The sequence below is a fragment of the Anopheles gambiae genome, chromosome 2 (assembly GCF_943734735.2).
Source record: "Anopheles gambiae chromosome 2, idAnoGambNW_F1_1, whole genome shotgun sequence".
NCBI classification, from domain to species: domain Eukaryota; kingdom Metazoa; phylum Arthropoda; class Insecta; order Diptera; family Culicidae; genus Anopheles; species Anopheles gambiae.
Genome location: NC_064601.1, coordinates 47,941,479 through 48,012,965, shown reverse-complemented (window position 1 = coordinate 48,012,965; position 71,487 = coordinate 47,941,479). Strand labels below are relative to the sequence as shown.

The window sequence follows — 71,487 nt, the reverse complement described above, 5'->3', positions numbered from 1 at the left end:
GTTTTGGCTTGAGGAAACTTTCGACTCGTGCCTTGTGGTTTGCCTTTGCTAAGAGTGGCTAATGCTGATGTGTGCGAACAAACAGCCAAACTCAGCCTTTTGGCCGTTTGATCCGACTCAAGGTCAGGCAGGAAAAGGATGTGATGAATATTTCAATCGACAGACGTTCCGTATGATGCTGGGATGGTGAAATTAACCTATTTTCGTTCGTTCAGGCTTAAGGGAGCTCCCTCAAGAACACATGATGATGGATCGCTCGCCGGTTCAGCCGACCGGAAGTGGAAGAAATTAAACACAGAGTGGATCGATAAGCACAGCAAGCCCATCCGACAAAAACATGCCAATCACATGCACACGCTGGCACTCTTTCGTGCCAAGCCAATGCTTCAAGCTAGTCAAATTAAGAGTGGTGAACAGTGACAACATTCGCTATCCTAACCACAAAACAGTGTCCTCGGTGCTGTAGCCGAGATCCGAGCAATTACGCTAGAACAGACGCTTATAGTAGCATTGCATTTGGCCTCATAACAAAATCCAACACATGCAATGCTACATTGTGAGCTAATTTATTGTTTTGCTCTACGAATGGTACAGTAGTGCCAAAGATGAGACTCTCTCGTCCACCATCACACGATGCAGAGCAAACCGAAGGACCAAGAACCGACACAGATAACGAACACACTCGGCCGTCGTTCGCGTTGAGATTGTGGAAAAACAAACGTACAAACAAACAAACAAACAAACAAACACATGATTCAACAGTCGATGGCACACGACCACGACACTGGCTGGAGTGTATGGGAAATGGGAAACCCCTAGCAGAGCAGCGAGAGAGCAAGGGATTAGCTTATGGTTGCTTCTCGCAAGACAGGGGTGGTCGTTTGAGAAGCTTAAGAAAATAAATACTTTTCACTGCCAAAGTGGATCACATGCTGAGCCCTGGGTGTGCTTACAATGACTCATGTAGTTCCTTTGGCAACCGCTTGACCAAATCACCAATATTCTTTCCCACTCATGACCATCACGATGATGATGGTGATGATGAGGTTGATGCTGAAAATGATATCGAAGGTTAATCTTGAGGCACTTGGCCGTTGGTCAGAAAGCTAAACGTTGCTAGCACGCTTCGGCTCTAGCCCATTAAACGATGCCGTCAATAACGAAGGATAAACACAATCCGAACCCACCATAAAATCGACGTTTGAAAGCGATCCTATAAACACCCGTACCTAAATTGGGGAGGCTGGGGAGGTGTCCTGTTACCGGCACCACATTGCCCATTGACCATAAACTGCCCGCTGGGACGCTTAAAGTTACGAAATGGACTGCCACTTTCGGGTGCTACTTTGGTCGACGGAGCAGGTCGTCCCCGTTGACTAAACGGTTGGTGGTTGGCATCCCAAGCAAGAAAACGATCGCATTTTGGGGCGCAAGAAAAGATTTGCACGTCCTCCAGCTCATGTAGATTACGGGGCGTGCTAGGAGCATTTGCACTTACACAATCAAACACCCAACGTCGAATGGACGCCCTGCGGTGTGCTGTTGGTGACTTTTAAATCCTGCCCATTCAGTACTTGGGGCAGTCGTCGGCATCGCCTTTGCTGAGTGAAAACATGATGCTGTGGAGGATAGGGATAATCCGGCACTTTTACCGGCGACCTCGTACGGTGCGAACTGGGTTAGAAGTCAAGTACTCCACGAACACCATCTTGTGTTGTACTGGTCGTATGAAACGTCTAACACGAAACGTCGAGCAAGGAGCACAAGAAAGGTGCAAAAGACGATTATCATAATGAACTTTCCCAAAAAAATGAATTCTTCCTTGCCACAAACAGGAGCTAATGTTTGACCATCGGCCCTTTTCACGGCGTAAGGTGGTTTGGGGTTTGGGTTTTGCTCTTGGAAGCATCCATGCTATAGCCACTTTTGCTTTGAAAATGGAATGGAAATTTGGGCGGTACGAGAATACAACCCTTTACCAGCCGATTGTCGGAAAGTCTAGAGAAAAAACAAAAATCAATTTTGCTCGATTTTTTTTTCTCTTAGCCTACGCTCATTTTCAGTTGTTACGCACGGAGCGTACTGGCACAACAGGACGCGTTCTTCCTACGTGGGCAACGCATTACGTTTGTGGCATCATAAACCGCATATTTCTGTGTTTCCAAAAATGTCTGATTTTCTCACCCCAAACAGTGTAGGCTCGTACGTGCCCATATCCGCACATCGATGATGATTTTTGATTAATATTTATGGCCATACAGCCGGTAAAGAACGTAGGGCACGTTGAGCACTTTCACTGCTGCTGCCACAACGCCCCACAACGCGTGTAAGCGAAACGTGATCGATCTACTTCTCCCTAGCCTCCCGACAACTGCTGGCAGTCTTCGACACCGACGAGAAGGCGGTGGAAGGCTAAATTGAAAATGTTAATGCATTTAATGAGCGCAAGGAAATGTAATAATTTGCCATTGCTTCCAAACCGACCGAAACGTGGCGCGGTTTTGCCGGTTGAGTTGGGGCTGCGGGGTAGGGCGTTATTTTATTTTCGGCTTTCTTGGCTGGGTGCTGGGTATTTTCGTTCCTGCCTTCCTGTCTAACGTCATGCGTGTTTACGTGTGTGAGAGAAATAATATTCAAAGATGAATTGATGAAGAGCATCTCTCCCCGACAGGAGCAACCAGCAAAACGAGGGAAGATAATGGAAGAAACAAAATTGATTTTCTAACCTTTCCCCCGACTTTTCTAGATTGCAAACTGAAGCGAAAGAAGTAACTTCTTTCAATCAATGGAAAGCGTTTGTCGCTCACTCGTTCGACAGGTTCTAACGAACGGGACTATTTAAAGCAACATTTTCCATTAAGAACGACACCAAAGGTTTCCTTGGAGTCGAATAGTAAGTTGTACAAGTTTCGGTGAGCAGTGTCGCTCAGTGACAGCTCTGTATATCCCAAACTCACTCACCACCATCACCGTCAGGACTCGTCATGAAATCGAAGAAAATGATAATAAGTTTTGCAATATTTCCATAAAATAAACGGAAAAGTTGATGATGAATTTCGGAAACACAGAAACCACATGCCGCACCACCATCCGGGCGGGGATGCTGTATTAAAGAGAGCATAGTTCACGCCGCACGAAAGCCCCACGCCGACGAAACAGACGAAACCTCCACGTTTCGAACCCCTGTGATCCTGGTGCCCGTGTTGCCGTGGTAACTCAAACACAAGATGTCAAGTGCGGGCTCTACGGCGGTGCTGGAGTGGGCGCTGGTGGTTATAGTGTGTTGTGTTTTGTCGAAATGACGTTTGGACCGGGGGAAAGTTTTCAACTACACATGACATGTCGTCAGCCACCATTCGGGGGCTGAGAAGTGCCAAAAGTGTGGTCACTGGAAGTACTACTGCCATACGAGCAAGTTGAACGCGCAATACTACTTTCCCGGGCACACAGCGGAATGGTGCTGTGCCATGTACGACTGTATGCGCCCGGCTTTATTAAGAGTTTAATCCTCCGTACAGCTCTAATTGAACCGAATTTTCCTTCCAAACACGGAAGCCCTCCGCCTACCAGCGGTCAGTGCCAATTTTAGGGTGCTGTTTGTGAATTGAACATAATTGACTCAATGCTGCTAGGCGACGGTATTGCTGGTGCCCGTGGCTTCTTGGTAAATTTAATTTTAAAACAGATTGCATTAGATGGTGTTTAAATCTCGCATCCTGCCCTGTCTGGCCTGTTCCTCCATCTATGCAACAAGGCTCCATGCACAATCGCATAAATGTCGTCTGTCTAGACCCGCATGCATGTCGATCAGTCGACAATCTGTGCTGGGATAGGAAAGGGCGCGTCAATCATAACATCATCAGGATCAGGAAGCACGATAAACATCAATATTGTTCCTGCTTCGTGGTGGTGAGAACTACGTGTTCCAAATCGATGACGGTCATCCCAAGACCCCGAGAGACATTCCGCACAGATCCCAACGGTGCTGTTGTGCATTAGCAGCTATGATGTTTCGCAGGAAAACTTCCCTCATGCAGCAGGAGATATCGTTTGATCCGGTCGAATATGAAATATTCTCCCGAAGTAACTACGAGCCTGATCGACACGTATCTCTGTTGGACGTGTAAGCTGGTCGCTTGGAGATGTAATGCCGATTTAAAATGCATAAGTTCTGGGAGTAAGGGATTTTATTAATACCTATCTCGGAATCTGCCGATCGGACTGAGGGCGGGATGGCCGTACGAAGAGCCAAAGACTCCCTCTTCATTGTACCGTTCAGCCGTGGTGGTCTTGTGAGATCAGTCAAATGTTTACGCCGACCTAGACTGGCAAACAGTGTATGCGGAACGGTACGGAACTGTTCCAGACACGCCGGATGTGCTTCCATGCCTGCCCACCCGTCGGAGATTAGCAACGCTGTCCGGTGCACAGCACTCTCCAACACAACACGGCGTCGCATCTTGGAGGGCTGCCGGTACATGGGCCAAAAAATTAAATATAGAAAACTGCCATAATGTTACAACGGGCGCGCGCTCGCGCGTGCACGTGATTGATGTGCTGTTCCCCTCACGCCATCAGCACACACCGTAAACGCTCAATCCGGGACACGTGCCACAACGAGAGGCTTGCTCTGCGTTCTGAGCGAAATAATCTCGGTGTCTCGGAGGATGCAACAGCTCCGGTCCCCTTCACCCACCGGCCAACATCATAAACTTCCCCGATAATGTTGATTTGATTCGATTAAAGTTTATGGCAAACGCAATTGCACACACACGTACCGGGAAGCGAGGCGGATGGGATGGGAAAAGGAAGCAAATTTGCCCAACTGCTACCCCTGCAACACCTGATGCATCATCAAATTAGCATTATGTTTTAAGCGCTATTTGCACTGCAAACACCTTGATCGTCGCACTTAAACAGCTGAGTTTGGGTTGATTAGGATGTTCCCGGTTGCACATCGGGTTCCCGGAATGAACCCCCGAATCAGCCTCGGCACTGGCATATCCCCATCCCCAGGGCAATAAGCGACGCCACCTCATCGGAGCACGGGGTGGCCGTATTTTGTTTTGTTTTGCTTCTCCACCCATTTGCTGCGACGGGACGCGGCTGGCAGTAAAATTTATGACTTTCCTGGCCTCCGCTTGGAGAATGACGATGAAACGACGAGGACGCAATGTAAACGAAAACGCGTAGTGTCTTCCATCGAGTTTCTACGATTCTGGCTGCTGGTTCTCGCGGAAGGATTTCACTTTTCGATGGTAGCTAATTTATGCAAATTAAATTCATAATTTATAACGCTTCCTGCCTCGCACATCTTCCTTCCCAGAACGCACTGTTCTTGATTCTCGGGGCATCTCGACATTGCGTCGTCCCAAGTGAATCCCAGGGGCTGTGAGAGACACGAAAAATTGAGAACGGTAGAGCTGGTGGGCCTTCCGGCAGGACACTCACTTGAAGAGGAAAGTGTAAAAAACACATTGTTTGATGCTTCAATTCTTGGGTAATGTGCAGGGAATGGGTTTACTGGACCTTTACTCGTTTCTTTCCACTTTCCCTTTATTCTTTCACTTCCCTGCTTCGCGAACAGAGCGCTCTCGTTAAGATTAGAATTTTATAGAGGCGATTATTTTCGAATAAATGAAGGAAGGGCAAGAAATGGCCATATTTTAAGTGTGAATTTTGTTGTCTTCCATCCCTTCCCTCCATCTGCCAACAAACGTCGCTAACGTGGTATGCCCGCCGAGGAGATTATGGCAAGGTGATAACAAAACTAACGGGTGCCTTGAGACATTATGGGCAAAGTTTGGTCCCGCAGTGGATTGGTGTCGTTTTTTCCCTTGCTTAATTTGATTTTTTGTTTTATCCTGTGTTTGCATTTGATGCGTTTGCAACCCTCGCCGGCGATTGTAAAACTCATTAGGGTATCGGTAGCAGCTGTCGGAAGGATGACTTCCGTAGGCTATTACCATTTGCTATTATATTTCACACTAAACTCTGCCAGGTTCGGCTCACAAAACGGATGAGTGTTTCTGTATTTAGAACGCGAATAATTTTTCCTTTTTTAAGCTATCAGGAAGTTAAAAATTTCAGTGTTCAATAAACAATCAATGAACAAAATGGATACACTTTCATGATACAAATTCATTGGTAATTACATGGTTATCATAAGAAAAAAAAATCAAACAATTTGGTTAAAAGGCTTTATTTTTGTTCTGAAATTGTATGTTGGATAAAAAAGCCTTGCAATAAAATTTAGTGATTATTTTCACCAGAAATAAATCTAATTCAAAGGTACATGCTTTGGAGGCAAAGCCTGCAAGTAAACTTTAATCACATAATTGGTGACTTATGTACAAAATTTGGTGCATATTGTCGAACATTCGTTACTTAAAGACAAAATTTTACAGCAACTATTTAATAAAAACACATCTCTCCAAAATTTGTTCGAGTAACTGTCGTTAAAATTTTAAACTTTGAGAACATATTTTTCTTTTCCTGGTTGGGGAAAATATCCGTGGAGTGGAGCTCAACATTTTACCATTTTTTGTGAATATTTTAATTACGACATGACAGATTTCACAGGTATAATGATTACGGGTTTTATCGTTAAACACTATTATTCAGTAAAGTCGTGTCTGTATAATAATACTACAAATTACATAGCTAACCAACGGTTAATTTAAATGTCAATGTCAGTATCTTTGAGTGAAACAACAAACTTCCCTTCGCGCAATAGCAACTCCTCTCGCAATGGTTTACACTGGCAAGGGTCATTCCTTGTGCCGTAAATGGCATTTGTGCCGTGGCCAGATGATGTCAGATGTCAATTACACTCCCAAAACTCGTCCATTCGTGACCCCATTCAGCTCACAAAATCCATTCACATAGTGCTTTCCGGGTCGGCGTGCAACTTGCCACCGTTTCAGGCCACTGTCTATCATGGCGAGTCTATCATCGGCTGATTGGATTAGCATTTAATTTCCTGACCACCGAAACGCTTCCACTTTCGGGGGGGCACGGTGCACTTTACACGGGCCATCCATCTATTCAATCCTTTCCTTCGCCGTCCATGAAGCTGCAGTCGTCTTCTCTCATCGTATTGAACGGACTTACGATGGTGACCGATGATGATACGCTCCATACGGTTCCCCAACGTGACGACGTTTGCAGAAACAGTAATTACTGCCAGCAAGATGGCTTTAATTGATGTCATGTAAGCTGGGCCGGATTAGCTGACCATGCGGCCAGCAGAGGCCATCCCAGCCAGGCATATAGTGGCAGTGGGGCAACCGAAGCTTCATATTGACCACCGTCCCAGTATGTCCGAACATAAGTGGTCTTGCCATTGTGGTTACCCGTTATCCGGGTGGGTTTAATCGTACCCGAGATTTACCCACACTGCAGCATAGCTTTACGATGCGCATTCCGGAAGCAACGATGAAACGTTGCTTTTGAAAAGGACATGGCTGGAAGGAAATAAGTAGTGGCGGCCGAGGAAGGAAACAAAACACGCAAATGAAAAGAACGGAAACAAGCAACGTCTCGCCATCAACTGACGTTGTGCAAAGTGAAAAGTGCAAAATTACAGTCGCTAATGTCTGGCAAGTTCGCTTTGTAGTGCGCTTCTCGGTGGGTTTCTTTTAAGTTTGCTTGCGGTTTTACTGCACACCCCAACAGCCAGCATCCAGTTACATGAATGTTTCATATACACCGTCAAACACTGCGCCTACCTTATCAGTGCCAAAGTTGTTACAGCCAAGAACTCACCTGCTCTCCAACGAATGCTCACACACATACACACATATACTTGCTGCTCAGATGTTTTCATTCTGGTGAAGTCCTTTTTTTTTTTTGCACCGCTCCCATCGTACGTCAAACTCGTAGCCCCCTTCGAATGAAGCCTAATTGTTTTTGCTGTTGCTGCTTGCTGTTTGTCCTGTTTGTTGCCTCTACCTTTCCAGAGCTGCCAGTGCTGCAAGATACGTCAAATGAAAAACACACCACACACGCTAACATACCGCGAGGAAAATGTGGCAGATTATGTGCACGTAATGCTGGCTCACCGGTTCGTCGGATTGCAATTTCGGGATGATAATGCCCCAGGAATGTGTGAGGCGTCTTTTGTATCATTTCGTCAAACAATACGCGCCCCATTCGTTTGAAGAGGCACACCGTTTTGGATTTTTTTTGTAAACAGTCTCATCATGTAACCGTCGCTCATGCCGCCAACACGATGAAAACCGCAAACATACGCAAATAAACAAACAAATGCTTCACGCTAGCAGGTATGAGCTGTGCTGAGGAATTAAAGCGCAAACGAAGCGCAAGCAACATTCCCTCGCACACAAACGAAGGTAGAATATAAAATACGTATATCCTTCCAGGTTTGAGGCATTGCTTTCATTTACCGCTGTTCATTCTACTGAATAATGGTTGCTACAAAAATATTGCCCAAAATTGGATGTTTCGGGCTAATCATCAGGATTAAGACTCGCTGAATTTTCCGTTCCTGGTTTCGATGGAAAGATACAAGCTTTTCGCTCGCCAGCAGCCAAATGACTCCATTCATCGCAAGGCGTGCACGCGTGCGACTATGAGATTAGCACGATTAGCGCTTCTAATTACGCTTTGGTATCTACAGCGAGCGTTCTGTATGGGAGAATGTTTCTCCCCTTTGCCTTTCCTTATCGACTGGTGGCTGACATCGAGGGGGATTATAGAAAAAAGAGAGACATCATAAAAAGGATGACACAAAACGACCGGTTGGCGAGTGAATGCCTGTGTGTCATCCCCTCGATTTTGCAATACAGAACGGGTAGATTGTGATCATTTTTAATTAGAAATTACCAGAATTATGAGTACAATTCAAGAGACCGGAGCGGAACACACGCGATGCACGTGCCACGTGCCGGTGTATTTAAATCGCTTCCCAAACCGTGCAATATTCCTGACCGCCGTGGAACTGTAAGAATTAGCATAAGGAAGCAGTTGTTGGAAGCAGTGGTCCGCCTGGTTTGTGTTGGTGCTGCCACACGGAGGGGTAAATGCAACAATCGCTCGCGGGAATCGTCCATGATGCTTCCGCGGCTAGGGTGATTTTAGCCGGTTGGTTGTTGGCCATTCTTGGGCCATTGCTGCCGGGGTGATGATAAATTGTTAAGCCCTTCGAATCGTTCGATGTCGGCGCACGGGTGTACAGGACTAACAAAAGGAATACACTTTATGCAATGTAACCCGTACAAATCCTGCCCGAAAATGCGTCGCACTAAGCCGATAAGCATCGTGTTGGGTAGCAGCAGCAGCAGCAGCAGCAGCAGCAAAGGACGAGGATGAGAAAGTAAGAACCGAACGGCAATAGCGAAACGGTGCGCCTGTTAAAAGGGATAAAAAAGCAACACAACGTTGGACAACACGTTGGCCCAAAATCGGGAGCGAAATTACATGGTCCGGGATTGGGTATGAGTTGTTTTTAATTGGGTCGTTGTACTTGCCACCGGTTCCCATCGGTAGGATTTGTCAGTGGGATTAAACGCTGATGTTGGCAACCCACTTGTCATTCGGGCTTTTGGTTGGTTTTCCCGCCACCGGGAAAGGTGAATCATGGAAGAAATATTTAAAAGCGTCTATAAAAAGGAGTAAAACGACCCCCGACTTGGATTGTGTTGAAATTGTTAAAATGTGCCACTTTTTTACTCTTGGACGGCTCAACAAAAGTACAAACACGATACCTTCTTTACATTGAAACGTTTAATTTGTCTACGGATTGAGCCTTCCTAAAACAACACATCCGGCTAAAAGTTCTGCCAAACATCCTCGGAGCCAGCTTAAAAATTCGCCCCCATTATGCACGCCCGCCAAAAATGCTTCGCTCAGCCGCGGCACAAAACCGTGGTGAATCAAAAACATGACAAATTCTTCCACATTTATCTTTGCAGGCTTTCCAGGGGAGGGGTTTGCCGATTCAATTTCGCACCAAGCACGAAGGTCCGGTTTTTCGGTGTCGGTCCGGCTGGCCTGTGGGACCGATTCCCTTGCGCGGCATCCGCACCAGCTCGAGGGAGAAGCTTTGCCCCATTCTCGTCTCCTCTAGCCCGAAACGTCTAATCGTAACGAAATGCTAATGTATTCCGCCACCATTAAACAGCATCTTCGAACCGACCGCGCACGCCAGGGGAACACTTTCCCGCAACAGTAGTGGGCTGTTGTCGTCGTCGTCGTCGCCGTGTCCGGCTTGCGTCGGGGGATGGGTCGCAGAACCGGTGGCGTTATTATTTATTTGACAACAGAACTAATTTATGTAAATTCGATCAATCTGTTAAAGCGATCCGACAGCTGCGATTAAATATTTAATTTCCATAATTTTAATTAAATTTCGTCGCACAATAATTACATGCGCCCGGGACAATTAACCCGCGTGAGTCAGCTACGCGAAGGCGGCCAAATGCAGGAATGCAGGACTGCTCGTATCGTAACGCATCCTCGCACCGAAATCATCCTATACCCGGGGTCGATATCGTTCGATTTTCGTGCCCCAAAAACACCACCAAAACACGGCACAGGAGTGGCTGACATTTTGATCGGTTATTAATAATTCATGCTTCGTTGGCGTGTCCACCAGATGGGCCGTGAAGCGTTTGGACGCTACCTTGGTGCAGGAAGGTGATTTCTAAATGCTTGCCGCGTCCCATAAACACCTCCAAACCAAACCGAGTGGCAAGTGCGTAGGTGTGCCAGATGTGCGGGACTGGAGGGAGAAAAGTTTGAATTTCATTAACTTTCTGTCATAAACGGCAAATGCTATTTGGATGTCACCGAATTTTTGTTCCACAGAAATCCTGCGGTGCAGCACTGACAAGAGCGACAGTGGCGAGAGGAGAAGAGGTGCCATTACAATACACCCGGTGTCCCCGGTGTGCTTGGTTGGCAAATGTCCCTTTCGCCTTTCCTTCTGCTCGGCGGCATTAAATTTCCCTTCCTTCAATTAACACCTCGGCGCGGAAGAATCGTTCGCCAACAAGCTACAATGGCATCGATTGTGTCTGACTTTGTCACTTCCATCGTCAGTGCGGTGACACACACTCGCGCAGCATGGTTCGAAGAGAACTTTCGCGTGGTTAGCAATTTTCAAACAAAGCGCAACCGTAACCTGTCAAGCACAGGCCCCGGCGTGTAGTGTGTAACAATCTGTAGCGCTGGTGGATAATTTTCACCTCGAAAAATGGGGAGGAAATGTTCTGATGGATCTACACGATGGAGTACTGTTTTACAGCGGCGGTTAGAATACCGGGTGACGGAAAAACCGGAGTAGCGAAACATAGTGCCGAAAAAATCCACCCAGCTGTAGCAGGAAACAGACAAACCGGGGGAAAAATTAGATTGCCCTTGGGCAAACATAATTGGTTAGGTAAACTCCACACGCCGACTGGTCTATCAAGCAGTTGGCTTAAAACAACGTTCTCTTTCTTTTCTTTTATAATGTTTTGTTTGCCGTAAATCCCATCCCTGCCTGAATGAGTTGCTTGAAATGGGTCCACGCCCGTCTTAAAGTTACGCAAACGGAAAAATTATATTTGTTTGTTTCTGTTGCCGCTGCTGGTATTTCAAGCAGATTCATTCTCGCTCTCTCTCTCCTTCCCTCTATTTGCCTGCAAGGAGATGGTCCCCTTAGAGTACTAGAGCAAAAAAGGAAACACCGACCCAATCAAGAATCAAGTCTGGTCGAGAATGAATGCCAGTACCCAGGGCCCAGTACACGGGCAGACGAAACACGACGATAGGAATGTTTAATAAAAAGTCTGACATGACGCTCGGGGAGAAACTTTGCACCATGTCGCAGGCCAAAGCTCGGCCAAGGGAGGAAGCGCCGGCATCCAATCCGTACACCGGAACCAACTCCCGGTGCAGCGAAGAAGAGTTTCTGCAACGCTTTTTGCTTCGTTTTCTTTTTTTTGCGTAAGCCTGTGTACAGCATCTAGCAATTCTTTAAGCAGTAAATAATTAATCAACCCCTGCGGTTAGCTCTATTCAGCTACAGCCTGGAGTTGAAAGTTTAACGGTCTAATAGAAATAAATGAGTCTGCTATAGCAACAAAATTTAACGAATATTTCATTACCAGCATAAAATCAATTAATGATAACATACAAGTGGTTCCTAAGCCAAATCAACTAATACATACTGAAGATCCGAGACATTTGTTCAACTTCAAAACAATATCCCTGAATGATTTAAAAACAATTTGTTTCAATCTAAAAAATACAGCGGCTATAGGGAAAATAAATTCAAGAGTGATTAAGGATAGTTTTGATATCATTGGAGGACAGCTTTTATCAATAATTAACGAATCTTTGGTAACTGGTATATTTCCAAAAGTGTGGAAGATATCCAAAATAATTCCTATTCCAAAAGTTCCTGGTACTATTAAGGCAGAAGAATTTCGGCCGATTAATATCTTGCATATATTTGAAAAAATATTAGAATTGGTAGTAAAAGAGCAGCTAATGAATCATCTTTCCACTCATGGCTTATTGATACCAGAACAATCTGGATACAGAGAAGGACATTCCTGTGAAACTGCACTTAATCTTGTATTGTCTAAATGGAAAGGTTTTATAGAACAAAAATATGAGGTGCTTGCAGTGTTTTTGGATCTCAAACGTGCGTTTGAAACTATAGCGAGACCTTTATTATTGGACACCCTGCAATCTTTTGGTATTCAAGGAGTTCCTCTAAAATGGTTTACAGATTATCTCGATGGAAGAACGCAAATAACCTCTTTTTTAAATAGTTCTTCAGATCCACTAGAAAACACCCTGGGAGTTCCACAAGGAAGTGTTTTAGGGCCAATCTTGTTTATCATGTATATTAACGACATAAAGAAAATATTGCATTATTGTGAAGTAAATCTGTTTGCCGATGATACAGTATTATTCATCGCAAAACCTAATTTAAAACAAGCAGAGACTCTATTAAATCTAGAACTTAATGTTTTAGATGGCTGGCTAAAATATAAAAAACTGGCTCTAAACATTAATAAAACCAAATACATGATCATATCAAACAAAAATAATCAAGAACAGCTGTGTATTTCAATAAATCAAGAACAAATAGACAATACTGCTGAAATAAAATATTTAGGGGTTATAATTGACAATAAATTAACGTTTGGGCCCCACATAGATAATGTCATAGCGAAAGTAGCAAAAAAAAGTGGTGTCATTAGCAGGCTTAGCAAAGATTTAAACTTTTTTGGTAAACTGCAACTTTACACATCGCTTATTTCACCACATTTGGATTTCTGTGCTTCTATTCTTTTTCTTGGCAATAAAACACAGATACAAAGATTACAACGTATCCAAAACAAAATTATGAGGGTGATTTTGGGTCTTGGTTCAAGAACTTCTTCTAACGTTATGCTTGACATCCTGCAATGGATGTCAGTGAAACAAAGAATAGTATATCAAACAATGATTTTCATACATAAAATATTGAATGGAATGTTACCAAGATATCTCGGGGAACAAATAGTTCTAGGAACGGATGTCCATCGTTACCCTACTCGTAGATCAAATGAACCGAGAACACCAAGCTACCTTTCATTAAAAGCACAGAACTCCTTATACTATAAGGGAATTCGAATGTATAATTCGATGCCAAGAAAAGTTGTTAACGCCACAAGTCTGGGAAATTTCAAAAAGGAATGTGCACTGTATGTGAAGCAGGTTATTTAGTAATGTGGTCGTGAAGTGTTTTAGTATAGTAGTATAGTGTAATGTAGAATGTATACTTCTAGAAGTGCTTGCTTGTTTGTATTGTGTAATAGTATTTAATCATAACCGCATTTATCTACTTGATGATGATGGTGCATTTTTTAATTTGTTTTTGTTTAACAGCTATTATGAAAAAATAAGATAAGTTAGAATAAAATTAAAAAAAAATAATGCGAGTCTTCAAAGATTCGAGACACGCGCGCGTATAGTGGACTTTGGGGTTTAGACCCACTGGTTGTAAGATGATAGGACTTAGCGGCACCTTATCGGATTCATTAGTGGGTCGAAAACATTCAATCATCCACTCGAGTGTTATGTAGAAATATTACTTTCATTTTTATACCTAAATATCTTTAAGATAATTTCGTCCTTCTCGAACCTTTGAAGGGGAAAGTGGAGGGACCATCATCATCATCATCATCATCATCCTGGATCGCTACTTAGCAACACCGGTAAGCAATGTTTGGCGCTTGCTGTTCCCCGCCCATTTGGCTACTTTCTCTTCCGGTTCCGAGCTATATGCTTCATTAAAACAAAGAATCCTTAACTTCTCATTACAATTTCCGAACCAGTTGATGCACAGGTGACGTTTGGTAGTAAAAGTTCTGGCACGAGGTTTGAACTAGTGCCCGAATAGTACTTTAATGCGACGTTGTAATGAGTACGGGTAGTTCGGTTCGATTACACGGTGTCCAAAACACGAACGCGCTACAAATAGTAAATGTTGGATGACATTTTTGCCGCGAAGGAATGTAGCCGGCAAATAAACCGCAAACAGACTCGACAACCCTTATCAAAACCTTTGTTGCCTTTGTTCCAAAATTAAGGGGTTGAAACTCATCATTGAAGGGACAGAACCGTTTCACTCCCAATTAAGATCGCCCGAGCCACTAAAGCGGTGGAAGTTATTGGAATGCTTTGAAGAATGTTTTGGAAACGATAATTAGAAACTGCTGCCTCTCTACGTTGCTGTTGTTGTTGTTGTTGTTGTTGTTTCGGTTGATTACTTCTGGTTTGTTAACGTCCACTTGAGTGTCATAGTTTCAAAGCATCGGCAGCAGCAGCCAGGAAAGCAGCAGTGCCAAGAAAGAACCAGGAGGAAAGTTTTCTGATTATCTAGTTGACAAATTTCAGGACGAAACGTTCCGACAATGTTCCCCGGTGCGCTAATCGCGTGTATCAATTACGTTTGCGAGTCTATTGGATGTTTGCTTCGTTTGGGTTGGGATGTTTTACGAACGCTGCTGCTACGGCGGTAAGCATTGGATTCCCACCGCGATCGTGGGTCGAAAGGTGTATACAAAAAGCTAGCCCAACTCCAAACACGAACGCAACTAGAACGGAGAACTTCGACAGCTCGTTCTCGCGTCATTCGCTGAGCCGAACACGAAATTACACGATCACCAGCAGAGACAGCGGGCATTGTAGTCGATTGTCAAAATCCAATTAAATTAATAATGCTTCCCCCCCCCCCCCCCCCCTTCAAAACGGTTAAGTAGAAGCACCATCGCCGTCTTCGGACGACAGCCTCCCGCAGTTCGGTCCTGACCAGAGTTCCGACCTTGTCAAGGTGCCTTTGTGTCGAGACGGTGATGTGATGGGGACCAACCGTCACCCGCGGTTTGCCGAGATGTGCCTTATTCCTGTGCGCGGTGGAACATCGGAGCAAGATTGTTGCCAGTGCGAGAAGACACAAACAGCGCGCCGGACCGGTTGTTCTTGCGTCCCGCTGTGACGGAACCAATCCGGTAACGTTTTTGGGAGGCTCAGGTGAAGACCCACGCGGGAAGACAAGTGGACTCCCGCAATGGTTTATATCAGCCACTCGGCTCGAACGAAATATAACTAAACGTAGCCACCGGTACCTTGTGGGAGCCCAACTATCTTGATCGGTTTTCGGTGGGACGATCATTAATCGCACAAATGTTGTGAAAATTATCTTTTCAATTCCCAGCAAATACCGTACCGCAATTCATTCCAACGTATTCGCGGTAGTAAACCACGACCACTGGTGCGAAATTAACGCAACTCGCGGCAGATGATAAATAATAAAAGTGGTGCTAATCATCGTACACCGGATCGGTCGACGGTGGATAGTGCCGCACTTTGAAGTTGTGCTAATTAGAGCAGGGTGCATAAATTATTGCAACCCTCATTTCTAGCATTCATTTTATGCATGGTGCACCCACTGCACGCCCTAATGTAACTGTGCCCGTCAGCCAAACCACACATGGAGGATACGCGTTGTGGTTATGATTGTCAAATAACTTTATCATTTGCGAATGAAATTACATACCCTGCATGTGTGTGCTTGGTGGGTAGACTAAAATGAGATTTTGAATTCAAAAAGAAGATTTCAATTCCATCCCGTCCTTTCCCAATGCCGCTCTAAGCCTTGGGGTACAGGTGCATGCCGACTGACCGATTAGAATTCACCGTTGATTGGCGGACACACACACACACACACACACACACACACACACACACACACACACACACACACACACACACACACACAAACACTGACAAAGGCACGGAATGCGGTGTCACTGCTTGGTTGATTAATGCTTGGTAGCTAATTTCGGTGAACACGGTAATTCTAGTACGCTTGTTCTGCACAATGCCAATGCGGCGGGATGAGGTGCGTTTGGTGGCTTGGTGGCTTCATAAATTATCATCGCATCGGAGCGGGAGCCACGTCGACCGATGACGGTCAAAAGCCACCTGAATGTCTCAATTATCCAACGCACTAATTACCGTCCAATCCTAGGATTTCACCTCCTGCCTTCCATCGAAGCGCACTTGGCCGGCTTCCTAGTATGGTTGGCGAGTTGGACAAAAGGCGCGGCGCGGAAGGAGGGTTGGCTTCCGCTTACATCGCGCACCGGCTGCTGTCCGGTGATCCTTCGGCCAGCACCGTTTACCTGGGATCCGTCTTCCGGGCCAGCCTTCAGACGCGGGAAGTACCGTTCAGATTCTCGAAATTAAAGACTCAAACCCTTGTGCAGGATTATGTTCCGGGTGGGCGGGGACAGGTGGCCGGGAAGGAGCTGTTGAAAGGAAAGCCCGAACACCGAGCGCTTTGCTGTCGACCGGTGAAAGTTTTTAGATGAAATATGTTTCTTCTCAATTCAAGGGGCCCGGCCCCGGTACACTTGCACGGCTGCAGAGCTGCAGGGCTTCGGGGCGGCTCATCCGGATTATGGACGACTAAATAAATAATTCCAAGCGTATGTGGCGTAGTTGAATGGGCTTTCTTGACGAATGCAGGCTGTGCTAGTGGCTGCCTTAGCATGCAATAAACGCAACAAGTACATGTTATTTTCTTAAACGGTAGCTTTTTGGTTTCTACTGCATGGTTAATACACTTGGAGAGGATAGTTTAACAGGAATTAGCAGAACATACTAAGATATACGATTCCTGTTATTTTGGATGAGATGCCATGTAAACATATCTTTTTTACATTTCATCAAGTTTTACACAAGTTTTTTTTACAATTCAAGATACACATTTGCTTGAATTTGAACAAAACTCTAACGTAGAGTTCAGTTCTGCAAAACGCCGGAACAAAATGGTACATTTCAACGTGCAGTACAGATATCCTGAGACGATCCGGCTCGTTTTCATTCCAGGATATTCATGGCACCAATCAATGTTCGATCGATTTAAGAGAACAATTGAGTGTCATGACAACATACGTTGGTGTCAGTCAGATGCAACAAGCAATAATGTTTAACACGAACTTGTTAGACGACTTTTTGTGAAAAAATAATATGTTCGTCAAATGCTCGTTATTTGATTGTGCGTTAGTATTTATATAACGATTATGTTTAAGGCAGTTCATGTAATTTAGGCATTTATGTTCGTTGTTAAGTAATGCAAGTGCGTCTTCGGCATGTTAAGAAATGGTGTTAACAATATTATTAAAAATATTGTAAAGTAAGGATAAATGAATATATATTCTTGGAAACAGCTTGTGAAAGCTTTTACTGACTTGTTTCTAATTTCCGATTCAAAAAAGCTCACAACCAAATTTAATAATTTAGTTTTTTTCCATCATATAATTTAGCTGTATATTCAAAATCCTTTTTGTTGTTGAATTTTTAAATAAAAAGAATTAACCATTGCAGGAAATGTTTACACTTGAAACAGTATATCAAAAAACGTAATGAAACAAACATATATGTTGTTTGTCAAGGTACGTTGAACAATGTACCAAAACTTGATACACTGCACGAAGAAGAAAAAGGTTATGTTTATTAATTTAGCTTCTATAAAAATTATCAACTTTCAACCTTCATTACACAGTATGCAATTCTGAAACTAAAGTCTCAAGTCTTGCCGAGTTTAATGGACATATTCATTAAATTGATTAGAGGTTTGATAAAATCAAATTACTCGAACTCGTAAATTTTAGATCCTACTCATCGTGAATCACACGAATCAAAAGACGTTTATTCAAATCTTGGAATCATTTTATAACCTCGAACCATAGTTCTCAAGTATATTTGCTCTATCGAATGCCATCTATTAGTCAACTCAATTTAATGTAGCATCCAACGTCACGTAAAGCATTCCCCATAGTACATTTTTTATCCAAGTATCTAGATCCATTCATTCTGAAGAAGCTAATATCCTTTTATCATCGTATCCGTTCCCTTGGTCGAATCTAAAGAAACTCGGCTGGTTGGCTAGTGAGGATAATTTTACGTTTAACACCCTTTTAAAAAGCGTTCAATACGTTCGCCAGCCAACGATATATAAGCCACAGCCCAACCATTCTAAGCACCACCATCGCTTGGCCCAGCAACCCCGATTGCCTGGGGGAGCATCCATTCTAAGAAGCAGATTGCTATCAACGAAATTGATATTAGCGCAAAACGAAGGCCGTAAAACCGTTCACACCACTTCGATCGCAACGATCACACGGCATGAAATCAAATTTTATCCCACCATACCATTTTCGCAACACAGGGCGCGCGTGGCCTCCTTCGCATTCGCCATTGAACCATAGAATATCCGAAATGGTGGGCTGCAGCAACTGTGCTAAAGGTGTTACCGTGTCCCTTTGCCATACAATGCACCGTGAACATTCCTCCCGTCAATCGGCAACTTTACACTCTCTGGTGGGCGCTCTTGAAAGGAAATGGGGGAAAACGCAGACAATGTATCAGACAGTTGATACTTTACCTTTTCTTCTATTTTTTTTGAATGAAGTACAAAAAAATGCCATACGCTCCAGCGTATTGCGGATTGCTGTGAATTTTTTATCTATATTCTCGCAAATTCCATCCGCCTTTTCCGCTCGGAATTGATTGAATGAACGATTCCGTCCTAACACGTGGAGTGGAAAGCGCGTGATAGGACGGGAAGGATAAAATAAACCATTCGATGGGATACTGCTTAAGGAGGGAGTTTTCATTGATTTGGCCAAGCGGCACAAGTGAAATGCTTTCCCGCTTATGGTTAGAACCTTTTCATTCGCCTCAAAGAAAGTGGCGCCTAGCAACGGGATAAGACTAGAAGAAGATGGAGCAGACGCTGCCGGCTTAATCGAATCGATATTGCAAAATAAGAAAGACCACTGTGTCGGTTTTCCTACACCCAAAGACACCTGATGCTCCCAAACCGCCACGCGTGCGGGCCTGGTGTCGTGGTCGTTGCCTGGGGCTACCTTTGATGGTGTAGCAATGGAGCAGCCAGCACACACCCCAGCCCATAGCACCGGCAATGGATCTGCTGGTGGCTCTTGTGACGTGCGCTTAATGGTATTCAATTTACCGACGTTTAATACCAACGTTTCGCCGGTGCTTGATTGTGATTGTGAACTTGTCAGGCGACCGGAAGGCATTACTTACGTCCCATCAAACAGTTACGCAGCCGGAGGAATGTTACGGTTCTAATCGCTTTCATTATTAAATTCGGATCATTGTTGACATCACGGCAATCTTCGTTCGATTGAAGAATGTTGCTATGGTTGTAACACATCCGTCGTGCTGGCTTACCAAGGAAACTGTCGCTTAATGTCAGTTTCCATTCAATCGGGAAGACATTTTCGGGCTCTTGAGAGATTTGAAATAGGTTAGATTTAATGAATTTCATTTATTTTTGTATGTGCTAATCCCACTTGATCGTATGTCGCACAAGGAAGAGTTACAGTCAAATTAATAAATTTCAAGCTCATCAGGGCTCCCAACCGGGCCATAAAATTGCAAACGTTGTTGAGAACGCTCTGCCGGCTTATGCACTAAGTCACATCACTCATCGCATAATATCGCTTACAGCTCGAGACATAATTAGATAATTAATCGCCTAAACAGCTCCCCCGTACTGCCAGCCGCTTTGGTCCGGAAATGTGTGTGCGATGGTATGATCCCAGCTACAACCTGTTGCCGTTGGGCTGACCGTTTGCTCATCTAAACCACCTAAATCATAATCGACTTCACCGCCACCGACGCCAAACAACATACACACAACATCACCACATGCGCGTTTTGGTCATTATCGTAAATTCACCCGTTCGACAGTTTGTAGTTTCCGTTACGACTGGCCGCGGTAGGCCGTGGTGAGGTCAGCTGGGGTTGGCCTGCTGCTGTTGCTGGTTGTGCACGAATGGCCCCCTGAACTATCGCACCAGTGTTGCCGATAAATTCTTATCCAATCAGAAAGAAAACAATACACACGATCGCGCGCAACCTGGGAGCATCGCGAGATCGACCGGCAGGGCGCGTACCGATCATAATCATTTGTTCGTATTATAAATTTCATCGCGTTTTCAAAACAAAGCGGGAGGTCAGCTGGACATCGAAACTCAGCCTGTAGGCTCCGTTTCGGCGAGTTAAAGCCCTTACCACAGACTCCACAGCCACAGGAAAAGTGTGAGGTGAGAATCGGTCCGTCATAAAGCGGTTAATGATCGTTCCCGATCGCGACATACACAGGAAAGCTCGTATCCCGGGATACGAACATGGAATGGAAGGAACTGGTACACAAACTCACAACAGGTTCCGTGCACCCTCCCGTGGCGTTGGTGCTCCGAATCCTGACAGCAAGATAACGTGTGGAACAGACATACAAAACCTGCGTCGGTCGAGTTTGAGCCGCGGTGTCGTGCCGAGAGCTTCACAACGTTTGGGAAAGATCAGCGGGAGACACGTTATTTGATGTGTGTGTGTGTGTATGTGTGCCCTGAACAGCCTCCGCCCTTTTGCACGAAGCTTTGCACGGCCCCGGCCGTAAAGAGCTCGACGGATCGGTAGAATTGACATGATGAGAGCTTCTCCGGCTGTCGCCGCGGGACATCAAGTTCAAGGGCTGGTTGTACGTTCTGTGCCAACGCGGAACTCAACAAGTGCATTAAACTATGTACTACTTCTTACCGATCGATCAGACAATCGTGGCAAGCGATTCGCATCGGAAACAAATTCTTAAATGCGAGAACTTCTGGCCCAACCAGCTCCATCCTAATAATGATTTATAATTTTAAATTGTATCGACCGATCAACGCTTTCAGTTCGCCGGGTGGATCTGGGGTTGGGGCAACAAAGGCAAAACATAAGCTCAGCGTGTATCGTTCTCCACCCGTTGGCGATCTCTTTGCTTGACGGCTCAAGGTCCCAATCGAACGCTGCCCAGGAAAAAAAAACCAAACGCCAACAGCAAAAAAATACCTGCGAACCGAACAGCTAAAGCGGAAACAAGGAGGGAAAAAACAACATCAACCCAAACATACGACGTCGTGGACAGATTTGGGAAATTTATTGCCTCTAAAGATTATTGGAGCTATTAATTTATCTTTATTATCGCGGGGACGCGCACGCACGCACGGGCATTCACGCTACGCCAACACTCGCGCGCGCATCCACATTAAAACACGCGAGCGGCGTTTTCGCTATTATTGGCCATTTCCAAACCGACTATCCGCCTAAGGCCGGCTCGCGCGTGCATGGCTTTGTGCCGGGAAGAGTAGCAACAATGTGAGTGTTATTTTTTTATATAAATCAACGATAATATTCGCTTCGGTGTAATGAAAATAAATAAACCTGATTGCTTTATGTGAAGAAGCAGCACGATGCGAGTCGATTTGTTTTTCCTGTGGAAAGTTTATTCGGGCGGACGAATACTGTACAGTATTTCGATGCGCTTCGGAAGGGAATAAAATAAAAATTTCTCCACATTGTACCCAGACATACCCTGTTTGCCAGAAGTAAACTTTCATTTACCATTCCACAGTAGAACCGTGCTGTACTTCGCTGGCCCTGTCACACTAATGCATTTATCTGATTCAACGAGTTATTTAAACTCCAAAACAAGAGCTACCAAAAAAAAGCATCACCATTCCCGGGACGTAGGATTTGTTAGTGTGTCAATCTTCCCATGAACTATTTGTCCGCCGTCGTCTACTGTTCGCGGCGTCAAATTTCACTTGCCGGTCGAGCCTTCATTCACATTTATCACAACTTTGCGTCCATCTCTTTTGATCTTCTCCGGTGGTTTCCCCGCTGCAGATTTACTGCACAGCCTCACTGCCCACAGGCCCATCCTCTCCCCACGGTTGTATGCTTTCAAACTGATTTATGACCTAAAAGCTGCATATCACGCGCGCGAAGAGTGGTTGATTATTTCGCCCCGTTCTGGTCAAGAATCCATTAAACCACCGCGGCCCATCAGCGCAGCCCGCGCCACAAAGGGTCCATCACCTTTCGCCTGCGACATAAAAGAAGGCAAACACACATACGCGCGCGCGGACACGGGCCATGTTAATATTTCATTGGCTTTAATTACCCACGACAATCAGATGATGCCCAGGCTGGCGCTAACGCTAGAACGGAACGGCTGGCAATGCACCACCACCACCACCAGCAGCGTGGTTCGGAAGCTGATCCAGCGTGGTCCAAAAACGTCCAATCCTCTGTCGCCGGCAGCAGGCCGGGTGCACCAGAGAAGACCGCGATGGCTTTGGACCGATAGCAGGCCGGGCGATGGCTATCAGGGACGTTTGCCCATCATCAACGACCAACAAAAATATCGCAAAAAATACATCACACAGCACACAGGCTCGGCAAAGCTCCGATGCGGAGGGGGGGGGGCGCGGGTAAATGAAGAGGTGTTAAAGCTTGCCGGCCGGAAGGGTAGCGACCACCTTGGGCAGAATGCTTCGTCGACGAGGTGACAGGGAGTTTGCTCCAAAAATATCACCCTTCCCCATCCCGCTCCCCAGCGTACGCTGTATATGCAAACTGCCACCATTTTGCCCGCACATTTTCCTCCTTTTTGCCTCTGTCACACTCGTAATAAACGCGGCAAAATGAATATTTTCCGCATTGTTGAGCCCGCTGAAAAGGCGACCACTATCCGGAAGCTTTCACAAACACCTCGTCTCTCAAAGCCAGACCGATGTGTATGTGTGTGTGTGTGTCTGTGTGAGTGAAGTACATGCGTGCAGTTTACGCTCCAGACACGAGATATAGGTGGAAAAAAGCATTCTGGCCACAGTAGGGCATACACATACACGAAAAAGAGGAAGAGTAGCATCCGGCGCGACATTTTGTCCCTCTCCGCGATCCCCAACCTATAGCCCCGGGCGATTGTGCATCTCCGCCCGTTTTTGGGGGCTACCTCATTCCGTTCCACACCGATGGTGACATATGACATGTGCGACATGTCGTACTTCCGCCCGGGCACTGCTTGTGGTGCGGTTGCCTGGGCACCGACCATGGCATCACACACACACGATACACACGATAAGCACACGAAGATCCTCGGCACTTTGCGGAGATTGACTCTCGGCTCCTCTCTCCATTTCTCTCTCTCCCTTTCTTTCTCTGTATTTCTGTGTCTCTTGGAGCTGGTTTAAATATTCATAGCTTTACCTACTTTACCGTCATTCATCATTATATCCTTTTCGGAACTAGCTGCCTTGGTGAGTGGGGCAGAGTGCGGGAAGGCGGAGTGAAAGTTGGCAAAGGCTTTCCGCACTGCAACCACGACGGAACTAACCAACTTGTCAGGTTAGCAGTAGCAGCAGCACCAACTTGTGCTAGAGGACACCCGTGAGTTATCAGCAACGGATATGACGGATGCGAGGACGGCTGGCACGCCGTGCCGGTGGTTTGGCGGGCACCTGATACCCACACATCTCCTTCTACCCTCTCGGCAGGGTTGAACAAATCTCGGCAGCTTGTGGGGATTGTTTTGATTTTCTTCGGCAAGCTTTTCTTTCACACTTTTCTCGTTCTCGCTTGTCTTTTTTTGTGTGCGGGGACGAATTCACCTAGACCTAGAAGGGGCGAAGCATGAAAGGAAGAAGTAAGCGTGGTGAGCATCTCGTAGCGAGATCGAAAAACTGGAACTTTTGAATTATTGAAACCGACGCAGTGTACGACATGCATGACAAGCGAGCATGTCACTGGGCGCTCTGAAGCTTTTGATGCCTCCTGTCCCGGTGTACGGGTGGAGTCAAGAGCTTCGGTCAAGCATAGTGTCAAGCACGTATCTGCGGAAGGAAGGCAGTGAGGGAAAGGAGCGAAAGCAGCGAAAGGATCACATGTTCGCCCGCCTGTCTAGGTGTATCCTCTTTAGTGCTCTTAATGAGTAAAGCTTCCGTTTGCATACGCTTCCTTGTGAACGGCGGCTCCACAGGGACACCGGGCTTGCACACGACCCAGTGCCCAGTGCTCGAGATGTGTGCTCGAAAGGACGGATGATGGCCAGCTTCGTCGAGATTGAGATGCACGTTTTCACACGTGCACCAGCTACACACGCTGGTGACAGTGATATGAAGGGGCTACCCCTTCATTGCAACGGAGGTGCATAATAGGTGCTGCACGGAGCGTATGATTTCGACCGCAATCTGGTCAATAAATCAGCGGACGGATCGGCGAGCAATCGAACGACCGCAGCACTGTCGGTCACTATGTCACTAAGCGATGGTGAAACGGAAGCCCAAATGGGACACTCCGTTTCCGGCCAACGCACGGGGTGATTTTTCGCGCGCACTCTGCGTGCGTGTTGTGTGATTTGATGGCTTTTGGTGGTCAGAGCTGCTGGTGGTCCTGGCATAACGATATCAAATTTCAACGGAAGCATCGAAAGGCCAGATTGGTGTAAAGTGCGTGGGTCAACAAATTAAGCAAGGTGTTGATTATTGGAGAAAATTGGTGAGAGATTTCGTGATTGGTGTGTTGTTATTGTGGTATTTTTAATTATTTTATCACAAACTTTAATAGTTGAATAGTGTCATGATATAAAACGGATAATCAATTTTTTCAAATCATGCTTTACACCCCTTAAATATTGCTTTCAATTTAAAAAAAGGGATGTATCACAAGAAACCCAAAACCAAAATTTACATAACAACTATGAAAAACATCTGATTTCATGCTTTAAAAAAGAATAAATAATCAATTTGCAAATTGTTTGTTTGTAGTAAGTAGTAATAAACATTTTGTCTTGTTTCCAGGCTGAACAATTCATTTATATATTTTAATGCACTTGGTTCATGAAAAAGTTAGTTACTGAAACTATTGTTTGGCTTATTTTTATTATATTAGAGACACTGATGAACTGTTTTCGTCAATTTTGAAATCAAAATTATGGACAGTGTAGATGTTCAACTACTTCCGCGTGTTTCATGATATATTAAAATAGATAAACAGGAACGTAAAGCTTTCTTATCGAATCATAAAGAAACTTGACCCATTGTGCGCCATTGTCTTCGCCACCAACGACGATCAGAAGTGGTAGGTCCAATCAACTGTCTGCCACAAAACGGATTCGCCGGTTCGCTCCGTCGTCCGGATGGCCGCCTCGTGTTTCGGCACTCCGGACCGGGCTGGCTGGCTTATCTTGATGGACACTTTCGCATCGTCCGCCAGAGGCTGGACTGCTGCTGCATCTCATCGAGTGTTTTAGGCAGCACACCCTTCGCACAGTTCACACTTTCAACCTGCAGAACGGTGCATAGCCGGTGTGCAGCAATATGTGCGTTTGCGGGCGTCCGGTATGCGTGGCCGTTGTCAGGTCGTTTCCTTACAGCTTCAAAAGGAACGAACGAACGGCCACATCCTCCGTGTCGCTGTCATGTGTCGGTATTATTGAGTTATTATCCACAAACGGCCCCGATTTCCACAGCCCCTTCTTTGAAGTGGTACGGCCACACTGGTCCATAAAAGTCATATACCGGTCCGAGGGAATGTAGCAGGAAGTCGACAGGAAAGCAGATAACGTCTTCTTCTTCCTCTTGTCCACGCCCAACCCTCTGATTATCGTTCCTTTTCCGGTGATACTCGACCGAAGCCCGAACAGAACGGCGACAGCCCAGGCCCGCTTGTTTGGGTCTAAGTCTGCTGCGAGAAATGTCTCCTTTTCACATCCACTCTACCACTCTTCTACGCTCAATGGCTCGACCTAAGGATAGGGACACTATGTGCGTGTGTGTGTGTGTGTGTGCCTGTCTCTTAGAACCCTATGAATAAAATTAGCATAAAATTTGATGGATGTTTCTTGTCTTCCAGCGGTCGGCTAGGCGCCCGGATCTTGGGACTCAAAATCAAAGCCCATCTTCCATCATCGCACCGCTGGATGTCCGAGGGATTTAAAAAAAAAGCTCCGATACTCCAGCCATTCATGCAAAAAGGCTCCGCGTCAGGGTGCGCAACGTGACGGTATTTGCTGCCCAGGAAAATTATTGCACCGAAAAACCATGGGATGCGCCTCGTCCTGTAGGCCCCCGGATCGGCCGTACAAACGAACCAAAGCTAAAACAAACGTTCTTGCTTATCTGTTTGGAAGAGTAATGCAAGTTTATTGTTTTACAACTGTTTACCCTCTGCTGCGAAGGGTTTGGGTTCGTTGCCTTGGTGCCCGGGCCAGGTCAACCCAAGCAGAGGTGCTAAATGGTGAAGCAAACCCAAAGTTCGTCACCGTGTAAGCACGCAGACTGGTCGTGGGTGCAATTCCAAGGTTCCTGTTCGGACGAGTTCTTTGGCGCCGTCCGTCCAAGGGTAAAGCAATCCTTCAAAGTGGACGACGGAAGAACTTTTTTTTCTCATTTTGACAGGATCTTTATACCACCAGTTTGCTGCTACAATAAAAAAAGTGTCTCCAGTTGCTTCTGAAGGGTGGATGTTACGATTGCTGTAAATCGACCCACTTAGAAGCGCCCGAAACATCACCGAAATATCCCGCGCTCCTGTAAAGCAGCAGAAAGGAAAACTCAAAGAAAAAACATGCAAGAATGCATCTTCAGAATTCATTTTAATGGTTCACAAAAACTGAGAAGTACACTGGTTCCTCTTTACTTTCAGCAAATAACCCTTAGCTCCCCCAAACCCAAATGTTCGGCGTGTGGGTGTGTGTGTTATCTGTATCATCATAAAATAAAGCTGGCCATGAGGCAGCGAGGGAGGCAAGCTTTTCACACCGGAAAACTCCATTTGGAACGGTTACGAGAATGGACGCGTTTTCTTTCGCCAGAACCGCCCGGTTTTGGAAGCGTTTTTATCGCTTCGACTTGCTCTTATCATCGTTGGGCGATTGGAACACACGGTGTCGCGGAAGCAGGGGAGTGCAAAGTTTTAAATTAGAACGCCAGTGTACCTAGCTTCCGCCGGTGGCAGTGGAATGTATATTTAATTTTTCCTACCCCTTACACTCGCGCCTCCTGCTCATCTCCTGTTGTCTGTTTGTTTTATAAAATGAAACTGTCTAACCGCAAATTCACAGCTGCGTCTTATTGCTATCCGTGTTACGTCTTTCAACCATCTACGGGAAGTGTGCGATTCTTTTCGTTTTTGCTGTTGTTGTATTGCGTATCTTCGCTGTGCCAAACACGGAATAATCCAAGGAGACGTTGTCTCGTTGCTGCTTCGGCCAGAACGGCGTCAGAAGAAAGGGGGGCGCGCGCGCGCTTGTTAAGATCATCTCCCTCGTGGAGAGTTGCTGCTTACCCGCTCCCGTCGTTTCCGGTCCGTGCTGGCGGATAAGGATCTTTCGATCGCGGTAGCCATGAACATAAATAATTAATAAAGATGTGTCAAACGGAGGGAAAATTGGAGTTTTATTGTTCCTGCCACCAGCGCTGCCACCAGAGAGGCCCGGGATACAGCCAAGAATGGGGTTTGTGTTTGTTTGGGTTTTCGTGGAGTGTTGTTTCTTTTTCGTATTTGCTTTCGAGTGTCCTTTTCATTGACCGTTTGTGCGCCGTGTACGAGACGCTGCCTCCCTTTGTTGTACCTTTGTTTTCGGTTTCAGCCTTACTTTTACCTTTATTCATGTTGGCGCGGGGGCAATCATGCGTACGATTCTTCGCAGCGAGCCCACGTACACGGTAAAGGTGTGAAATGGTACTTCCCGGGTGCGTTGACGATGCTGAAGATTTCCGACGAAATTGGTAACCGATGAATATTCAAGTAATAGGGCCCGAGGTAGCAGCCAAATCCGCGTACTGGTTTGCTCCCAGCTCCGAGAATAGCGTTACAAAGTCAGCTCGAACCGACGGAGGGAAGGTCAATAGACGTAGGGATGAATTTAAATGCCGAATGTTCCTACAGTAGCTTGTTACTGGTGGATGCATTTTCTTTTAAATTTTAGTCATTTTCTTTCAGGCAAACACGTCTTTCCACCGGATGTGTGTTTCACTTCTCGCTTACAACGCTTTAAGGAATTAAGTCGGAGAACAAATTTAGATGCATATATTCAAAACGCAACAGCATTCGTTATCGATAGCGTTTTCTTTGAATCGGCTCAATCATGTGGAAAGAAATTATTCGACGCAACATTCTCGCTGCTGCGTGTGAGCAATACAAGCAATACTCTGCATTTGTGCATGAATTATCGGTATGGGTTTGATTTAGCGTTAAGTTGGTTAGCATTATTCATGAAACATTGCCCGAACGTTGGCCGAAGGGATAAATCAGTGCGGGTAAAAGTTTATTGTTTTTCGAAGCACTACCACGTGTTGCGTTTGCTGTGTCGCGTATTGTGTTCGAGAGCTAGAGTGGACTTAATCTTTTAGAACTGTTATTCGTTTGGGCTAGATTAAATTTAAAAACAAATTAAATTTTAGAACAGTTTACAGATGAGTATTATATTTTACTGGTCTTGAACAAATTATATATTGTTTTGATCGTGAATATACGATGGTAAACTGAATGGTAGAAACTCTTTTATTCTATATTTTTTTAATAATATGCCGATACCTTTTTGATTTTATGATTAATTTTGATATTACGACTAGATATAGCTAAAATTAAATCTCATAAACGAATAAATGTATCGGAAACATGCGCACAAGCGTAATATGAAATTTTGTTTCCTGTACAACTTTATCGAAAAGAATAATCAATAAAATATTTTAAATTATACCTTGCACCAAGCACGTGGTAAAGCCGTTAATTGCTCGGCTAATTAGCCCGATCTGCAGCTCTAATATCTTTTGGACCAAATTCCCTATACATGTTCGAGAAAAAAACAATTCAATTTAATATATTGTTCGCAATTGTTAAACAGTTTATTTAATATAAAGCTGTACAGGCGGTCCCCGAGATACACGGTACCTCTTATACGCGGATTCGGAGATACGCGGTTTTCTAAAATTGACAATTATTTGAGCAAATTGTACTGATTTAACACATCAATTGCAAATTGCCAAATAATTTCCGTTTTGATCGAATGTTAAAAACTATTTCAAAAGGTTTAAAACAGTTATATTCAGTCAGAATCATATCAAATAATTCATAAAGTGACTAAAACCGCCCCCTACTTGCAAAATTACACGAAAATTTTTGATATTTTAGCTGGAAATCACGAGATTCGACTTACGCGGAAATTCGAGATACGCGGTATTTTGCGGCCGTTTTCGGTCCCCATTAACCGTGTATCTCGGGGACCGCCTGTACAATAAAAAAACTTACATACGAAAAAATTAACCAAATTTAATGTATATTTACCCACTATTCAAATCAGGCAACGGTGCCCATGCAGCAAAAACCAGGTTGAGGTTTTTGTGTCGTTAATTTTTGTAAAAAATACTTTTTGAGAAGAATGGACTTGATTTTCACTTAAAAATAAGTCTTCTTTATGTTCAGTTTTAATCTGTTAAATTACTACATATATTGAACTTTATCAAACATAAAATAATTAGTAGATATTTCATGAAGACGCTACCACTGTTCTGTGTCTTCCATCAGTCAAAAGTGACATTCGCTTTGCACAATGAAAAGGAACAACAATAACAAATCTGCCGGTTCAAAACTACAATTTGTTCCTTGTTGAAAAATTTAATTATGATTTAATTGACAAAAGTTATTCCAAAGTGATTTTCACATTTATCTTTTATAAGGAACTGCGACAGGATGAATCGTTTACCATTGCGTGCGCGTGTGCTGTCTGAATGTTTTCGAAGTAAATCATTGGACCCGGTCGCTGTTGTTGAACATTCTTTAGCGCAAATAGAATGCCATAAGCATCTGAATGCGTTTGTGCGTGTATCATCGGAAAAGGCGCTGGAACAGGCGAAGCAGTCCAAGGATCGTCACGATGCAAACAGTCCAAAAAGCGTCATCGACGGAGTAACAATTGCGGTGAAAGATAACTTCTGTACCAAAGGAATTCACACTACCTGTGCCTCTCGGTAGGGAAAAACATGACCATGGTTTTGTACTTGTAAATAAGCATTAACCATTCACAATCTCCACAGAATGCTGCAAAACTTCATCCCCACATACGATGCAACGGTCGTGGAGCGGTTACAGGCGCATGGCGCCGTCATAGTTGGTAAAACAAATCTCGATCAGTTCGGCATGGGCTCTGGCTGTATCGATTCCATCTTTGGACCTACGCGAAATAACTGGAGCGAAGATACAAACGATGATCGTTTTCGTATTGCCGGCGGAAGTTCGGGTGGATCGGCTGTGGCCGTAGCTGCAGGGCTATGTTATGCCGCCCTTGGATCTGATACGGGCGGATCGACCCGAAATCCGGCTTCCTACTGTGGGATTGTTGGTTTAAAACCGACCTACGGTCTTGTGTCCCGCCATGGACTGATTCCGCTGGTAAACTCTATGGATGTTCCGGGCATAATGACGCGGACCGTTGATGATTGTGCGTCCATGTTAAATGCCGTTGCCGGTCCGGATGTCTATGATTCCACGACGGTAAAGAGACCATTTGAAAGCATCGCACCACTGGAAAAGCAAATGTCGCTGAAAGGAGTCCGAATCGGTATTCCGATCGAGTATCACTGCGATGGCCTTGAGAAGGAAGTGCTGGAAACGTGGACAGTCATAGCGGACATGCTCGAATCTGCCGGTGCTACTGTGAAAGCCGTGTCCCTGCCCAACACTGCGTCCTCGATATTCGTCTACTCCATCCTGAATCAATGCGAGGTGGCCAGTAACATGTCACGGTATGACGGAATCGAGTACGGCCATCGTTCGCAGGAGGACAGCAGCACGGAACAGCTGTACGCTCGAACGCGGGCCGAAGGGTTTAACGGCGTGGTGAAGAACCGAATTCTGTCCGGCAACTACTTCCTGCTCCGCGAGAACTACGACAAATACTTCCAAAAGGCGCTGAAAGTGCGTAGACTCATTGCGGACGATTTTGTCCGTGCGTTCAAGGAAGTGGACGTGCTGCTCACTCCGACAACACTGAGTGAAGCGCCACTCTACAAAGACTTTGTGCAGAGCAACAATCGGGATCAGTGCGCCGTGCAGGACTTTTGTACACAGCCGGCCAATATGGCCGGCATACCGGCGATCTCGATTCCGATCCGACTTTCTTCCCGCCAACTGCCAATCAGTCTACAGCTGATGGGAGATCATTTTACTGAGCGAAACCTTCTACAAGTCGCCAGCTGGATTGAGAAGCAGGTTGACTTCGTTGCAAATTATAGCTAAAAGCAGCAAATAAAAGTAGCCGTTAGTGGTTCCGGTTAGCTTACACCGCGAGCGTTTCGTGAGCGTTTTATTTGATGTAGCTGGCCAGGGTCCGGGCGACGAAATTGTTCACCACGATCCAGAACACCACCGAGATGGAATTGGGCACTTTCGTCGGGAAGTTGATGAATCCACCGAACGGTTCAAAGTTAAAGTTGTCGCCGAACACGATGACGGTGGAGTAGCGGTAGAAAATGGAAATGTACATCATGCACAGCCCGACCACGGCCATCCCGCCGTAGTGCAGTCCGTACTCGTACGCAACGCGCTTCACACCATCCCGTCCTTTGGCCTCGTTCAGCGTCACTTCCAGTTTGCCAATTTCACGCTCACACCGGACGTACCGGGTGTACTCGTCGCGCATGGAAATTTTCGCCAGATCGGAGCGTAATTTGGCTATTTCTTTCCTCCGCGCTATCACTTCCGCACTATCCCGGCATATGAAGGGCAGGATCTGGCAGGAAACGGGGCAAATGTTGGCGAAGGTTGTAATAGAAGGTTTTTGAATGAAAGTACTTACCATTTTCGTAATCTTTGATGCAAACGCCATCAGCAAGGACAGCAGGGAAATGACGAATATTAGATACATCTTTCTATGTCTGCTGGCGAGGAAAATTCAGCAAATATGATTCTTGTTTTGATTTTTGCCATGCAGGCAGAGGGATTGTTGTTTTGAAATGGGAAGCTGTGTCCAGAGTGACCAGAAATACCGATTTATCTGTATTCCTACCGATTTTTCATATGCCTACCGATTTACAGATAAGCCTCCTAAAACTACCGATTTTTCATTTAACCTACCGAAAATCACAGAATTTTGATTTTTCAGTCGTTTAAGCTTATTCTGAGGCGCTTGGGATGCTGTTTCAAGGATTGCTAACCTCATTTGTTACTTATCGCGCTGATGCACGTTTGTTTGCCTGGCACTTTTTATTTTTATCCGTTAAAATTTAATGTTCATAAAAAGTAGAAAATGTCAGTTGCGTGGATTCCAAGAATTGCTCATCAAAGAAAATCATTTAAATTTGAATCTCGCTGTCTGCGGTTAAAGCTTACCCGACTTAGTGCGTGGCCACGGAGCTGAAAAAATGTTGAAATTTTTTTCAACTTTGTCAAAATTGCTTGTCAACTGCAAAAAAGAGCTTTTCTCGTGGCCGCACCAAAAACATACACAAGAGCGAAAAAAAGCTCCAACATCTGAATATCATCGATATTTTGTTCAAGAAGTACTAAATAGGTACATAAATCAATTAGAATCATGCATTTTAGCATTATTATCATAACAATGGGTCACAACTGCGCCAAATAGCTGTTTGTTTTCGCTTTTTCACCAACGTCAAATTTTTCAACTTTTGTCAACTTTTTTTCCTGGCTGCTCCAGGTTACAAAATTTTGACAAAAGCTCAAAAAAGTGACAAAAGCTCACATTTTGAAAAATTTGTCAGCATTTTGTCACTCCCATGGCCTTTCGCTTACTGACAAAGAGAATGAAATTTTCAGGCGAGGGGTAGGTAGAAACACACGATGGGGGTCCAGCCCAAGATCGGATCCGAAGTCCGTTGTTTTGGGCTAAAATTAAAAATGGCGGATGGAACGCTACCACGGAGAGAATGCGCTCTATTGCATGCCTTTAAAATGCATGAGGCGCTCTCACTGAAAAGAACGCTCGCTCGCGCTGTTTCATTGTATTTTCCTTATACCCCTTCCTTTACACGGACTTGGTGCACCCGAATCAAAAGAAAAACTTTAATACATCAAACTTGGTTTATAAAATGTTGTGAGCTAACCTGGACCGGATGGATTGCTACTAGTAACTCACCGTTGGCGCGTGAGTGATCATCGGTTGATGTGTGCGTGCAATCCATCCGGGTCATCGTTTGCGCGGTCAGCGGGGTCGACCGGCGAACACGCCGGCACTTGGCAACTGGCAACTAAGGATAGCGCACGGAAAGGGAACGGCGGGAAACAGTCTTCGTTTTTACGTTAGAATAACGTCTTTTATGTTAATACAGTTATATGTTCGTTTATGTTACAAACGCGTGTACCTCTCTGAGTAATAATAACCGAAGAAGAAAAGGAACATATCATAAAAGACGCACACTTTTTCATTATTTTTGCTAGTAGGGTAAAAAGAAATTGATCGTTAAAATAATGGATTATATTTAAATGGTTGCGTTCTCAACAGTGCTCCGGCCGATATCTGCCAATATAATCTGGCCACACTGGTCCGCAAGTCAGGCGAGCTTTTTGGCGGCCACCGTCGCAAAACCGTCGCAAAACGTCAAAATTGGCGTCGCATGTACTGCAAACCGACGTCGCCAGCGAGCGAAACTCGCAACGATTTCGAGGCGCTGGCGACGGTCGTTTTTGACGTTTGGCGACGGTTATTCACCTTTCGAGTGAGCTTTTGCCCTGCGGGCCAGTGCGGCCAGATTATATTGGCAGATTTCGGTAGGAGCACTGTTGAGAACGCAACCATCCCAAATGCCACAAATCCACTAAACGACCACTAAACGGTTTCCAAACGACTCAAGTTCTCTACCTAAACGGAATATAGAAAGACTTCGTTTAGCAGACGGCAAACGACTCATGCATTCTAAAAAAAGCGAAAAAACTGGTGGCGCTCTCTGTTGGTGGGATACCCCAACCAGTTGAGCTTCATCGCTTTGAGGAGAGCTTTCTCATTTCCTCTGTACTGTTGTATGGTTTCGAATTGAAGTTATGCATCGCTAGAACTAGAACGGCGATACGATTGTTTAAATACTAAACTCCAACGGAAATCACCAGCACCGAAGCAAGTGAGATTTGAGTAATGGTCGTTGGTGTTGATACCCACGTATCTGACCACACGACCATTCATATAGATTTTTGCACGGAAAGTTAGAAGGCTATATAGGTCATGATTAGATGAAACTTGCCGAAACACATTGCAAGAAAAGGATAGCAATATAATAATCAGTTTTAATACGCCATCTATTGATCAAACCAATGAAGCTGTGGAGCTTTCATTTTTTTTTCTATGGATATTCAATTTTCCAGTCGTTTAAGCTTAATCTGTGGCGCTTGGGATTTAACCAAAGTGAATGTATATATCAGGTGGGCTTATGGTGTTCTTTATCACCAATACATCGACACACAATTTGACGGTTTACTCCATAACAAAATCTAGTATGCCTTGAAGTTTAAACAAAATCTCGCAGAAATTGTATGTGGTTTTGCTCAGACGTAGCACAAAGAAAAAAACCAAAAAAACCTACGCGACGGCCAGTTCTTGGATTAAAATGATGATCTGAAGATTACTGGATAACAACCCAAGTGCCACAACTTTGTGCAGAGCAACAATCGGGATCAGTGCGCCGTGCAGGACTTTTGTACACAGCCGGCCAATATGGCCGGCATACCGGCGATCTCGATTCCGATCCGACTTTCTTCCCGCCAACTGCCAATCAGTCTACAGCTGATGGGAGATCATTTTACTGAGCGAAACCTTCTACAAGTCGCCAGCTGGATTGAGAAGCAGGTTGACTTCGTTGCAAATTATAGCTAAAAGCAGCAAATAAAAGTAGCCGTTAGTGGTTCCGGTTAGCTTACACCGCGAGCGTTTCGTGAGCGTTTTATTTGATGTAGCTGGCCAGGGTCCGGGCGACGAAATTGTTCACCACGATCCAGAACACCACCGAGATGGAATTGGGCACTTTCGTCGGGAAGTTGATGAATCCACCGAACGGTTCAAAGTTAAAGTTGTCGCCGAACACGATGACGGTGGAGTAGCGGTAGAAAATGGAAATGTACATCATGCACAGCCCGACCACGGCCATCCCGCCGTAGTGCAGTCCGTACTCGTACGCAACGCGCTTCACACCATCCCGTCCTTTGGCCTCGTTCAGCGTCACTTCCAGTTTGCCAATTTCACGCTCACACCGGACGTACCGGGTGTACTCGTCGCGCATGGAAATTTTCGCCAGATCGGAGCGTAATTTGGCTATTTCTTTCCTCCGCGCTATCACTTCCGCACTATCCCGGCATATGAAGGGCAGGATCTGGCAGGAAACGGGGCAAATGTTGGCGAAGGTTGTAATAGAAGGTTTTTGAATGAAAGTACTTACCATTTTCGTAATCTTTGATGCAAACGCCATCAGCAAGGACAGCAGGGAAATGACGAATATTAGATACATCTTTCTATGTCTGCTGGCGAGGAAAATTCAGCAAATATGATTCTTGTTTTGATTTTTGCCATGCAGGCAGAGGGATTGTTGTTTTGAAATGGGAAGCTGTGTCCAGAGTGACCAGAAATACCGATTTATCTGTATTCCTACCGATTTTTCATATGCCTACCGATTTACAGATAAGCCTCCTAAAACTACCGATTTTTCATTTAACCTACCGAAAATCACAGAATTTTGATTTTTCAGTCGTTTAAGCTTATTCTGAGGCGCTTGGGATGCTGTTTCAAGGATTGCTAACCTCATTTGTTACTTATCGCGCTGATGCACGTTTGTTTGCCTGGCACTTTTTATTTTTATCCGTTAAAATTTAATGTTCATAAAAAGTAGAAAATGTCAGTTGCGTGGATTCCAAGAATTGCTCATCAAAGAAAATCATTTAAATTTGAATCTCGCTGTCTGCGGTTAAAGCTTACCCGACTTAGTGCGTGGCCACGGAGCTGAAAAAATGTTGAAATTTTTTTCAACTTTGTCAAAATTGCTTGTCAACTGCAAAAAAGAGCTTTTCTCGTGGCCGCACCAAAAACATACACAAGAGCGAAAAAAAGCTCCAACATCTGAATATCATCGATATTTTGTTCAAGAAGTACTAAATAGGTACATAAATCAATTAGAATCATGCATTTTAGCATTATTATCATAACAATGGGTCACAACTGCGCCAAATAGCTGTTTGTTTTCGCTTTTTCACCAACGTCAAATTTTTCAACTTTTGTCAACTTTTTTTCCTGGCTGCTCCAGGTTACAAAATTTTGACAAAAGCTCAAAAAAGTGACAAAAGCTCACATTTTGAAAAATTTGTCAGCATTTTGTCACTCCCATGGCCTTTCGCTTACTGACAAAGAGAATGAAATTTTCAGGCGAGGGGTAGGTAGAAACACACGATGGGGGTCCAGCCCAAGATCGGATCCGAAGTCCGTTGTTTTGGGCTAAAATTAAAAATGGCGGATGGAACGCTACCACGGAGAGAATGCGCTCTATTGCATGCCTTTAAAATGCATGAGGCGCTCTCACTGAAAAGAACGCTCGCTCGCGCTGTTTCATTGTATTTTCCTTATACCCCTTCCTTTACACGGACTTGGTGCACCCGAATCAAAAGAAAAACTTTAATACATCAAACTTGGTTTATAAAATGTTGTGAGCTAACCTGGACCGGATGGATTGCTACTAGTAACTCACCGTTGGCGCGTGAGTGATCATCGGTTGATGTGTGCGTGCAATCCATCCGGGTCATCGTTTGCGCGGTCAGCGGGGTCGACCGGCGAACACGCCGGCACTTGGCAACTGGCAACTAAGGATAGCGCACGGAAAGGGAACGGCGGGAAACAGTCTTCGTTTTTACGTTAGAATAACGTCTTTTATGTTAATACAGTTATATGTTCGTTTATGTTACAAACGCGTGTACCTCTCTGAGTAATAATAACCGAAGAAGAAAAGGAACATATCATAAAAGACGCACACTTTTTCATTATTTTTGCTAGTAGGGTAAAAAGAAATTGATCGTTAAAATAATGGATTATATTTAAATGGTTGCGTTCTCAACAGTGCTCCGGCCGATATCTGCCAATATAATCTGGCCACACTGGTCCGCAAGTCAGGCGAGCTTTTTGGCGGCCACCGTCGCAAAACCGTCGCAAAACGTCAAAATTGGCGTCGCATGTACTGCAAACCGACGTCGCCAGCGAGCGAAACTCGCAACGATTTCGAGGCGCTGGCGACGGTCGTTTTTGACGTTTGGCGACGGTTATTCACCTTTCGAGTGAGCTTTTGCCCTGCGGGCCAGTGCGGCCAGATTATATTGGCAGATTTCGGTAGGAGCACTGTTGAGAACGCAACCATCCCAAATGCCACAAATCCACTAAACGACCACTAAACGGTTTCCAAACGACTCAAGTTCTCTACCTAAACGGAATATAGAAAGACTTCGTTTAGCAGACGGCAAACGACTCATGCATTCTAAAAAAAGCGAAAAAACTGGTGGCGCTCTCTGTTGGTGGGATACCCCAACCAGTTGAGCTTCATCGCTTTGAGGAGAGCTTTCTCATTTCCTCTGTACTGTTGTATGGTTTCGAATTGAAGTTATGCATCGCTAGAACTAGAACGGCGATACGATTGTTTAAATACTAAACTCCAACGGAAATCACCAGCACCGAAGCAAGTGAGATTTGAGTAATGGTCGTTGGTGTTGATACCCACGTATCTGACCACACGACCATTCATATAGATTTTTGCACGGAAAGTTAGAAGGCTATATAGGTCATGATTAGATGAAACTTGCCGAAACACATTGCAAGAAAAGGATAGCAATATAATAATCAGTTTTAATACGCCATCTATTGATCAAACCAATGAAGCTGTGGAGCTTTCATTTTTTTTTCTATGGATATTCAATTTTCCAGTCGTTTAAGCTTAATCTGTGGCGCTTGGGATTTAACCAAAGTGAATGTATATATCAGGTGGGCTTATGGTGTTCTTTATCACCAATACATCGACACACAATTTGACGGTTTACTCCATAACAAAATCTAGTATGCCTTGAAGTTTAAACAAAATCTCGCAGAAATTGTATGTGGTTTTGCTCAGACGTAGCACAAAGAAAAAAACCAAAAAAACCTACGCGACGGCCAGTTCTTGGATTAAAATGATGATCTGAAGATTACTGGATAACAACCCAAGTGCCACAAATCCACTAAACGACCACTAAATGGTTTCTAAACGACTCAAGTTCTCTATCTAAACGGAATATAGAAAGACTTCGTTTAGCAGACGGCAAACGAGTCATGCATTCTAAAAATAGCAAAAAAGCTGGTGGTGCTCTCTGTTGGTGGGATACCCCTACCAGTTGAGCTTCATCACTTGGAGGAGAGCTTTCTCATTTCCTCTGTACTGTTGTATGGTTTCGTTCATTGAAGTTATGCATCGCTAGAACTAGAACGGCGATACGATTGTTTAAATACTAAGCTCCATTGTAAACCACCAGCACTGAAGCAAGTGAGATTTGAGTAATGGTCGTTGGTGTTGATACCCACGTATCTGACCACACGACCATTCATATAGATTTTTGCTCGGAAAGTTAGAAGCTATATAGGTCATGATTAGATGAAACTTGTCGAAACACATTGCAAGAAAAGGATAGCAATATAATGATGAGTTGTAATACGCCATCTATTGATCAAACCAATGAAGCTGTGAATCTTTCATTTTTTTCTATGAATATTCAATTTTCCAGTCGTTTAAGCTTAATCTGTGGCGCTTGGGAACAACACAGTTCCCTAGCAAAATCTGATATATAGGAAACGATTATTGAATCCGTTCAGTCAGCGAGCAAGGAGAAGTGTACCAAGCGAACCAAATATGAATTTATACTGAAAGTGAGGAATTTATCAGAGTGCCAGTGCATATGCCCAGCTCGTACTTTATAGCTGATTTAGGGCTGTTTAACGAAAAATCGTTCCGATGTCGTACTTTGTGGCTGATTAAGAGATAGACGGTACTTTGCGGAACTATGGAGCTTTTTAACAGGCACATGGTACTCTTTGGAACTTTGCGGCTGATTAGCACTATGTGTAGGGTTCATGATGGAACTTGAAGGCTTGTTAAGAAAGGGTACTGAACTTGGTGGAACTTTATAGCTTTTTAATGCATGACATCGGTACAAGGTGGCTCTTGTCAAAGTGTCAAAGACGGACGCCGGCAATAATCTCATTGCTGCTGCACAAGATAGATTCGTTAATTGAAGAATGAATATTGAGTGAAGTGATTGTGAATTACCAGTAAATTGTGTAAAATTGTGTGTAATTCATCAATACAAAAGATTTAGAAATATACATATGTGATTAAACGAAACAAATATTAGCCGGCATCGCGAATAAATGAACTCTTTTTAACAGTCGTTTAAAGTTCATTTTGGTTTAACCGAGTTCATTTGTTGTTCATTCCTGTTAAAATAAACGACCGTCAAAACAGTTAACGACTGCTCGATATCGCATATAGGCAAACACGTGGAAAAAATTCAAGCAGTATAATTAAACGACTGTTAATTTGTATCGCATACGCTCTTGACAGTCGTTTGTTTAACGGCGGCATAGGACCAGTCGTTAAAATTAACAAATAAACTCAATGCGATCGCGATGCCAAATTCTAGCAATTTTAAACGACTCTGGTTAATTTTTAACGACTGTTAATTTTAAACCAATTCTTTCGCGATGCCAGCTATTGTTGTTTATTTCATCGATGACGCTTGCTTGAAAATAAAACAGAAAGGAAAATAATCCCTGGCATCGTGGCATAAGGAAGCTGCTTAGGCGCTGTTTGAAAGACCCACATAGAACTTTGATGCTGTTTATCTACTGCAAAAGGCGAATTAGAGCAGCGATCTTTAGCGTGTCAAAATGAGCTGCTTAAGCAATTCTGGCTATTTGGGATGTCCTTTGATGACATTTTGTATGAGAAATTGCTCTTTTGCGTGGTAAATTGATCATATCTTCTGTTTTAGTTATTGAAATAACTTCAAATTTTCAGGAAAGCTTGAAGTTAGCTGTATCTTGGGGACCGCCTGTATATGAAAAATAATTAGGAAAATCCCTTTTTTATACTGGAAAGAACAAAGTTTTATGCAGTGTTTGAATTTCTATGTATATATTGATTTGAATTATATTATGGCATGAATTATGGGATTATGGTAACGGGATAAGAAACAGACAACACTTGAAGGCTACAATATAAACAAGGAACTAGATGAGGATTAACTGAACTATGTAATGAATTGTACAAATGATCTCAAACAGACTAGTGAATAAACTTTAGCAAAGTGAAAGTTCAACCGTCTACACGTTATTTTCTTATTCCCAAAATATCACAAGTTTTCCTCCAATTTCACACCCGGTGTAATTTTCTACAAGCAGCTTTCCTGAAAATTTAAAGTTATTTCAATAATTAAAACAGAAGATATGATCAATTTACCATCCAGAAATGCAAACTCCCATACAAAATGTATGACCTTCCCGGGTAGGTGATCATAAAGATGAGGGTGTATTTTTGGTCTTAGAAACGAAGGTTAAATGGTTGCGTTCTCAACAGTGCTCCGGCCGAAATCTGCCAATATAATCTGGCCACACTGGTCCGCAGGGCAAAAGCTCACTCGAAAGGTCAATAACCGTCGCCAAACGTCAAAAACGACCGTCGCCAGCGCCTCGAAATCGTTGCGAGTTTCGCTCGCTGGCGACGTCGGTTTGCAGTACATGCGACGCCAATTTTGACGTTTTGCGACGGTTTTGCGACGGTGGCCGCCAAAAAGCTCGTCTTGCCCTTGTGGGCAAAGTGACCAGAAATACCGATGTATATATATATACAGTGGAGCGCCGTTTATCCGGGTACCTTTTATCCGGCTTTCCGTTTATCCGTGCTGTTGAGAAATGACAGTTCAATACAAAAGTAACATTGCGTTATGAGGAGGATATTTGAAAAAGCGGTTATAAGAGCACATTGTCATCACAAAAACGCTATAATTCATGGCAAATTTAAAAAAAGACGCTGAAAAAGAGACGAGAAGTAGCTCAGCAGAAATTTATGTCTAAGCTAATTTTAGGTGAGACTGACGCACCCGAACTACTAGCTAGAATTACAGGGTTTACCAAGTCACTTTGCGATGTGAGCTGCACAATTCATCTCACTTGAGACGTATTTCTATTCTGACGTGCTACTTCATTTGGCCCGAAATAATTTTCTATTCCGCCGCATTCATTTTCATCCATTATATGAAGCCTTTTCACAGGGGATGTTAGCAGGAGCCGTCCGCGATGTTTACATTTTTTTTCAAAAATAAATTTTTGGGCTTTTAGTGCTGATTTGTGATACAAGTATGTTGTTTAACAAAGAATAGAAGTTTATCTTTGCTCCGCTGTAGCATTATAGCCGAAAAATGGGTTATTCTTTGAGTTATTAGTAGATTTGACTGAGCAGGTTCAACTGCTAATATCTCAACGAATAATCCATTTTTCGGCTAGAATGCTACAGCGGAGCAAAGATAAACTTCTATTCTTTGTTAAACAACATACTTGTATCACAAATCAGCACTAAAAGCCCAAAAATTTATTTTTGAAAAAAAATGTAAACATCGCGGACGGCTCCTGCTAACATCCCCTGTGAAAAGGCTTCATATAATGGATGAAAATGAATGCGGCGGAATAGAAAATTATTTCGGGCCAAATGAAGTAGCACGTCAGAATAGAAATACGTCTCAAGTGAGATGAATTGTGCAGCTCACATCGCAAAGTGACTTGGTAAACCCTGTAACTTAAATGTACCCTCTAGAACATTTCGTAACTATTGACTACTTAAAACCCAACTGGCTAGACGTGCTTATAGTGAAAATGATCCCATGACTGCGATGGCTCTTAAATTTAACGCTAATTATGATAATTTTGACTGGCATCACGCGACTCATTTTTAAACTGTTTACTATACTGTGCGTTATGTAATGTATTTGTCAGGTTACTGTTAAGCTATGTATTGCTAGATTTAAGTTTCAGGGTAGTATTAAGTAATAAGGCCACCTTGCTCGGCCATTTACTTCCACCATAAACTATAAACGATAAAATCGTATCCAAGGAGCACTGCTGCGGTTCTAAGCGGTCGCGTGGAGCTCCGAGAAAAAGAACTTGTCACCACAAAAAAAATGTGCATCTTAGTCCTTCTTTGGCTTACAATTCCAATTTTCAGATCGACACTTCAGAAAAATCTTCATTTGTGTAACCGCTGAACCAATTCTAATCCATATCCTAAATAAAGGATGCATATTCTCGTGAGATGAAACTTTCATTTTCCGCATTAGCACCCCCTCCCATCCCGCTTAACACTTCTTTCGCCTTGACTTCTTTTAAGTTTCGAGTTTTAACCTACCGAAAACTACCGATAAAATTTTGATGCGCCTACCGAAAACCGCCAAAATAATCTGGCCACACTGCCATCATCTTCCTCTTTCGTACAGTTTGCGAAAATCCATCACCGCCGCTCCCGAACGCAAGTCGCGTAATTCTGTCCGGCTGTCCCTGTTCGTGCGGGGCGTGCAAAAAAGGGCTTTGCCATCGAAGGAACGTCCCTCGGTAAGCAGCTGTGCGGTTCCGAGCCGGATGCAGCAAGCGAAATTCCGTGCGCTTTGACAACGTTAAAATTTCACCTTTCACTTGCTTCTGTCATCCAAGGGGGAGAGCAACGTGACGAACAAACACCGCAAGGCACCTGAGTGAGTGAGTGAGCGATGGCCGGAATACTTTCGATATCGTCGCGAAATTTGCCCCGCGCAGCTCTCCGTCTCGGTCTGCGTTCATTGGAAGGCCAATCAGCACCCCAGCAGGTAAGGCTCTCATCTTTCGCTTGCGAGTGTGAATAATCGTGACGAAATTGTGCTAGCAATGGCTCACGGGGAGAAGATGTCTCGGGTAAATCCCCGATACTTCTGCCGCAACACCGGTGAAAAACGGATTATGTAATCTCGACAGCCAACCTGTGGTCAAATGTGCATTTCCCGAGAAGGGAAAACAGCTGCGGGGCATGTGTGTGCGTGTATGAGTGTGACGATCGATGCTTGTCCTAGTTTCGAAAGGGAATGCGCGTGAACCCGGTCTGAAAAGGCTGCTGTACTGATGGATCTGTTTTTCCCATGCTTTGTAGGGCACTGTAACCGGTTCGCGATCCTACCACCAGGGGCGTCGATTGTTGCCGAGCGTCGCCGTCCGGTCCGCGGTCACCGACAGTGGCAGACGTTGCGAATCCGTTCGAAAGTAAGCACAACTGTTATGCTTTTATTTATAGCTGCCCGTTTCCTGCGCCGTTCGATCCGTAGCATTGCTGTCGATGATCTTTGTCGCTTGATTAATAACATTGTAAGATCGCTGACGCGTGTAGCCCGTATATGGTGGGGGTGTGTGATCACATGGTGCGGATGGCGAGAGATACTCATCCCTACCCCGTTGACACACGTACTTGCAGCGAATTGTGCGACGCGTGTTTATCGACGCATTGCTCCGGATCGTGGCGGATTTGTTTACCTGTTTACATTGGGCGACAGTTTAGCGATAAGCCACTAATGACCGATCCCGTTTGGTCCCTCTATTCGCCCCGATTGATAGCTCTATCAAGGCACAGGGATGGGCTGTGAACGAGCGGGCCATCTTCACCTCGGCCCGCATGCTGTCGTCGGAAATCGTGAAGGTGCCTCCGTTTGCCGATTCCGTGTCCGAGGGCGATGTGAAGTTTGAGAAGAAAGTCGGCGATGCGGTGGCCGCCGACGAGGTGGTGATGGAGATTGAGACCGACAAGACTACCGTCGGTGTCCCGGCCCCGGGTCATGGTATTATCGAGGAGATCTACGTCGCGGACGGCGATACGGTGAAGGCGGGTCAGCAGCTGTTCAAGCTGAAGATTACCGGCGAAGCGCCAAAGGCCAGCGCCGCCAAGCCGGCCGACGCTCCGGCACCGGCAGCAGCGGCCCCACCACCACCACCGCCGCCACCACCGGTAGCGGCTGCCGCTCCGCCACCGCCACCACCAGCGGCCGCCGCAGGTACGCCTCCGCCACCACCACCGCCGAAACCGGCGGCACCGATTAGCCGAATGCCGGTCGCTGCGATCCGCCATGCGCAGGCCATCGAGGCGGCCACCGTGAAGGTACCGCCGGCTGATTACACGAAGGAAATCACCGGAACGCGCACGGAGCAGCGCGTCAAGATGACGCGCATGCGGCTGAAGATTGCCTCACGCCTGAAGGAGGCGCAAAACACGAACGCAATGCTGACGACGTTCAACGAAATCGACATGAGGTGAGTATCGGCGATAAGGCCATTATCTTTCGTCGCCATGCCTCCCATGTGTGTGTGTGTATGCGTCCTATGTCGTCCGTCGCATGCCCTTATCGCTACTGGCTGGCAACAGTGAGTGGCGCATCTTGACAGGCCTAATCCCATCGCATTGCTGGAGGGTTGATTGTTTTTCGAACAGCATAATCAGTCCACTGCTAGGCCAAGCCTCCGGTGAGGTTTTTGATGGCTCAAAACAAGCACTCGGCACCGTTTTTGAATCGTCCGTGCACTTTTTTGGCATAGCATTTGATCAATATGAATGGTGGCGCATATTCAGTCGATGCCCCAACTGGTGACGCATCAACCTTGAAGGTGGGCGACGCAAGATGACGTATCATAGCGGTGGTGAATGGTGAAGGCCAACCACCACACGGCATGACGTAATTGTGAGATAATGCTTGTGGGAAAAACGGTGAGAAACGCCATGCACGCATGCGTGAAAGATTCTAACCGAAAGCTTGTCCAACATTGTACTGTACCCGATGGTGGTGCTACTGTGCTGCTGTCCATTATGTTGCTTCGTAGGATAAATCTTAAAAATAACATTCGCAATAATTGGAACCCATGCGCGCCAGGTGGTAGCGTCTTTTGTGTTGGTACGCAATCTTGCGCACCGTGCTCTGCCGAAGCATTTGACATGGATTGACGCAAGTCAGAGAAGACGCTTGAAATTGATCCTTTTGAATGGAAAAGGGAGTGTTAAGCATTCGGTTACTTAGAAACTAGAGTAATGTGACACGTTGACGTAGTGCAAAAAATAATTGTTTTCTTTTAAAATCACAAACTGTCAACTAACGAACTTACTGATGATGTTCTCTTTAGCTTCATCATGGATTTCCGTAAGCAACATTTGGAAGCGTTCCAAAAGAAGTACGGCATGAAGCTGGGCTTCATGTCTGCCTTCTGCAAAGCTGCTGCCTATGCCCTGCAGGACCAACCCGTCGTGAATGCTGTCATTGACGAAAACGTAAGTGCATAATTAAACGTTTGTTTTTTTTTAACATTCTTCTAACATGCCCAATTGGTTGCCGTGTTGTAGGAAATTATCTATCGTGATTACGTAGACATTTCGGTAGCCGTAGCGTCGCCGAAGGGTCTGGTAGTACCAGTGCTGAGAAATGTGGAAGGTATGAACTACGCCGATATCGAGCTGGCCATCGCTGGACTGGCGGATAAGGCGAAAAAGGGAACGTTGGCCGTAGAGGACATGGATGGTGGCACCTTCACCATCTCGAACGGTGGAGTGTTCGGATCGCTGCTCGGCACGCCCATCATCAATCCTCCGCAGAGCGCCATTCTTGGCATGCACGGCATCTTCGAGCGACCGATCGCTGTGAAGGGACAGGTACGCGGGAAAGAAAAGTGTTAGCGTTGTTCGTATTTTTCGTGTAACCGTATATATATGATCGATTTTTTTCAGGTGGTAATCCGACCCATGATGTACGTAGCCCTGACCTACGACCATCGGTTGATTGATGGCCGTGAGGCTGTCACCTTCCTGCGCAAGGTGAAGGCCGCTGTCGAGGATCCTCGCATCGTGCTGGCCGGTCTGTAAACGAACAGTAAAAAAATCAACAACCCCTGCCTGCGTTCACGAAGACGGATCTCTTTGAAGAATCAACTTTTGACCAGCGACGTGCGAACAGCAGAACCATCTTGTGACGATGCATGCAAATGAAAATATCGCAGGACAACGCTTTTCTGCACCGCACCCCCCAAACTATTAACTACCGTATAGAGATTGCACAACCCGTTGCCTGATTAGATGTTTCCTATGAATCTTTATTATTACCGCAGCCTCCAACTAAAACCTCTCAGAGGACGGTGTACGTTACAGCGCGATTAAAAATGGACGAAATTCAAGCATGTTGTAATTCAGTGTACTACTAACAACGCTGCGAAATGTTAAACATTGTTAGGTAATGCCAATTGCAATTACATCCAAGCCATGCCACGATCATGCAGAAACAGTTGTGCGATTATCGGTTCTACCAACTGCGACAGGAGGAGCTCTGCGGCAATCGTAACGTATATAGTATCAACTAAACGACATAACAAGCACATCGACCGGTGTATTCGCAATGTGTATGGTGCTCTATTAAAGAATGACGGCGATATCGCTAAATAGACTATTGTTGTTTGTTCGATGCCTACACACAACAGTGCACGTTGAAGTAGAAGCGTGGGAACGGAACAGAACAGTTGTGCTTAACATCATCTTAACTTGATAACATTTCGAGAAAACCTTTGAAAAAGCGATGCAAGAAAACGCAGTTTTAGGTAGAGAAGTATTTATTTGAGTAAAATGAAATAAAATCCAGTATGAAAGACAATGCGTTTCGTTTATTTGTTTTGCGGATGACGAAATATCTGTGTTAATTAGTTGGAAATGCTAAGGTAAAAAAATAGTTGCTGATCTTCATACCATTTTGATAGCCGAGATACGCTTTTTAGAAAAGTTCTGTTCATCTTGAGTCGTAAATCTCGGTTGAAATAGAAAATGTGAAAATGTCTATCATTGTTTAAATATGTTTAATGATTTAATTATTTAGATATGATTCGGTTGCTAAATTGTGTATAATTTTAATTTCCTCACATGCACGGGTTGGCAATTTAGCTCCATGCATGCATTAGAAATTAAGTAAAGTCAAAGAAACGAAGAAAACAATAAGATCGAAATGGAAAATATGAATGCAATATTAGTGGTCATATTTACCAAATACATCCTACTGCTGCAGGGAGTCGAATAGAATAGTAGCTGCAGTTTCAGTTTTTTTGATCGAACCCCTTTTAACACCGTTCGTAAGCATATAGGTCGTTTCTGTGTTCTGAATAACTGCTCGTAAGATAAAACAACATGGAGAAAATACTGTATGGCATAAATTTAAATGCTAAAGATGTAATGTTACTCCAACATGAATCAAATCTCACCTATCTAAACAAAATTATTTGAAGAAATTTAAACCATCCTTCACAGAATTTCCAATTAGAATCTGCTCCCTTGTGGATAAAATATTCAGCATAAAACATTGTATACAATACTGCATACCAGTTGGTATACTTGCGTACTAGTTGCTTTTACATAAAGGGTTGATTTATTGTTTTGCATTTAAATTAGTTTTATTCAACAGACAAATTTGTGCTGCAGCAGCTCGTAATATAACTGTGAAAAATTAAATAAAAATAAATTAAAATTGGGCCTCATCGCGAACGAAAGTCGATAACGGAGTGGATAATTTAGCCGATCGGTTAGCAAAATTCCAATGTTATCCAATTGCGTTTTCTCAATCAGAATCTTCGCTAACCGATCGATTTGACAGTGGAGTGGAATGGTGTTTGCCGCCATAGCAACGTGGTTAAAAAGTCGAGCAGTGGAATATGCAGTTGAAAACTTCATATAAAAAAACCATTTCAGTCGGTTAGCCATATCTACTGCTCCACCCCAGTTGATATAACAGTGGAAAACTAAATAATATTAAAAACCATGTTTCACAGCTCGCAAAAAAGAATGTTTTATCGCTGTTTGAGTTATTTAAGATGTTTTATCACTCGATTTAGCTAAAATATTATTTTTTAGAAAATATAAATTTACCTGTTTTTTTAATAAATAATCAAAACACATAAATTTAGGTTTATAACAGGTATCTAGTTTTAATAGTTCAAGCTAAGAAATAAGAAACCAAAAAAAGATCCATTTCTGCTAATCCTTCTCTTTTATCCAACCTTATGTTATGGCCTTATGGCATGTTAGAATCGGTTCCGACACGTAAATGCAACGAGATTGGGAAGACCAGTATTATCACTAGGTACAAGAAATTATAAGCAACTCATATCCGTTGGAGCGGCGAGTTCCGGTTGGAATCGTTTGCGTTGTTTTGCACCTATCGAAGGTGTTGTGCCTACTTGTACCTTCCGGACTATCCCCAAAAACTCAGGGTCGCTTATGGAAGGGTACAGCCCGGGAGTGTTCGGATTGACACACACATCGCTATGTTCCACGCCTCCTGACAAACGTGTCACCCAATGATTTTTTTTGTTCATCCATTTAAACGAATATGTACACTTGAATAGCTTTTCTTCTGAATCACATACATTACAATTTTAACGTAGTTAAAAGTTAATTTAACGTTGTATTTAACGTAGTTTATCTTTATCAAATCTGACGCAATCATCATCGTACGTGTGGAAGCACACTCATTGTCGTATCAAGCTCGACAGTCTTCAGTGGACGGTCCTTGTTCAAAGCATGGAAACGATCGTCCCAGGTGTTGTGCAGGGAGAGGGGGTGGGGGGAGATTTCATCTCTTGGCTTTGAATCAAATACACTTTAATTTTTTTCTTGGGGAGTGGGGGGTATTGGTCGGAATCCCTCATATATGGGCCCCTGTAGTCTTTGAGTCTCTTCGTCCATGGAGCCTCTATCGTTCATGGAGGCCCGCGATGAGACTACTGTACACACCATATATGCTGGACTTTATATCCACGGAGCCTCCTGCGGCCAATCAGTCCGCTTACGGTTAAATCCGCAATTGCGGAGAGGGCGTAGTAGGTTTAAATTTAAGTGGCCAGATGACTTGGAGGAATCAGTCATTAAGGCCAGGATAATGGACTGGCGAGGGCGAGAGACCGTAAGCGGTTTCGGACACTCCTTATTGCACGGAATAAGTGTACCGCGTTTTTTCAATATATTTTTGCACGAGGGCGTAAAATACGGACGTTCACGGATCCAACGTTCGCGGTGGCTGGTGTTGATGGACGCACATGGTATATGTGGGACAGGACAAGCGTCAGTGAAGGTGGCAAGCTCAGAAAGGATTCAAACCTCGTCCTCCAGTTCATACGATTTTGTTTCAACTAGACTTGTTCAGCCTACAACCCGTTTTACACTTTACCCGGATTGTTTGAATAGGCCTACAGTCAGTACTGTCTAAGGCCTGGTGTGGATTCTTCACTAGATGGTCCGTAAATAAGCAAAATTTACTATTTTATTCATTCCGCAAAACAACATCTCTAAATGTAAACAAAAGTGTGATTGACAGATAGGCAAAATCAATGGCTACTCGAATCGGAAAGAGTTATCCACCGGTGGAGAAATTATCCACCGGTGGAGAAAATTATCCACCGGTGGAAAATAAATTCCACCGGTGGATTCGAGCAAATTAACCGATCGGATAAATTTTATCGACTTTCGTTCGCGATGAGGCCCATTATGTGATTTGTTCATACACAGTTGTAACTGCTCCTAGTCATTCGTTTCATGTCTAGCTTAATTCAGACCAATGGATATCAATGGTGTAATTTTTATGTACAGTTTTTCAAGAAGAGTTTCTTTTGATGTCATAAATGTTACCGGCAAATCTGGGACACATGTTAGTATTTCGTTTATAGTTTGAGAAATAAAGGCAACAAATATGAGAAAAAAGCCAGTAAACAGGGTTTTTTATTCCAATTCTGGAGCATAGGAATTTCTGGAGAGTTGTTTTATGACGCAAAGTGAACTAATCATTTTGTACAAAGATATTAAGAATCCAGAAAAAATCTTCTTTTGTAGTGATTTGTTGCGTTACTCGAACTGAATATAGATTCTTTCGGATATAATAACAGTATATTAGCTAGACTCACGATCTGATTTAGTACATCGTTACTGACCTTTAAGCCAAGGTGGATTCAGGTGTGGAACGCTGTTGGTAGATCTGTTTAGTAAGTATGTATTACATGTTAATAGCAAATCAAGAAATTCAGCAGGATCTTTTCCTCACAATACAACACATAGATAATTAAATTTAAAAAAATATGTTTAGGGACTTTCCAAAGCTACTCCCAGCAACAGGTCGGTGATTCCTATGGTTTTGACCTAAAATATCATACCTATTTTCGCATACATTACTTTGTTATATGTATTTTTATAATAGAATATAAATTCATTAAAGACTATTTATTCAAAGCAATGTTCTAATTTGATGAATAAGGTCGTTTTGGATACCGGTAACTATCCAACACATCTTTTTGGTTGAAAGTGATTACTCAACGGAAATACATTAATGTGTAAGCTTAGTAATGTGGTCGGTCTCGTAGTACAGTTGTAAACTCGTACGACTTAACAACATGCCCGTCATGGGTTCAAACCCCAAATAGACCGCGCCGCCATACGTAGGACTGACTATCCTGCTATGGGGGGGGGGGGGGGGGGGGAATATCAATTAGTCACTGAAAGCCAAGCCCACAAGTGGGTACAGGCAGGTCTTGACCGATATCGGTTGTTGAGCCAAAGAAGAAGAAGAAGTAAGCTTAAGAATGTTTGTTTTTGGTGATAAATTCATTTTGGGATTGTTCAAGATTTTGGCTATTAATACATGAGAAAAAAAGTCAGCGCCACTGTCTCAGGAAAGCTTTTCTAATAAGGTACAAACACTATTTTGATTTAAATTTTCCAAACTATTCGTGTTAGAAAATGTGATTGATATTTTTTAGTAATAAATTTCGTGCAAAAAAATAAACAAATGAGGTTGAGTTTCACCATCAAACATCTCAACATTTACCCCAGCAAGTTTATTGGCCAATTTTTCTTGTTCTTCAAAATTTCAAATAGATTTCTGTCTAGCTTGCTAACACACAGAGGAGATGAAGAAAGAAAAAAAAAGGAATCAGTAATGAAACAAAGACATGCACAGTAGTTGCGGGCACATTAATGTCGGAAGTTTTGTCATAAACCATGAGATATGAGCGAATGATTATGTTTTATTGCTACTTTGTTCGAGCGTTCTGCCAGCGTTGGCCGTTTTCGGCTGGCTGGCTAGCAGACTGGCTTCGTCATTGGCGGAAATATCTGCAAAGACAACGGATGCGAGATGGAAGCACGTAAGAAACCGAAAGTCGACAGACGACATTTTGATGTAAAATCGAGTGCGCTTTATGCGGTGCACATTCATTGCGGCTGTGGATGGGGGAAGAAGTCATAAATCTGCTAAAACTGCACTCAGCTTCACTAATAGGGTGTAGCGAAATGAATAAAACGCTTGTTTTGATTATGTGTTGTTGTCTACACAAATTTCTTCTTTATTAATAGTTTTCCAGTGATTTTATACGCCGTTGTTCTTGTGTATTATGTATTAACATGTGCCTGTTTGTATTTTAATTCCAACGCTTCCGTGTGCATTGTAATTTAAAAATTAACTTTTATCGTTGACAATGTTTCTTTGTTGTATGTTTGTTTTTCAAACAGATTTTCGTTTGTATGTTTTATTTTTTATCATTATAGAACCGTTTTCGAAGTATTTTCCTATTTATTTTATCCTTCAAATTTCTATTTGATATTATTTTTTACCTAATCAGATCACATGTAACCTTATGTTTTTAACTGACGCATAGAAGATCCGTTTCCCTGTATCATTTTCTTGTAACATTATATGAGTGATTTTGAATGTTCGTCATAAACTTCAGGCATTGTATATTTATAAATTCATTCGACTGTTGCCAAGATTAGCTTCGCCCTGATTAGTATGATTCTGAATGTTCGACGTCATCGCATGTGTTCCGGGGTTCTCGCAATGATGTCTCTGTTGATATCTCTTCATTATGTATCCGTGCTTGGGTGTACCCTTTTCTTTCGTATAGTCAATTAAGATAAGCTCATTCAATCCCATTTGAAAGACTGGTATGGCCGGCATGAGTGTGTTTGATTCTATTGTCCATTGCGTCCAAGAAACCATGAACTTACGGAGGAAAAACTGGTCCGTTTGAAAGCTGTGGCACGGGTACTTTGTTTGATAATTAATTTCTTCACGGCCAGTGACAGTGCTCCAAAAGAAGAACAGTCCTCGCCCAAGAAGGCCGCTCCTGCTGGACGAGAAAGTGTGTCACGGATTTAGAGACGTGATGAATGCTAAGACCTGGCTATAAATTTTACAATTGCTCTGGATTCGCTCGTTATGTTCTATTACCCTATCTTGATTTGGAACCTATTGAAAGTCCTGTTAGGAATCCTTGCTACGGGGACAAATGCAGCATGCATCCAGTGGTTTGATACGAGTCCGAAACAAGCCCTTCCCCCTATTTTTTTGCGTCTAGGTTTTTTACTTCCTCTCCTCGTGCACCAATGTTTTACGCGCAAGCCCTACCCTACCCGTCTGGTAGGGTTTCAGGTTTCGCTTTAGTGTTGAAAGTTAATGGTATCGGAACGGCCCTTAAACGCTTACAAAAGTCGCAATGAATGTTAGGACGACCACGGTGGTTGGAATGGAAGGCTATTCGACCAGCTGCTGGTTGGATTTTTTGTGCACCTCCCTGTGTGCGAGACTGTTTGGGTGGAAAATGGTAACGGATTGTTTTGCTAAAGAATCGGTAGGCGAATTTTTACACAACTTTGAGCATTTTTGACTTGCTGCTACCGTCAACGCCGACCGAAACGGATTTTAAGATTAGCGCCTTAGTGATTTTTGGATTTTGTTTTTCAGATCATATAGTTGAATCAATTTTTGGTAGTTGTTTACTTATTAATAAGTTTTTTGTATTATTTTTTACTATGTTTAATACTTTTGTGTATTAGTTGCTTGTGTTCTAATGTGTTTTGTTGTGTTCTAACATGTTTTCTTGCGTTCTAATATTATAGAGTGTTAAGTCATTAATTATTTTGTTCGAAAAATAACTTTGAAATCTTGATAATTTTAGTATTTTTGTTATAAAAAAGTTGAAAAATAATTGAATAATTATTTTGCTATTCTTTAGGTTTCCAGCCCTCTAAGCTCGTTCAATTCGTTATTGCCATAATTGATTTTGAATGCCGTTAGTTAGCCGTGCTTGTTTTTTTATTCTATTACATGTGTCCGTGTTTCCTGACTTCACTGTTCAATATGCTGTAGTCTATACGCGTTCCTATGTATCTTTCAGCAAACAGTTTGAAATGAAATGAAATGTACACTTGTAATGCTCCAATTGTAAATGACCAGAGTTTAGTTAATCATATTGCCTGACAATGTAAAGTTTGAGTCACTGACTATTTTATTTATTCTTAAAAATCGAGTTTTCCCGTTTCATAGATTCTTCAAACCTGGACGGGTTTAGCTTTGTTTATTTTTATCTAAATGTGCGAGTTTTGTATGCATATCTTTTATTAATCTTTTTCATAAGGCACTTAAACGTTGCAATTGTGTTATTTTTGAAGTAATGTTTTAAGCCGTTCTTACTGATATTTTTTCTTCTTCTTGTTTTGCACAATTTATCTTAGCACTTTTATAGTTATAGTTTGGTTTTCTTTTTCTTTTTTAATTGCTGTTGTATTGCTGTTTTCGTTTCTTTTTTGCTTTCCACCTGTTTATGTTTCTTGTTTTGTACTTAAAATTGTTTTTACTTGTTTCTTTTACGTTACTTGTTGCACGTGTTTTAGTTCGCTTGTTTGTTTTTTTTTCTGTTTTAAGAAAGTTATGTTTCGCGTTGAATAAGTTTCTGCCACTGCTTCGTTGTTACTGTTCGCAATTTTTTGCTTAGAAATAATCATCGCTCGTTAAAATCACATCAATCGAACATTTAAAAATATTCATTGAAAACGTCCAGTTAACCTAAGCTCACCCCAAGTCCTATCAGAAAGTCTTTACTCTAGCATCTCTAGTCTAACTATACTAATGCTATTCCTTGTAACTAACAGCTTCGATGTGCTAGTAAATTTGTTACTTGATTCTTAGCTTAAAAGTATCAGCATGCATTTGATACACTTGCTGTTTTCTCAATCGAGATGCGAGAGAACCGCTTCATCGGAGAAATATTGAAAATGCGTGGCAATCAGTAGTTCAACCGTGATATTTAAATAAAAATGTTCGCATTCAAATGGTTTGAGTGTGAGAGAGTGAGGGGATGTGGTTGTGATGGATGTTCCCGAGCAGGCGGGAATATACTATTGCAGTGATTTTTGTTGTAGTTAAAAAAATGGGCAAGAAATATTTTAGATTGTATGTTTTGGGAAGTTTTTAAAACACTTATGAATTGGAATTTAATTTGAATTGAAGGATTGCTTTTCAAATCCTACGTTCGAAGCTAGTGAATTAATTTATAAAAAAAAATCACACAAATTGAAGACTTAAGGAAGATAAGAAGAAACCATGGATAAGAGCGAATAATTTCACAAGACAAAAAAAAATACAGAAAGACAATACTACACTCGGTTGAATTAAATATTGTACGCACCTAGTAAATAAACCTCTTCGAAGGAACCTGACTTTTTCGCTGGGAATTTGCTTTGTCTTAAGAGGGAACGCGTTGTGGAGAGCTTGAATGGAACAAATACCAACGAGAAATATATTTTCAATCACGAAACACGCTTCATTTTGTTTCACGTTCCCAAAATTGGCTCTCACACTGTTTACTCCCACCCCGTTTTACTTGATGATATGACATTATGTTTTTGGGAACCAAATTGTAGCTTTTAAAATACAATTTTAGTTAAATTGTTTTTTGTTAATTTCATGCTATCAAACATAGTCTCACGCTACTCGTCCAGAAACTTGACCTCTTTTGGTTAACCTACTCGTCATCTTGTAGCTAAATGGAGCACCAGAAAGTGAACCGTGGTTAGTGTATTACATTGACGATTAGTGTCAAACGATTTTTCTTCGGTTTTTTTGTTTTTCGATGTTGAAGGTATTGTACATACGTATATTTCATAGATACATCATAACTTTTTGCGTCACTTGCGTTACCAGCTGCTGGACCAGAATTCCGGTCGTTATTGCATGATTATCGAAAGACGTACCAACTAAACGCTTTCTTTTGATGGCAGGCCTAATGATGACCAGGAAGGGAACGTAATCAATGACCATATTCATAACTTTGGAACTGATTTCATGTACACACACACACAAATACCCATAAAAAACTGACCAATGTGTTAGCAAATACGAAGGGCAACTTGCTAGCCGCGCAGTATCGTAACAGCATCATCAGCAATCTTGTGTGCATGTTTTTAAAGATTTTCGTATCCGACCAGGGTTTAAATAATCTTTATGAATCCCTTGCCTCAATCTTGCTAGGTAACTTTCAAGTCCAAACGTATGTTTCCGGCTGTGTGTGTGTGTGAGTTTCTGTTTTTTGGAGTTCTTTTGCAGTGGGTTTATGCATCTTACGGAAAAGTTTCACATGATTAGGTGTCCCTCGTCTGCACATTTCGCCTTTGCAAATTTCTTCAAAAGGTAGCGCACACCTAAGATATGCAAATTTCTCGTTCTAGTTACTTCAGAGATGGCTTCCAACTTTGCTCCCTTTGCATGGGGAGGAAGGATTAGTAAAACGGCCAAGACATAACATCGACTGGTACAGAGATGCTTCAGAAGGAATGAAACTTTGCTACCAAGCCTGTTTGTGCAAAATGAAATGTGGTCGAGTTGTTGCAATATGAAAGGCAAGATTAGGCGAAATCTTGCCAACTTGCTTTTCGTTGTGTTTGTAAACAATACTGCCTAATTGAGCAACCGGAAGTTTTGCTTCCGATGGGCCAAAGATGTCAAAGAAATTTGTATTTTGTGTGCTGTACGTTTTTGAATGCTTGCCTGTTTACTGTAATAGGTTTTTGCACATGTTTCCATAATTATTGCTTTTATCTTTTTTTGACTATTTACGTTCATCTTTGATGTTGCTGTTTTTCTGATTATTGATTGTTTTTGTTATATTTTTTGAAAATGATTTAATACCACTTGCAGTTTTTTGTTTCATTGTTTGATTTTGAAAAATTTGAGATATGTTTGTGTAAATTAGATATTGTTTTCTTATATAATATTTTCTTCGAAAATAATTTTCTTCTTATGTGACTTGATATGATTTTGAGAAATTCAAATTCATTTTCAAATATTCTCACCCTTTTTGTCGTAGTGTCCGTGATTATGCAGTGCATGTATCAAGATATAGAAACCATCGCCCTTTTTGCTCTCACTCTCACGCACACACAAATTAACCCGGAACAGAAAGTGAGGGGTTGTCCTGTAACTCAAGCAAAAGAAAACATAAATTGCTTCACAGGACATCTTCTGGGCGTAGAAGGTCCTGCTGTTTTGTCGGGCGCTTTCCCACCCACCAGCGATCGGACTGACGCTCTTCAGTAGCTGGCACCAACCTTGCGCCTGTGTGGACAGGGTGTGCAGCAGGTGAAGAAAGTTAAGTTGATAGTGAAGATTGCTGAAGTGCAAATAGCGTAGCCAGTTTCGATTGACGATACGATGCATCGCTCTGTCTTCGCTCGCCGCTGTCGTGTTGAGGGAACCCAACGCCGCATTAGGGTGCGAGGTGCAAGTTAAAATAATTTTCCGAAGGAAATTTGTTTGAAGATGACGCCGAGAATGTCGTCTAGGAAATGGGTTTCTGGTATCGTTTTGGGTCCAGAAGGTCGGTTAGTTTTTTTTGTTGCTGTTGCATTTTGTGATGGCCTCATGTTTGGGTGTGCTTGTGTCATTGGTATGTGGAATATACGATAGAGACAGCACAAAGCTATAGCATTTGGTGCACTTTCTTCTCACCATCCGCTTTACCGATGTAGGTAGGTGGTGGTACGCTCCAGTGGTCAGGCGCTTTGAGAGGTTAATTAACAAAATAGTTCGTTCGTGCTTGCTATTTTAGTAATAATTTGATTACATTTTCGTGTAGCAGAGGGTAAAAGACGACCCAGTAAGACTGTGTTCTAACGTATGGATTTGAATGTGAGAAGATTCTGTTGCACGTATGCCGACCACGGTAAACACTACCCATGTCGGTACCAATGTCTTTGCCGGAAATTGTTTCTACCGAAAGGAGTTTCTCGCAATGATTTTTTGGATTTGGATTTTTTGAGGGTTTGGGTATGGTTGTTATTTTTGAGGAAAGTAAATTTTGTGAAGTATTTCTATTTTTAAATGCTTGTGTCCGTTGGTATCTTTTTTCTGCTTTTAATCGTTAGTGTCGTTTTTAGTACCCATTCTTCCACATACGACTTTTTTAGAGCCAATATTGTTTTTAAGGCAGAGGTTTCAATTTTTGACTAGGGATTTTGATTGATTTTGAGATTGAAGATTATTAATTTTGATTTATTTGAACAAAATGTTTTATTTTGGGAAGTTGGCTTTGTTTTTAAATGATTGTATTGATTTTTTTGTGATTGATTTCATTAATTTTCATTTGTTTTTCCGTCCTAGTTTTTAAGAGTTTTATGTAAAATATGACATTTTCCTACAGTCATTCAGTTTTCTTTTGGATTGCATTTTTACGAACTTTGATTTTGCATGTTATTTTATTTCAAATTTGAATTTGTTCGTTATTTCATTTGTATACTTCATTGGTTTGTTTAATTTGTTTTCTTATTATGTCTTCAAATATTTCTTAGAATCAAATATTGTTTGTATGCTTTTAAGTGACCTGGGTATTAGTTTGAAAGGCTGTTATGTTTTTTTTTTTAAATATTGCTCTAATTTGGCAAATCTTTTGATATTGATTTATAAACTGTTTTTGTTTTGTTTTGTTAAATTCCTGGTTATTCATCTAAACTGGTGATAAACTAATTGGTTTCAGATTTGAGCCGACCTTTTCATTCCAGAAATGGCTTCCAAATTCGTCTGAACTTCCGTCCAAGAAGGTATTCATTCTCAATGAAGCGTAAAACGGATTCTCTAAAAAGGGAAGCGGTGATTATAAACCAGAACGATTGAGGGAAGTGTCTGCAAGATTTCCTACCAATCATATGCACCCGGAAAAGGGCAGTATCTTTAATAAAATCCCATCGAGAAGTTTAGCGCGATGCGGGCTTTTCTTGTCCAGAGTAGTTAGAGTTAAGCATCAAAGAGAATTTGGGAAAAATCCTCAGCCGAGTGCGTTCGTTTGCCGTTTGCCCCCAAAAATCCGTTTTGCCAAATTATCCGAACATTGCATGTGCCTCGAAATACGAGTCCCCCAAGCTATCATCACGATAGACCAAATTCCGAATAAATTCATTGCTGCTTGTTCGTGTGCGTTTGTGTGATTCATGTTAATATTTTATAGACACCACGCTTCGATCATGGCCGAAAAATGATTGCAAATTTTGTGGCCCACTAAGCGCTAGTCGGGGTGGTAGGGTTGTTTTGTGGTTTTTATTAATAATTTAGATTATTATCGGTGGTTGCTTTAGGAATTTTACAGCGCATTTTTTACAGTTCTTCGTTGGGTTCGAGTTTCATTTTAGCAAAAGAAAACCAATTTTCCTTAGCGTCTCCGGCCGACGTGTCCTGCTAAAAGGGGAGTGGGAATGGAAAATGAATTTTTATCCCTTTCCACGTCTGCAGCTGCGAAGGGGCAGCTGCACACAGTGCGGTCGTACAATCCTTCCTCTGACTAACCGGATAGAATCGTCCGCAACCCCCTGTTGTACAGCGTTAGCTGGCCTGTGGAAAAACACTGTCCATTCTAGCCCGCCGCATTGCACGCCGATTCGGCGACGCTAGTTTTGCGAGTGGCGTTTTTCAGTGTGCATAATGGTAATGTAAAAAAATAATATATAAGAATCCTGTGCGCGTGTGAACGATGGATGGTTCTAGTCTCTTGATACGCACAATTTTAGCTATGGGCTTTTTGATTTGAATGTCAAGGGTTATGATTTCAGATAGTCTTGATCTTAAGTATCAGTTTTGAATAATTAGTGTTTGGTTTTAAACAGCTGTAACTAGTGACGCAAAAAGGGAAGAATTTTCAGTACTTGCTTTTGTGATTTTTGTTAACGTTTTTGTCAGGCTAATTCCTTCCGAGGTTCGAGTTTCTAGCGAGTAGCGAGACGTGTTCGTGACTGATCGCCAGAAAGCTTTAACACGCGTGCCCCCTTTTTGTCCCATTTTCAATGACCCTGTCTAGAAAAAGAAAGATTAAAAAAGAAACTATTTTAGTATCGTTTGTTACTTCGACTAATCGTTGCCTACTTCCTCCCGCAAGGGAGTAATCTCGCTCTGTTCTGTGTGACCTGTTGCGACTGTCCGCACAGTGGATTGCGGAATAGATGGTATGTTGATTTGGTGGCTCAACCGAGCACAAACAACATGCCTCCTCTTGCGATACACTGTTCCTTCACCGTGCGGGCAGCATTTGCTATAAACTAGAGTAAGTAATCAGAAACAAAATCAAGAAACTAAATAGGATCGTTACAAAAACTGGATGCCTTCTTTCGCGACTCAAGTATGCATGAACTTAATCGTAAGTGAATGTTTGCTTATGTTTTTGCTATTTAATTTAGCTTTGCAGAAAATTGTACATCGCCCATTTGCTCGAATATGCTACATGCCAAATCGTGCGCTGATGGTTGCCAACAGTTTCGGTTTTGGTTTCGATGCCCCTTTCCGTAATAAGTTTGTGTTTGAGATTTTGTTTGTTCTTCATCGTTTGATTTTTTGTTCGTATCACATTTGGTTTTGTGCCTTGCGTTTGTAAGAAAGAATTCATTTTTCCACGAAAATTTTCCCCCAACAAACCAGCAACGTTTTGTGCATGATGATTCTAACATTCAATTTCAATTGCGATACTGTTTAACAAATTGGAGCCTCATTTGTATCACTTTACAAAAATAAACTCAGTCCAGTTGGTTGTTTATAAATCGGTACTTTTCAACAATGAAATAAATTCGATCAAATATTAACAATTCTTCAGCTAAATGTTTGTGCGAGGGTAAGCGCTTTCTGCCATACCCGAACTGAACTTGGCAGGTTGATTTTTGTTGTTGTATGTGTTACTTTTGGATAAACAAATCAACATTGTTCCAACATCACATTATTGCCATTTTGCTTGTCTATTATCAACTTAATTGATAGCGATTGTTTAGAACAAATTTATATTTCATCACAGTCAAACAAAGAATTATTTCATCTTTTAATTTTCTTCTGTTTTTGTAAGGTTTAGTGTTGCTTTTCTTTTCTTCTTTTTGGTGCAGCTAATTGATTTAATTTGATATTCACTAAATACAGGCTCAACCTGCAATTCGTTTTGGCTATCATTGTGTGAGATTTTCTCTGTTTTTTCCTTAACTTTTGTTTTCATGTTTCATGACTATAACAAAATGTTTGCTTTTTAAAATATTTTACTATTTGTTTTTCACATGTTTTCATGATTTGGCCACGAATAAGTATAATTATCACATATGAGGTTTCTTCAGCTTGGCTTTATATGGTTCTGTTCCTTTCTTCTTCATCAAATAACAATTGGATTTCGAGCTTCACCTGGGGAAAGGAGGGCTGGTTTTGCTGGCGATTAAATCATTTAACTAGTTGAATTTACGAGAGGCATTTCGGGGATGGAGGAGGAGGTTTGTCATTGATTTGTGTGTAAAAGTACAATCGTTTAGAACTGAGTTACACGTTACTCGAAACAAAACATTCCAGTTTTTGTTTATTGCTATTGTTTCTTGTTTCTGGCGATTGGGTGCAATGTTGAGTTGTTAAGTAGATCAGTGTTTGTGGTTGTGTTGAATCTCTTGAGTGAGAGAAACAGATAGATGGATCGATAAATCGCACCGTTGGCGACTATATTATTGTAGTTCAATTGGATATCGCCTTTATCGGCAACAAGTTGTATTAATAACTAAAACCTGAGTGAAATATTTCTGTTATCGTTTTCATTGGGAAGATTGTAAACGTTTGCAGCGGTAAACTAAGTGTTATAATGCTATCAATTCTGTGTCGTGATTGAAAACAGAAGCTTCATTAAAACAAGCCCGGTCAGCTATTACCAATTCTATTACTGCGTTGTTTTTGAGACTCAGTACGTTGAAAAACGGCTTGGCCTACAATTTTTTTTACTGTTTTGGCATGCTGGTGGAATGCTTCAGTTTTTGACAATTTATATGTGTGCTAAAGTGACTTAACGTAGGTGTTATTTAAAAACTATGAAATAAAATTGGAGCGATGCATACGTTTGAGTGATAAGAGGTGATTGTGGAATGTTTTTCGTGTTGTGTGATTGTAGATTTTGGGATTTTGGATTTTGTTATAGTTTCTTTATGGTTGATTTTTGAGTTGTTTTATAGACTTTTGTAATATCAGTTTTGCTTTTATCTTTTGTTTATCACATTGTTTCGTTTGCTTTCATAAACGGGGTACTATTTAATTTGGAGGCGTTGTTTTGTTTTCTGTGCTCTGTTGCTATCAGAATGTAGTTCTTCAGTGAAAAAATAAACGCTTTAATCGAGTGATGTGAAAAATAAACAAAACACGTTCATCAGAAATGAAATAAAACAAATAAAAAAATACTTATTTAAAAAATGCCTTGTGGAAACCCAAACAGGAATGCCAAATAGAAGCAGCTGTCGCCCTGTTGCGGGACAATGCCTTGCACGAAAAACGAAAACAATAATATGTGTGGTTATACTTCTCTGCAAGCTTCCCTCTGGCGCTTGGAAGCTTTCGCTCGGCCGTCGTCTTCGTCGTTGCTGTCCCACGTTGGTGTCACCCTGCTGTCTTGCTGCAAACACACGCCTGCCACGATGCTGTCAGATGGTTCGCGATGTGCCAGCTGTCTATTTCCCGAAATGCTGCTTACACGATGGCGCTGCTGCTGCTGGTATTATGTTAGACTGTTGGACGGGGAAAACGCTCGGAACATTTTCCCCGTTTGGTTTTAGAATTTTCTCCTCCGCTACCGTTTGCGCTGCCACGTTCGAAGCCAGACGAACTGTTCTGCCCGGAAATTGTCGTAGTATTGGTAGTAGTGTATGCTGTTACTGCGTGCCGAAGAAAATAGGGGAAATAGGGTTTTCCCCAGCCGAACGATGGTGCTTCTTCTCCTCATGGAGAGGTTTGGTGTTTTTGGAACGGAACGCGGCAGCTTAAGATTGTGTACGATTTCTTTTTGCAGGGTTGCGTTTTGTATATTGTTTTTCTCCGTTTTCCGATTGTATGGGTGTATGTGCGAGTGATTTTGGATTTCTTTGTTTTCTTCTTGTTTCGATAGATTTGGTGCGTGAGCAGGCGTGCTGCGTAGGTAACACGTGCTGCATGTCCATATGCCGGTGCTGCGTCTTGGTATTTAATCTACACCGAAAGACGCTTCGCTGTGGTGTGGTCGAGCATGGCATCTCGACTGTCGTCGCTGTGAAGATGGACAAGATGGCGTATCAATATTTTATTCATTGAATGCTTTCTTCTTCTCTTTCAAAGGCCAGGGGTGAGCTTCTCGCCTTTTTCCTCCATAACTGTGACTTGTGTTCAATGAACATTCTGTTTGAACATTCTTTTGGGTGATTTGAACGAGTTTGATTATTCGGGCGTTTCTTTTTGTGTTTCTTTTTCTCTTCCGTTCTTTTTCTTATGGTTTTTTCTTATGGTTTTGTTGCTCATCTGAAATGTTACGTTCGGCTAACTTGAGATTCTTCTGGAATGAGTTTTCATGTGTGATCTTGTATGTTTCACTCTATTGCCAATGCCTTTGCTGGTCGGTCGATCGGAAAACTGTATCTTTTTCGTGTTTTTTAAGCGTTAAACATTTGACATGTATTATTTTCGCACGGGATGACTTGTTTGTTTTGTATCTTCTCTTAACGATGCCCATGTTATATTGATTTGTCTTGTTCAAGTTCTTCAAATATGTGCTTATTCGGGTATGAATGATTCCAAACATGATGCTTCGGCTATGAATGTCGGGTTGGTGAGTTCGTTCAACTCCTTCTATCTGTGAAGAGAGAGAAAACAAAACCTTTTTAGTGCTTCTTCAATGCTCAATCAGTGCATAAATTCACTAATTTTCACTAATCATTCGTGTCTAGATCACAATGCGTAGCGAATCATGGTAAAAAAATTTTTTTCACACAATTACAATGTTGATGGGGTAATGTAATCATCAAATATGTAGCATCTGCACCGGCTTATTACCTTGTTTTCCATTGCAAAGTCGGTTCAACGTCACTTTATTCACACCATTTTAGTAGATGTAGCTTCAGAACAGAATTTACTATTGCCAAACTGGGTTTCACAAAAATAAGGACCGATTTTTGATACGGATTTAGCTGCATGGTATGCTGTTTTGCTTCTTTTGTTTTGCGGACATTATATGCTGGTACAAATTTTGCTTCTCTGATTTTTGCACTGTTTTTGGACGAGATGGGTTTGCCGATTTGTTAGTCACATGCGCATCACACTTTCACTGGGCGCACTGATGCTCACTGTCACTGCCACTTCCACTGGGTGCATTGCTTCTTTCTGCGCTAGCGCACTGGAAACTTTGCGCGAACGCACCTACAAAGTCCAACGTTTCCATCGCCGGGCGATCGAAGCGCAGGATATTTGCGCAGCAGAATAAAGTGATGTTGAACGGTAGATGGACTTGAGCGAACTGACCTCCTAGCTCAAACCGAGCTCAGCAGGAAAATGTTTTCTAGCAGCAAAATCATGGTCAAGATCGGAGATCCACGGGGGAAAGCCGGTTTGGCCACTGACTGAAATAGGAGGGGAGGATTAACAACCATCCGCTAGCAGCATCCTTGGCAGCGATCTCGTTCGCTCCCAGCCGGCCGGATGGACTATGGGAGAGAGATGAAAAGTGGCCGCTGGGCACTGCGCGGCGGTTCCTGTTTCTAGAGCCGGTTTTACAGCCACCAAAGGATCTGCACAGGATGCACGGACACCTGGACTAGCGAGTGGACCGCGAGATGCTAACGATTTATTCCGGATTTTTCTCCAACGGTCGCATGAGATGAAATGGGAAGGAACAAGTTTTTCCTGTTGGCTCGTAATTAGGCACAAATGTTCAGATGCAGATGTGCAGGACATTGAGGCTGGGAACGGATGTAAAGGTTGTCTGCATGACACTTTCGGATGCTGCTGTGTGACTCAGATGGATTACCATTGTTGGTGGACGTTATTCGCGCTGTATAGGCGATTTCGAATTTTGTATGTTGTTTTTCCAGATTTGAAAAGCGGAAACATTAACATTAATGCTTACAGCCGATGGAAACGGTAATGTTGGACGTTGATTATTAAGTGTAGCATAAAAACTTGATACAACTTGAATTGCAACGGAAATGATCTACAGTTGCTTCAAGGATTGGAAATATGCAGCAAAAATACGTTAAGTTCAAGGTTAAATATGTATATGCATTTGAGAAGCCATTTTAGAAATGATGTTTTCACCAAGGATGGTTTAAACGAATTTTAAAAGATAAAGTCTTGAAGATGTCCTGTTAATATTGTCTCTAACAAGGAATCTGAATTAAAATGATCACTGTTTATTCTATTAAAATCATTCAATCTTTTCATTTTAATATGATTGTACTAACTACTATGGCGTTAGTAAGATTACTTCTTAAAAATATTTTTTTTTTTTGTTAATGAATGTTTGAAACATAATGTAATATTGTAAAGAATGATGTATATAAATTACTTGCTAGTTCGGTAACATCAAAATATTATTTAAATAAATGCTATTGACTGGGAAAACTGGCTCAGAATGATTGTTTATAGTGGTGGAAAATTGGATGGCTAACGAAAAACCAATATGAAACGTTACAGTTGTATACAAGACATGCTTGCGTACAATGAGTTTAAAGGATGTAACGCACACAGTGTCGTTTTTCTGGTCATTACAGCATTTGTTTTAATGCCAAAATTTTTCATTTCGTACATTAATTAATAGTAAAATCATATCACATGAATCTAAACATTGAAGATTTTTTTATTATAGAATGGAAATAGTAACAAAACGATTAAAATTTAACTGAAAATTTAAATATGTTGTAAACAACCCAAATATTGACAACAACAACATATTTTTTTTTATAAATTTTAATATGTAAAAAATAACCTTAAAACAAATGATTGTAATGATAAATGAAATGCATACGAAAGATAAACAAGTTATTTATAGGTAAAAATTAACTTAAAGTATTACATTATGGTTATGACTGATTGATGTTATTTTGAAGCAATGCGGGTTGGACGAATTGTATGAAATTATTGTTTAAAAATTTGTTATCAAATGATGCTGTAGATTATAAACAACTATTCATTATATATTAGTTAAAACTTATTTAAAAAGGTTCAAATTCTAAAGGTTCAGGATTAATTCAAATAAAATTTATCAAGTTAAATTATGTTGCTGAAGTTATGATGGATAAACATAACATATATATTTATAAGTTAATTTTATTATAGGATGATGATGCATTTGTTTACAAAAACTAGGATAATTCAAAGCTCGTTCGTCTGTTCCATATTTACATCAGCCATTTTCAAGCTCAAAGTACACTTCAAATCTCAAATTGAATAAAAGCTAAATTAAGAAACATTAAAATTTGCCACTTTTCACATTATCAACCGAGCGTTGGAAGGGAAAAGCAGCGATCAGCTTTAGCAGGTCCACCGAGAAATCCCTGTGTTGAAAAGTGCTACAATAAATTAAATGCAAACCTCAACCCATGGTCCCCATTATCGTCTTTCAATACGTACAATTCTGCATCTAGCTAGTTCGTTTTCGTAGTTTCATTTTTAATTATTCCACATCAACGAGAAGACTCTTTAAACTGGCCGATGCACAAACGAGCAGACAATCTTGCAGACATCTACAAAGATACATACAAACACGCACACATAAACACAAAAGAATGGTGTATGCTTTCCATTCTGTTTCAGACCACTAGAAACCAATGAACAGGTTTTCCTTGGTTTTCCCTCCATCCCAATGTTGTACCGAGCGAATTATACGGCGTCTGTCTGTGTTTCTTTGGCCTTTCGGAGTTATCTTATAAGCGAGTGGATAACGGCAGCGGTTGGGTGAGTACAATGAAGAAAGAATGAAACAAGACGTACACGGCCTCCAAAGGGGATGATGGTTGGGCAGGAAATTGTCAACCAACCAAGCAACCAGGCCAGAGCACAGGACGACGAGGGTCACAAATGCGATGATGTAGAACATAATCCGTAAAACACTTCTGAGAAAAGGGCCAGCAGCAGCATCGTCGTCAACGGTTTGCAGACTTGGCCCGGTCCTTTGCTGCATCGATCTTCCTTTCGTGCAAGTGTGGTGGAAAATCGATGGCTTCTCCTTTTGGTAAGTTTCCAAGTCACCGGTTATCGTGTTAGCGTGCTCTTGGGAATTAGGGGCGCTTCGCTGGGCGGATAGGGAAGGAAGGATGAGTTCCAGTATGACGTCGCTCTAGAAGGGAGACTGCAATGTTTTAGGCAACCCTGCTCGATGTCAATCGCAGCACGTGAGCGAAGATATTTGCACCTTGTGTGCAAACATAGTTTAATTTATTTCGTATTATTAATTAAATATCACCAAGTGCCAAATCGGCTGAAAAGGGGAAAAAGCTAATATATAACATACTGTAATGTTTTCAACTGGCAAGGTTATTAAGGTGGTTTGTAGCTTTGCATTGATTGTTTCGATAAATATAAATTAATAATATCAAATAGAATTACAAACAAATGGATAACTTCTTGTAAACAGCAGAACACCGATGCAAAATAAGATGTAGCATCAATGTTGCGTCTGCATAGTTTTTCCTCAAACCAAGCAGACACAAGACAGTTTCCTCCATTCCGAATCTCCATATTTGCTTTCTCGTTTTAACTTATAGCAGTGACGTTACCAAAGCAACGCTGGCAATGGAAATCCGACCACGACTACCGACAATAACGATAACGTCGTCGTCGTCGTCGTTGTCCGGCATGTCTTCCGAGGCGTTCGCTCTCCTTCTGCGCCAACCGACACTACTGTGTCGTCCGGATCCTTGTTGCGGAACCAGTACCAGTTTTGCCAAGTTTTCGCCCGCTACCAAAAAGGGAGGGGTCGGCAAATGAGTTTCTTCCCTTTCTCGGTGTCGAGAGCCGTTGTCGTTTCTAAATCCTCACCCCAGCTCTCGGCACAAAAAGGGGACTGGCTTGGCAAAGTTCTGGGCAGAGCAAGACGCTCGCTCGGTAAAGAGCTGAGTGGTTTGATGTGAGCCTGAGGTGTATCGTCGTCGTCGTCCTTCCTCTGTCTCAGGCAACATACTCACCCCACACTACCTCGTTACGGCACACACGCACACTCACACACCACTATCTGAGCGCAGAGTGGTGTGCTCGATGGGAAGAGTTTTCCATAAGTCCCCCTTGCTTTTGCAGTGGAAAACTTCGATATGTGCAGTAGTTTTAGTGACGGGAAAACATAATAGATGTGGTGACCCGAACGAAATAGGAACCTTAAGGCACTTTTGGTTCACTCTCGGGATAGACAGGATGTGGGTGAAACGGGGGTGGCTGATTGTTCAGGAGAAAAGAAGAACCTAAATGGGAGAAAGTTTTACAAAAGGAAAACTGAACCCAGGGTACGAGAAGTTTTGAGGTTGTGGATGTGTGCATGTGTGTGTGTGCTTACAAGGATAACCCGGGAGCTGGACCCGAGTCCTGGACCATTTTATTATGTCTTTTACTTTATGATGCTCAATATTTTGTAGTCATTTCATGGTATGGGATAGCTTCGGGAGACGCAACACTGACGGATGAACCTACTTCATTGCAGCAGAAGTGACCAACGATATGCCGTACCGACATCGTCGAATGGTGGCAGTAAACACTTACCAATTATGTCCGATTTCTCTTGTCACTCAAACTTCAAACGACCAGGAGCGTTTTTTGCTGAGAGTCTATCTGGAAGCGAGTATCAAGTCTAATGTTGGGAGTGTGTTGTTGGTGGTCCTCCATTACATGGATCATTAGAAGTACGATGCTTACGGGGAAGAATGTTCCCCAATCGAGATGAGACAGCTCCACTTCCTGTAGTTCAAGCGAGAGCTCGTTTGCTCTTTTTTTTTCGATTCGTTCCACTGTTTGGAAGCTCTCAGATCGACCGTAACGGACAAAGTTCATTTCTTTTCATCGATGCTTACAGTTTCTGTGTGGTTGATAGAATTCTTGCCACATTTTTACCTCCGTCCTGTGTCTTCACGTGTCCCTTTGCGTCATTTCGTTCATTGCGTTTAAGCTGCGACTCGACCATAGTCGGTTCTGTAACGTTCTTCCTGGTATTCGACTGGAGGACCATGTTCGAAGGCGGACGAACAAAAGCGTGCTAGATTAAAATGCATAAATTAAAATACCTTCCCAGTTTGCAGTCCGTGGGATTCTGGGTGGTGCGTTTGTGTGACCTCCCGAGCAACACCCCGTTGATGTGAGAGATGCCCAGCTAATGCTGAAGGTGGAATTTGCATGTTTCCTGTTACCGCACCGGGCCCGGGGTGTAATTGGAGCTTTTACTCTCAAGTGCATTGTACACCAAGAAGCTAAAAGAATAGGTAGGAGAGGGAAATGGAGGGTCCTTCGATAGGGTTCCGATGGCGCCATTGCAGTGCAGCGTTTCTCGGTTCACTTGTCTTCGAAATCTAATTAAAATTGCTGACCCGCTGCCGACTGCGCACTGGACCACTTCGATGTAAAGGTCAACCCTTGCACAGAGATCACTTCATTAGGAGCCTTTCTTTGAAATCAATCGACAAAAAGAGCAATCGAGGAATTACTGATTTAATTAAACCATTAGAAACTTTAATATTTGCCCTATCCGGCTGCAGAAGCGTCCGGGTGATTGCTGTTTGAATGTTTGAAGTGGAAAGGTGCAACATCCTTTCTGTAATTGCTTTACAGTTTTATTGCATTATTGGATTAGTTCCTTTAATGAGTGACGGTGCCTTTTCTTTGCAAAAAAACGAAGATGACGCTAACAATTAATTCAATTTTCCGAGCCGGCTTTCCGGGTGGATGTTCTTGAAATTACAAAGTACAGCGTGACGTCGTCGAGATTAAAGATGATGAGGAATTGTGTTAGTAACTTTTCACAACGAAATTAACTCATGAGCCGATTCATCTTACTGTTAATCTAATCAGTTGATTCAGTTGAAATGCTCATTTTACTCATTTTTCCACGTCTTTAAAAAAAACGGAAGGAAATATTGATTCGTCGAAGCTTCCATTTTGTTCAGGCTCGAATCTATCGATTTTTGGACACCAGCTACAATCGTCCATTCCATTCTTCGAAGGAGAAACAGTTACCCTGAACCTCCCGGTGGGATGAAGCTAAGAAAGAGAAAGGTGTAGCTCTTGGGCGATCTGCCACCACCACCGCCTTTTCGATGCCTTTGGTTTCATGGAAAAAGGTGCAAAACAGGGCAGGCACAGGGGAATCTGAAAGAGATGATGGGGTATTGGCGCAGGTTGGTGGGTTTTAAAATATAAAACACGACGAAAGTAAGTAGGCGTTGGGTGTTTGTGGTTTGGTTTAGGTCCGAGTCCAAGTGTGTTTTCTAAGAGTGTCTGCCCTTCATCAAAGATAACTCTAAAACTATGGAAAATTACTTTAACATCCAGAACCATCTCCCCCACCACCCCCGGAGAAACCAATCGATACGAAGCACGTGCGAGAAGGAAGGGGATGGTGTGCCTTCTAGGCAAACCCTATGGTCAGTAGCAGGGGGATAGGGAAGCAAGTAGGGCTCCCTAGTGCTGTTGCTGTTTTTGATGTGGAGCGAGGCAGGTTTGACGGGATGTATCAGGGTGCCAAGCAAGGGGTACAGCAAGGGCTGCCACCCAGCTCCCCGAACCCGATCGATCCATTTGCGAGAAAATGCAAACGAAGCAGGAACCTATTTTCATTGGACGCAGTCCGTAGCCCGAAAGGAGAATTGGTCTATAAACTTTATAATAGTTATATCTACGGGCGTAAGTTTCTGAGCACCGAGATTTCTACCCCTGGCGAGAGCGCTGCTGGTACCGAGCCATGACCATGGTGGACTGGGAGGGATTAGGCATCAGGCATCGTGCAAGACGTGTCAGCCCATCTCCGTTGCCTCTGCTTGAATGAGGCAGAGAGAGAGAGAAAGAGAGAGAGAGCGAGAAGGAGAGTGAAAACCCAAACCGAGCAAGGTGGATGGGATGGGTTTATATATATTCTTCGATCCCGGAGCCTCCGGAGTCCGGACAGCTCGTCTCAGCTTTGCTTTGCCGATGAACCTGCTACTGGGGGGGTCTCTTAAGGACCGATACAAGGATTCTACGGCCAGACAAAGACAGGACACTTTATCTTTCGAGGAGGGCTGCTAGGAAGGTAGTGGAGATCGTCCTGGGTAGCTGTAAAACGAAGCACTTGACGGTGGCCGGTTGGAGCCATCCAAGAACGGAACCCATCGGGACCGTACGTGGGAACAAAGCTGTTAGTGACTCCGGGGTGGAGAAACGATACAGTAAATTATTCATCGTTGGTTCATGGTATATTTGCTAGAAAACTTATATTTATTCATAATATATACATTGAGCAAGTTTGCGTATTTTTCGATGGGTGTATGTGGAGCGGCAAGTTTTTACAGCGTACTATCTTAACTCTTGAAAATGAAGACTTCCAAATGCCTCGGCTTTGGAGCGTTCATCAGATGCAGAAATGTCGGTACAATTTATTGCCAAAAAGCACCGAAAAAGAATCCTACGAATGGCGCCATTGTCGGTGCGGTGCTGATGTGTGCTGCTTTTCACACTTGGCAACCTGCTCCAAAAACGACGTCCGTGCACGGAGCGGTGAAATTATGCCGCACCTTTCTTGCACCGCAGCTCCACGGCATACGCGGCGCGGGAAAGCGAGCTCGAGACGAAGAGATATGATCATAAAGAAAAATAATGGCCACTATTCCCAGAGTGTGTATTAAAGTATTCAACGACCTCGACCATTGCCACACGGCAAGTCCTGTATGGTGTTGGGCGGGGTTGCTGCTGCCGCTACTGACT

At 42.9% G+C, this 71,487-nt stretch overlaps 4 protein-coding genes and 1 long non-coding RNA gene across 5 annotated transcripts; 2 read left to right on the top strand and 3 right to left on the bottom strand.

Annotated features, from left to right (window-relative positions):
* Positions 1–29,968: 29,968 nt before the first annotated feature.
* On the top strand, positions 29,969–31,711 carry LOC1270907 (glutamyl-tRNA(Gln) amidotransferase subunit A, mitochondrial). The gene is made up of 2 exons (XM_309611.5): positions 29,969–30,401; positions 30,468–31,711. The coding sequence occupies exons 1-2, from the start codon at positions 30,124–30,126 to the stop codon at positions 31,666–31,668; spliced, it is 1,479 nt and encodes a 492-aa protein (XP_309611.4). The 5' UTR covers positions 29,969–30,123; the 3' UTR covers positions 31,669–31,711.
* On the bottom strand, positions 31,698–32,396 carry LOC1270889 (guided entry of tail-anchored proteins factor 1). The gene is made up of 2 exons (XM_309610.3): positions 32,228–32,396; positions 31,698–32,161 (listed from the first exon to the last, which is right to left on the bottom strand). The coding sequence occupies exons 1-2, from the start codon at positions 32,294–32,296 to the stop codon at positions 31,736–31,738; spliced, it is 495 nt and encodes a 164-aa protein (XP_309610.3). The 5' UTR covers positions 32,297–32,396; the 3' UTR covers positions 31,698–31,735.
* Positions 32,397–35,280: 2,884 nt separating this feature from the next.
* LOC133392266 (guided entry of tail-anchored proteins factor 1-like) lies at positions 35,281–36,126 on the bottom strand. Its single transcript, XM_061652359.1, has 2 exons — positions 35,811–36,126; positions 35,281–35,744 (listed from the first exon to the last, which is right to left on the bottom strand). The coding sequence occupies exons 1-2, from the start codon at positions 35,877–35,879 to the stop codon at positions 35,319–35,321; spliced, it is 495 nt and encodes a 164-aa protein (XP_061508343.1). The 5' UTR covers positions 35,880–36,126; the 3' UTR covers positions 35,281–35,318.
* Positions 36,127–42,885: 6,759 nt separating this feature from the next.
* LOC1270895 (dihydrolipoyllysine-residue succinyltransferase component of 2-oxoglutarate dehydrogenase complex, mitochondrial) lies at positions 42,886–47,118 on the top strand. The gene is made up of 7 exons (XM_309608.6): positions 42,886–43,030; positions 43,130–43,281; positions 43,599–43,708; positions 44,057–44,746; positions 45,608–45,752; positions 45,825–46,130; positions 46,206–47,118. The coding sequence occupies exons 2-7, from the start codon at positions 43,186–43,188 to the stop codon at positions 46,338–46,340; spliced, it is 1,482 nt and encodes a 493-aa protein (XP_309608.5). The 5' UTR covers positions 42,886–43,030; positions 43,130–43,185; the 3' UTR covers positions 46,341–47,118.
* An 11,119-nt stretch (positions 47,119–58,237) lies between these two features.
* LOC133391307 (uncharacterized) lies at positions 58,238–64,062 on the bottom strand. The gene is made up of 2 exons (XR_009764807.1): positions 63,613–64,062; positions 58,238–63,412 (listed from the first exon to the last, which is right to left on the bottom strand). It is a non-coding gene; the product is annotated as an uncharacterized LOC133391307 (long non-coding RNA).
* Between the last annotated feature and the right edge of the window lie 7,425 nt (positions 64,063–71,487).

What these genes read in the sequence shown, in the direction of transcription:
- LOC1270895 (XM_309608.6), top strand. Translation starts at nt 43,186, where the DNA reads ATGGCCGGAATACTTTCGATATCGTCGCGAAATTTGCCCCGCGCAGCT. An exon ending in GCCAATCAGCACCCCAGCAG is followed by an intron (nt 43,282 to 43,598) that starts GTAAGGCTCTCA and finishes CATGCTTTGTAG; the next exon opens with GGCACTGTAACCGGTTCGCG. An exon ending in ATGCTGTCATTGACGAAAAC is followed by an intron (nt 45,753 to 45,824) that starts GTAAGTGCATAA and finishes GCCGTGTTGTAG; the next exon opens with GAAATTATCTATCGTGATTA.
- LOC1270889 (XM_309610.3), bottom strand. Translation starts at nt 32,296, where the DNA reads ATGTATCTAATATTCGTCATTTCCCTGCTGTCCTTGCTGATGGCGTTT. An exon ending in CATCAAAGATTACGAAAATG is followed by an intron (nt 32,162 to 32,227) that starts GTAAGTACTTTC and finishes GTTTCCTGCCAG; the next exon opens with ATCCTGCCCTTCATATGCCG.
- LOC133392266 (XM_061652359.1), bottom strand. Translation starts at nt 35,879, where the DNA reads ATGTATCTAATATTCGTCATTTCCCTGCTGTCCTTGCTGATGGCGTTT. An exon ending in CATCAAAGATTACGAAAATG is followed by an intron (nt 35,745 to 35,810) that starts GTAAGTACTTTC and finishes GTTTCCTGCCAG; the next exon opens with ATCCTGCCCTTCATATGCCG.
- LOC1270907 (XM_309611.5), top strand. Translation starts at nt 30,124, where the DNA reads ATGAATCGTTTACCATTGCGTGCGCGTGTGCTGTCTGAATGTTTTCGA. An exon ending in CACACTACCTGTGCCTCTCG is followed by an intron (nt 30,402 to 30,467) that starts GTAGGGAAAAAC and finishes CAATCTCCACAG; the next exon opens with AATGCTGCAAAACTTCATCC.